The sequence below is a fragment of the Wolffia australiana genome, chromosome 17, assembly GCF_029677425.1.
Source record: "Wolffia australiana isolate 7733 chromosome 17, ASM2967742v1".
In the NCBI taxonomy this organism is placed as follows: Eukaryota; Viridiplantae; Streptophyta; class Magnoliopsida; order Alismatales; family Araceae; genus Wolffia; species Wolffia australiana.
In genome coordinates this window covers 5,979,385-6,051,473 of record NC_135851.1, presented here as the reverse complement: position 1 = coordinate 6,051,473, position 72,089 = coordinate 5,979,385, and the positions used below count along the sequence as shown (strand labels likewise).

The window sequence follows — 72,089 nt, the reverse complement described above, 5'->3', positions numbered from 1 at the left end:
TGTTTCATAAGTACTTTCAAGATCAACAAATCAATTCCTCTTAATCACTTTCAAAAATAATATCAATCCCTTCACTATCCTTCACAAAATCTCATAAAAATCACCACTAACTCAATGATTGTGGAGGAAACTATCACCCTATTCAGTAAATAAATGAATGATGAAAATTAAAAACTTCCCTTATCAATGGAGAAGCACAGCCACACTGATTGTAGGGGAGAAACTTCATAAGAAGCAACACTTTCTTCTTCAAGAGTAGCACAAGAGAGATGTTTTTCAAAAGGGATACCTCAACCCTTGCTTTGAAGGGGTATTTATAGGGGTAGAGGGGTAGATTGTAATTTTCTGAGAATTTCAAAAAAAATTCGAGCTCAAAAGGAGCTGTAATTAATTGTTTATGATTTTTCAAAGTTTTATAGAAAGTTTCCTTAATTAAAAAATTAATTATAGTAATTAATGCTAATTAAAGTAGTTAGGTTTAATATAGGAATTTCAAAATTCGGAAAAAATACGATTTTTAGAAATAAGAAATGATTTTGGAAAGTCAACCGTCGGACCCGACCTTTGGAATAAATCGAATTTCCTAATTCAATTTTTCGGGTCCAAAGTACATAAATAAAGTACATTATAACTAAGAGATGACTTCTGGCACAGTGGTAAATCACTTCATTACAAAGGCGGAGGTCTTGGGTTCAAATCTCGTTCTCCCTATATATATATTTTTTTAATTCAATCTTTAGTAGCGGACCCGACCTCGGATTTAACTGGTTAAATCCGCCTATCGGGTCCGCCACTAAGGCTAATGGGCTCCGCCCATTTAGGCCTTATTGGGCCCTTCTTAAATGAACTAAAATGCCAGAAATTTATTTAGAAGTCAATTTTGCACTATTTAAAATACTTTTAATTGTTTAAAAAATTCAGAAAAATATTTATAATATTTTTAAAGTATTTAAAAACATTTTTAAGGCTTCTGAAAATAATTTCAACATACGTTAAATATGAAATGACCTTTTAAAATATTTTAAAGTATTAAAATAACATTTTAATACTTTAAAACTATTTTCAGAAATTTTAAAAAACATTTTTCATTCTCCCAAGTACTTTATGATTATTCTAGTTTATTTTATAGTTTTAACACATTTAAAATACATAATCTTAAAATATTTTAAGCTCTAATTATAAATTAATTTCTTAATTATAAATTCATGATATTAATGTAATTTAGTGTACATTAAAACACAAAAACCTCAACAAAAACCATTAATTTGTTTCAGGACAGATCAAACGGGGGGGGGACAATTTTGTCTTCTTTTCCCCTCTACTGTCGTCCCCGTTGACGACGTCGGTCGGACAGTGGTTGTTGGCCAGCGAGGGGGACTGCCCAACGATCCAACGGCCTGGGGGAACCCCAGGACCGTTCTCCTCCATGGGACGCCCTGGGTGGTCCCTCCCAAGCAATTAAAAGGGCTCCAAAGGCCCCAATCCTATCATCTTCTTCACCGTAACTCTGAAATATTATTGAAATGAAATTGAAATAAAATTCGAATGGAAGATTCTCCTTCTCCTCATTGTCCTTTGATTCACTCGGGCGACTACAATGATAGTGCCACAACCTGAAACGAGAACGTAGCAAGATTGAGGGAGATGGGGCAACTTACTTGAAGGACGATGTGGCCGAGCTCTGGAGCCATCGGCGACCATGCGCAGATGCGGAACTCAGGTAAGGCTTCTCCTCATTGTCATATCTTGTTTGCATTGAAAAATGCCTGATCCTGGAAAAATATAAGAATCCATATTTGAGAAGAATCATCGAGGGCTCAATAGATGTGCGTTAAGGTTTTAGAACAGATTTCCATTTCCCCACCATTCTCTCCCCGTTTTCCCTTTTGTTCCATCATCTTCTCACTCGAAACATCTGTGTTTCCTTAATTCTCTCACTAGACTAGTCTATTTTTATCTGTAAACCTTCATCCATAACTCCAGATTGTTTCTGCAAAATTCTATAAAACCCAACCATTTTTATTGTCAATTCCACTCCCAACATCTCCTACACCATTTATACACTTTCTCTCTATATATTTTCATTTCTATCACTTTCTCTATTAAAGATATTTCCCTTTATCTCTCTAGACCCTCCATATATCCACTTCATTTATCTAGAAAATTTTATAAAAAATCACCATTTATATTTTGAAATCTCAGTTTTCCTAGTAACCGCCTTTTCCCCTATCGTTTACGTAGTGGCGCATCCCCTGGGCAAAATGGTGCTCCCCCTTTAATACATAACCAAAATTTGGCCAAGTCCGGAAGTGACTTAACCACGCCAAACTGGTCTGAAACGGACCAAATTGACCTAGGAAAATTCAAAATTGTAAAAAATTATGAAAAGCTATCTAATATGAATATAATCAATTTTAAGTAACTCTAGCATTTAAAAAATTTGTAAAAATCTCCAAATATCATATTTATTATTAATAGTGTTTTTTATTGTGAATTTAATTCTAGAAAAATCTACACAAATATATTTTTTATTACGAGTGATAATTAAAATTAGGAAAATCAGTATAAAATACTTTAATTTTCTTTTGTGCACTTCTATTTTAATTTAAATCCTAAGAAATTATCTAAGTTAACCAAAAATAAAAATAAATTCCAAAAATTATATTTCTCATTTTTAAAGTCATTTTTTTTATTTCCAAGCTTAAGAAAAGTTCTGAAACTAAATTTCTGCCTCCCTGAGGATCAGGCCCTTCCTTACCCTATATTATTTATAGTGTATTTAAGTGGAAATTTTCATAAATATTGTTGGCTAAATATGGATTTAAATGACTTAAAATACCCAAATTTGGAATTATAAATGTTCTATTAAGGTTTTTGCCTCATCGTCACCTTAAATGTGATTATTGGCTTATATTCCTATGTCATCCTGGATCGACGATTTCATTGCGCCATGTGCTGCTTCTATAAAAATAGAAGTATATGATAATTATTTAATATTAAAATATATCCATTAATAAGGATGTCATATCTAAAGTCGTGGTGCATCAGCACACACAGCGTTAGCACACTAATTTTAAAGACCGATTCCCAAAGAACACGTGCACGTGTATGCCACGTGTAAATGTGGTGTTGTGTCTCAAGACGCATGAGATAATGTTGTTATTTTTAACCACTTAAAAAGGGAATAAAATCATCATTGTAAGAATTCAAGCCTCAGACTCCGTGTCACGTTTATTGCAAAAAAGAGTTCATTTTTATTGGGCCAGTTCACACTTGTGATAAAAAACCTAAGAAAAGGCTGTTAGTAATAAATGTCATTATCACATCGCTAATTATGATGCCATTACACTCTGAAATTAATCATTGGTTGTCACCAAACATTGAATTTAATCATTTGTTCAACACATTGAACAGCAACAAGTGGCATTATGAAAACAAAAGGCTTAAGAATATTTCAGAATTCAAATTAAATTGAATATAAGCCTGATCGACTTAGAAAAATCATGTCTGTATGAACTGAATGTTAAAAAATTCAGGAAACTCCTATTGTGACACAGAAAAATTATTTTATTTGAGAATATGTTGTCAAAAAACTTCCTAAGAGGCCAAGTAATGTGCGGATTTTTAGTGGAAGAATTTTAATACCTTAATTTTTGTAGGCCCCAAAAGTGGTATAAATAGGTTTATAAATGAGAAATATATTTTCCTAGATTTTCCACCTTTCTAGCAGCAGTGCTTAAGTGGCGAATATGCAAGGCAAGTAGTTCAGCATGAGCCCGTGTTTCAGTGGCATACATGAAAGACTATTAGTAGCTCAAATCTTAAAGTCATCTTGGCTCGTTTTCTTAGTTCCACTCTTGGCCAAATACTTGAAGGATGTTCTGTGTAGAACATAAATTCCACAGCTGACCCCTACACGTAGCAGTTGACATAGTGCTAAAATTTGAAATTATGAGAGAGAGATATATTAGAAGGGATGTAGGAAGATCATCTTGTAGATTGTGATGGGTAGAGAGAAATTGAACGAAAAACGAGGGAAATATACGAAGATGAATTACATGGTGAAAACCTTTTTATGACATTTAGAAAGAGAAACTAAGTTAGACATAGAGCTTCCAATAGCGAAAATGATGTATAATAGAGAGAAAATGATAGATATAGGTGGATAGAGAAAGTAAATGAATCTTGGAGAAAATTGATAGAAACGGAAAGAAGATGTTGAGACACCAGTCGGAAAGTACTTGATAAAGTGTTGATTTTTCTGATTTAAGCTTGCAATTTCTCCAATGTGATACATATTTACATGAATAAGAAGGTAAACAAATGGTAAACACTTCAAAACACTTGCTTCGACTTGGTTGGACTACCCAGATTCTAGAGCCTTGTCCTACTAAGCCAGTCTCTACTAGAGCATGTCTAGAATGACAAAAATATATACAGGTGGAACACTCATTTTTTTTGGGTTATCCAAAACAATCCTGTCCCCAGGCTGTCCATTCCGGAACCATTCATTAGGGGAACACTCCCATTGGAAAACTGTCACATCACTGGCGCCTCAATTTCGTTTGGCATCGGGAATGGAAAACAATAGACGTTCTAATTCACTAAAGTTCTAAAATTAGGGGAAAAATGAAATTTTAATACATTCATCCCATCTGCTGTCCAACCCCGGCATCCCAGAATGAAAAAAAAATCCATCTTGTCCGAGGCCGTAGACAGGATGTTTCTTCGTCCCGAGATTAAAAAATCGTCCCAGCCGCGTCGGTGCACCATTAATACTCTTATGTTGAGGTACATTTGAGGAACTTAACCCATAGGAAATACACAATGAATTCATTGAATTGATTCTGTAGCTCTGTTAAGTGGGCTGAATGACAAAGCATTAAATTTTTAATAATTTAAACCATAGAGTTGATAATAACATCATCAGGACTGTAGATTTATGATTTGCCCAGCATCGTAAAGTTTATTGAGGGGCCAGAAATCTCGGAGAAGTTCGAATTCAGGTCTGAAACGTATTCCCGATATCCGAATTCCTACTTTCATGTCAAATCTGAAGAATCGCAGATTTGTGGATGGGTATCGCATATTTTTGCGCTATAATGGAGGTTGATCTTTGCAGGCTCTAGTGAAACTCGGGAACAATTTTGAAGTCCCGAAAATTCCTGCAGGACCTGTGGCTCTAGCTGGTACGTTCTTCGCGGTGTTCTCCCATTGTAGATTGACATTTGCTTGGAATGTATCTTTGCTTAATCTTTACGCCAAATCCATAAAACTGAGTAAATCTTGCTCCTGTTGAATCGTAATATGTGCACATTTCTGCTGTTTATTGATCCTTTATCTCTCGATTGAATAGGGCTTTTGCTTCCGATGATGTGAAAATTCGATCCAAGTTCTGTTAATTCCTTTTATATTCAATGAAATGAAAGAGTTCAAGATTTCGCAGTTACCTCAAAGTGAATCAAAAAGACGTTGAACACGTTTTCTTTGGATTGCAACAATCACTTGGCTTATTGCTGCGTCGTACTATTGAGCTTATGTGATATCGAAAATTAAACGTGGGTCATCATTTTTGTTTCTTGTTCTGTCGGAACTTATGTGAATGATGCTGTTAATCGGCAGTCCAGTCGGTTACAACCTACTATCTGTGAAATTTCTGGTGAAAGCTTGTTCGAAAACTAGGGTTTTGCGTCAGAGAATTACGATGACAATGATGGTATTGATGACTATTTGATGACGGAGACGAAGAACAAAACGTAGTCGTGGGCTGATTTCTATCATTGCCATCATCACTGTCATCCATTTCATTATCATGAATCCTCAATCGACAGCCGGTTACAGAGAGAGGCCATCGGCGTTATTTTTGGATTATTTGATCGTGTCATCGTTGTCATTGCCATCCATTCGTTGAATTCATCATCTCCATCAGCAGTCATTTAAGCCTCACGTTGATGACAACTATGTTGATTAATTAATCAACGCATGCCAGCTGATTGACAACCAAACTACATGAAGCTCCATGCGAGAAGGCTTTCTGAATGATGGAGGTTTTCATCATCATCTCATTCAGAATAAATTATGAGCATAACTGCTTCGGTGATAGTTATCTTTTGACAAGTGTTTTTGAAGAAGTACTAAGAGAAATCATACGGAATTCTTATCTTTCTAATATTTAAATTAAGAAAATAACCTAAAGGTGCAAGAGCTGCAATAGTAAAACTAATGGACAGAAAATCGTCCATTTGTGATAGGTAGGTAACTTGAAAAAAATGATATCTTGAAGTTTATACGATATAGATCCTTCATTATTCTTAGTGAAGTTGTTTTGTTTGACCTGGTATTATTTAAAACATTACATGAGATTAATCGTTTTATAACATGCTATTCTTTTAGCATGAGATTTGAGGACATAAAGAAGGGTTCTTTATTTGTTTTTGAGCTTGACTGTAAGAATGTCCTGATATTTGCGGAGTTTATGACAGATAATTAAGATGTTGACCCTTGTTGTAGATGGAAATAAATTATAATCTAGAACATGGCCAAGTGTGACAGAACTAACTCAATGGTAGACGATAACATTAATGAGATACTTTTATGTTCTAGGTGGTCAGTAAATTTTTCATGGATCTCCTGAGAAGGCCTTTACCTTGGATTCTCACGTCACACCCCATCTTAGAATTCATCGATGACTCCTTTATTGAGATTTGCTCCGCAGATAGCATGATATATATTTTTCTTTCTTTCTTCAATTTTTTTTTTCTTTCTTTCTTTTGTTGCAGCCCTCGAAACTCGCTTAAAATTTTATTCGCTTGTTTGATGCAGCTTTTTACTGCACAAGATTGTTAAAGGCTCAAATCGAATATAGTTTTCACAGGTAATGTTTTCTTTCTCATTTTCAGGGATGGACGCAAACCATTCTTCAAAACCCAGATCTGAAGAATCTGAACGTCAGAAACAGATAGATGATGACAGATGTAGAAGTTTTCGGGGCAGAGATGATCAAATCATGGGGGAGAATCAAAAGAAAACAGGGATGCACACTTCTTGTGAGAGCATGGAGGCTTCAATGACAGCGGATGATATGGAACGGGCGGGTGGCTTTGGGGCAACAGATGATATTGGAAGTTTCCTTCCTGTGGCCATGGACTCCACAGATTTCGAGTCAAGTCTTCGTGATGCTCGAGAATTTGAAGGGTTTGTCACAGAGTGCGGTGGCCAAAAGACAATCTCTAGGCCAGGTCTTGGATGGACTGGTTCAGAGTCAAAGCCTGGATCATTGTCTTGACTCTCTCTCTAACCATCTCCATCTGTCTCTATCTTATATTTAAATATCTCTCTCTTCCATTTTCTGTGAAAAAACAAATCTCTCTTTCATTCATTCATCAGTCTCTCTCTCATTCATCAATCTCGCCGTCATTCGTCGTCATCTTTTTGTCTCATTTATCAATCTCTCTGTGTCACTAATCAATCTCTCTCTCAGCCATCAATCTTTCTGTCTCATTCATCAATCTCTCTGTGTCACTAATCAATCTCTCTCTCAGCCATCAATCTTTCTCACTCATCAATCTCTCTGTGTCACTAATCAATCTCCCTCAGCCATCAATCTTTCTCTATCATTCATCGATCTCTTTGTCTCATCAATCAATCTCTCTCCCAGTCATCAATCTTTTTATCTCTCTCATTCATCAATCTCTCTTGCTCTCTCATTCATCAATCTCGCTCTCTCTCTCTCTCTCTCACTATCCACATCAGTCTCTCTACTTCTATAACTCTCTGAATCAATTAAGCAATGTACATCTCTTTCTTTCTCCCAATCTGCCTAGTAGCCTCGCACTTTCTCTCACTCTTTCAATCATCCATTCAGTCAATCTCCTTTTCCCTCATTCTCTGTTACATTGACAAATCACTCTCTCCCTTTTGTCTGTCTCCCTCTCTCTTCCTTATTCTCCATCTCTCCCTACCCCTCCCTGTCTTCCTCTCCATTTACCTCCTGTCCCAGCCTCGCCTAATCTAGGCTTTGCCGATCTCGACCTCGATGTCAGATATTGATATGAAAATAGATCTCAATGTGGAATGTTTTTCAAGGAAAAAATCAACAGATATTTGATTTCAGCATTACAGATCAGACTCCTTTGACTGTAGCATTTGATACTGTTTGACAATTTGGATACTGTTAAAATATGTCGGAATTTGTAAATCTTACCTGACAGTGTTAAGTTGATATCTGTTATATGTACCAGGATGTCACATCTGATGTCGGTTATGGGCATCTAGTATCCAGAAGGTAATGGCATGTGGACTGATATCTGGTATCTGCTACATTTAAAATATTCAGACTGATATATGTTATCAACATCCAGATCCATTTCCACTTTCTCAAGGATTGAATACCAGCAAGGATGATATTAGGTCTCATTGTGGATATTAAATGGCACACTATTCCTACGTAACTTTCTTTTTACATGCATCTATTTCTTCTTTTTTTCATGAACCCTCTTCCATTTTCCCTAGTGGCATAACCAGGACTCTCTTATCATGATTTATTGGTCACCGGTGTCTTTCAATGCCGAGTCTATCCTTCACGTTGAATTTTAATGCTGCGCGAGTATTGATTCCTACTTGCATTTCAAAAAATACACTCATTAAATGTCAGATATAGGGCTAAAAATTATGAGAACAGGCTTTTTTGTTGAATATAATATAACCTATATACTTAAAAATAAATAAATAATGATTAGGTTTTGGAGGGGTCTTTTTTTTAGAGGCAATCAAAATCCCATCTACTGGCGGTACATAGACATTTTGGTTATATTATAAATCGAGGGATCCTTTATTTAGTTCCAGCATCTAATCATACATGTATTACAATATAGTTGTCTATCCTTGAGATTTGCCCAATTGACGCTGGACTAGACGATCGATCCCGTCCTTTTGTTACGCATCAGGTTGATCCATGTCACGGTTGTATAAGTGATCCATTGACCTAAGACACAAAGGAAATCTCAAGGATAGACGACTATATTTTGACTACAACTTACGAGTATCTAAACATGGGATTCAATTAAGTTTTAGTTGAGATATAGTAATAAGCCCAAGAGATGATTGTGTGATTAACATGGGATCATCCGCCCTCGGCATAAGATTAGACTGACTCAAGGAAGATGATGCAGCTAGCTTTGTGCCCAAGATAGTGAGGATATTGGAGAAGACATATCAGTAATCACCAAGTCGTACGGAAGTCACACTAACAAAGTATTATACATGTACAGTAACTGATGACTAACAAAGCTCCATAAGAGAGTTTAAAGATTATATCTTCTAGAGCATGAGGTGTAGCTTGGTACCCCGCGGTCTACAACTTAACCCATCAACTAGGTTAAGTTGATCCTCGATTAATTAATCTATATGTTGATAGTGTAAATTAATAAATGATGGGGACCATCTAGCATTGAAGACTACTCTCAGCTAGCTCATGGAGCATGGGCTGAAAGAAAGACCCAAACATCAAATATTTGGTCTAGTCAGCAGGCTCCCAAAGGTTTACGTTATCTTCGTCGTACTTTTATTGCTTATTTCTAGTTTTGAAGGCCATGTATGTGGGCCCACGTGTTAAAATGTACAGGCCTTGTCTCCGTCTAGAGAACCCCTAGGACCTCCTTAGTCAACCTCTTTCCCCTTTTGTTAGGCCCCTATCTAGGCAGCATTCCCTGCCCAGAGGCCTGCGTGCTTATTGGGAGGGCGTGTCTACGTATTTTGGCTCACGATATTTTAAGGACTGAGTCATAATGGGTAGTGATGCCCAAATACCTGATCTTTTAGGCCATTGCCATTGTACATGGTGATACACTGCAGACGCGTGGCTGGGCGAGCGGGCTGAACGGTGTGTGCGCACGCGCGCCAAGCACCGCGCACCAAGCACCACGCGCCAAGCACAGGGCGCCAACGCCAAGTGCCATACGTGGGCGCCAACGCTATGTGCCAACGCCAAGTGCTACGCGCTGGAGTGGGAAGCGCTGCATGCGGGTGTGGGACGCGCAGGCCGGGCAGCGTGCCGCGAGTGCAGCGCGCGGAGTTGTGCGGGATGCCGCGCAGCGGCCGCGCGGGCAGCGCGCATATTGCGTGTGTGGGGCGCGGGGCCGGGAGACATCCCGCCAAGAGACTAAGGCATGTGGCACACGGAGAGCGCCGAGACGGTACAGTGGGCGCGCAGCGCTCCTACAGGTAGTGTTGGGCGCACTACGCCCAGCTCGGGGGCGCCGAATGCAGCGGCGTCAGGCAGACTGTGCGCGGGAGTGTAGATATGTGTGCCGGTGGCGTGTGTGATCGCCACACCCTTGGGCGCGCGGCGTCCATCACAGCGCACTTGTGTAGCGGCAGAGTGGGCGCGTGCGCGGAACGACGACCCTGAGGCGGTGTGGCAACATTACCTCTATGCAAGGCGCCTCGTCTCGTTCCTTGTAACACCCCTCATCTTCCCCCATGTAACAATGATGTACCCTTTATGATATTAATGCAATGACCCTACTCGCTGACGGTGCCTAGCACCACCATCTCCTCTAACCCCCTCTATGCAATCTTAAGCAATTGCAAAAGCTTCCGCTATAAGAGATCAAGGTTGCATAATGTTCTGCTCCAAGCACTGAGGCCGGCACACGCCAATTCCGAGCAAGAAACCTAGCTCGAGATATGACCGTGTGACACCTTTGCTTAGATGAAGGCCCATATTATAGCCCCTTAAGGGCAGAAATGACTAGTTTGCCCTGGTGCCCCTTTAAATAGCTTCCAATTCCTGACTTGCGTCCACCCTATAAATAGATGAATGTACCACTAACTCAAAATCTACGAAGAAGTGGAAACTTTCAAAAAGCCGCCAAGCTTGAAAATAGAAGGGAGGAAAAGACTAGTTTGCCCCCCTGCCATTGTCCAATGCATGAGAGTGGTCTACCCTACGAATAAATGAAAGTACCACTAATTCAAAATATGTGGAGAACTGGCAATAATCGGAAAGTCGTCAAGCCGCCGAGGACGAGCATGCAGACGATGATAAGAAGACAAGGGAGGAAATGACTAGTTTCATCCTGCCTCTCTAAACAGCGTACAATGCTTTAGAGGCGTCCATTTTGTAAATAGATGAAAGTACCCCTAATTCGAAATATACGGAGAAGCAGACATTTTCAGAGAGCCACCGAGCTGTATGGGACGTCCATTTTGTAAATAGATTTTGGTAAAAAGACAAGGAGAAAATGACTTGTTTGCCCTGTGCCTCTTTAAGAAACGTGGAATGCATGAGAGTGACTAGTTTGCCCCCTTCCCTCATTCAAAATATACGTAGAAGCAGAAATCGTCTGAGAGCCGCCGAGCTGCCGAGGACGAGGATGTAGACGATGATAAAAAGATAAGGGAGAAAATGACTACTTTTCCCCCTTCCCTCTTAAAAAAGCATCCCATGTATGAGAGTGGTATACCATATGAATAGATGAAAGTACTCATTTAAAATTTACGGAGAAGCAAAAAATGTAGAAAAGCCGCCGAACAATAGAGGAGGAGGATGCAAACAACCATAAAAAGACAAGGGAGGAAATGACTAGCTTGCCCCTTGTCTCTTTAAGCGGCGTGCAATGCATGAGAGTGGTCTACCCTATGAATAGATGAAAATACCCATAATTCAAAATTATACCGAGAAGTGAAAACTATCAAAAAGCCACTGAGGATGAGTATTGAGACAACAATGAAAATACAACATAGGAAATGACTAGTTTGCCCCCGTGCCTCTTTAAACAACGTCCAATGGATGAGAATGGTCTACCATAAGATTAGGCTTTGCCCAACCGATATCCGTCCGATATCCGGTATCGGACAACTGATATCTGATAACCGAGAAAAAATGGGACGGGGCTGGATATCGGATATCAGATATCGGTCGATATCCGTCTGTAAGGGGTTAGACGGATATCGGTATCGGATATGGGGGGGGGTGAGGACGAATGGTGAGGACGAATAGGATATTGGATACCGGATATCGGAAAACCGATATCTGGATGTCGGAGATGGATACCGGATGCCGGATATTGGTTTTCGATATCCAGATATCAGAACCGGTTTTGAGTTGTTTTATTCTATATGAATCTCAGATAATATATACAGTTTAAAATTTTTATTTTCTTCCATATGGGATAACAGCATTCGAAGTTTCATGTAAACTCAGAATCCCGTTTTCCCACATGGAAGAATTTAGAAATCTTTCTTTGTATATATATTAAATGAATCCGACATTATATTAAATGGTAAAATTATATTATAATAAATATTCTCTATATTTATTGCCCCTTATATTTAGTTATTATTTAATATGTTATCACACCGTCCAATAAATAGAAGCGTAAAATTTCTATATTCTTCCATAAGGGATAAAGGGATTCGGAGTTTAACAGCATACCCGAATCCAGTTATCCCATATGGAAAAAAATAAAAATGTGTGGCTGTATATATTAAATGTGATGACTTACCTCTTAAAAAGTTCTCTCCTAACTCTCTGGCCCACGATAAATTGACCTTTTGCTGAATAATTACCGATTAATAATATTTTTAACTATACTTTCGATGTGGATATCGAAAACCGATATCCGCTGTCGTCATCCTCCCCCCTGAGACGGAGATGGATGCCGACATCGAGACGGATATCGATACCATAGCAACAGATGCCCTACACCGATATCCCATATATGAATATGGGAATGAATGGATACTGTAAAATTTACTCTCCGCTATCCGATACGGCATCTGTCCCGATACCGATATCTGGTATCGGTATCGTGACGGGCAAACACTAATATGACTAGACAAAAGTGTTGGATTTTAGAGGCCTTGATATGGAAGAAGAAATCAAATCAACACGCAGAGGAAGAAATATGCGAAATTGTACGGCATAGATAAAACCATGAAACAAAATACCTTTCTATGGATTGCATCTGCGATTTCTTGGATCTTGGAGTTAGACGAGTCTAGTTGCTCAAGTGTGCAGCCTCTAGACGTATCCACGCGATCGTTGGCACGTCAAATCTCCTCTTTGTGAATGACGAGCCCCGTTCTACCTCCATCATCATCGCTGTTCCGATCGCATTGGGCATGGAGAAGAGTGTTGGGAGAGAGGGAAAGATAGGGAAGGCCCCTGAACAATTCTGGCCAGTTGAATTTTGTTCAGGGACTTCCCTTATTTATAATATGTGGGTATTTTTCATAAAAACCACCAAAACTTAAGTATATCTTCCAACGTCGAAAAGACCATTTGCGTGTGACCCTCTATACTATCTATCAGTCTAGTTCATGACTCTAGTCGCCCAATAACCTTTATTGGCTTTTATAATTAATTAAATATATCATCATAGTGATTAATTAATGTTGGATCAATTTAATCCAAAGGATAGGTCGACTCTCCAATACTTGGGGTGCTAAGCTACACCTCGTGTTCTAGAAGATACAAAGGAGTGTGTATCAACTCACTTCATAGAATGTGTTCATCATCGGTTGACATGTATGTGTAGTCCCTCATCCGCTTGACGCTCCATGGATGACTGTCAAACCCTAAATGGTCATCCGAGTAAGTACTGATGCATTCGGAAATCATTAGAGTTAACTCTTCTTTGATATTTCACTGCCTTGGCGAAGGATTTCATTGCATCATCTTCCTTGAGATGCCACCTCTTATACCGAGGGTGGACGATCCCATCTTGACCACTCAATTTCCTTTGTGTACTTCTTGATGCACCTAAACTAAGTCCGTTTAGAATCCCATTTTTAGAGACTCGTTGGCCATAGCCAAAGTACAACCGCCCGTCCACAAGACGTCTTTGGTGACTCAGGTCTAAGGACCACTTACATAACCGTGACGTGAATCAACCTGATTGACAGTTCGGTATAATACCATTTAGGGATTCGTACGGATTAATTCAGTGAACTCTTTCCACTAAAGAGAACCGTCTATCTATCTTAGTGTCTCCACACTAATGGCTACGGGACCGGCCATACTCATCATATGAGTGAGACTAGATAGTGTTATTCTATCTGGATACTTCGATGTCCTTCTCGCGTATCCTTTGAATCGGCATGTTTAGAACATATGCTTAAAGATTAGTGATCTCCTTAGTACGATCTCATCATAATTCACCAAGTTCGATCATGTATTCATGGACTTCATTATAAGCATCGCACATGCACTATTCTGAATATGTTCTATTAATGAACATGAAATGAGAAAATATACAGAGAAGGGAAAACTGTCAAAGAGCCGCCGAGACATTGAGGATGAGGATGCAGATGATGAGAAAAAGAAAATGGAGGTAATGGCTAGTTTGCCCGTGTGTCTATTAAACATTGTCCAATGCTTGAGAGTGGTCTACCCTACAAATATACAAAAGTACCTCTTATTTGAAATATATGTTTTTTGCCAGGGGTCAAACCTGAGTTGATTAAAATAAATGCTTTGTTAGTTATACTATTCAATTACATTTTTCACAATCGTGCCTCTTTTTTCTTTTGACTATAAATGCAGACACAAACATTCATCTGCCTATAGTTCTGTACAAAGTGTGCCAATAGAGCTCATGATCATGGCTGTAGCCATGGTACTAGTCGCGGAGACTCCTTCGAAGAGACACGCGGGAAGGTTCCAAGGATTTACATGACTGAATCAAGATGTTTTCCTGATCGAGAGCTATGAGACAAGAGATCAAGAAAACCAGTTTTTCTAGATATTTGAACTCGCTGGAGATGAATATCTCTGGAAGAATCACTATGTCCAGGTTAGTAGCTCGTTTACTCTATGATCGTTAATACTTTGCCATGGTTCAGCCGAGATCCTATGCTACGACAGCTTTTGTATTCTTAAACTCTATTGCGAGCAAAGGGACTGATGAACATTCTATCACTTGTCACATTTACATGTAATTTGAAGCTTTTCATCTCTTCAAACTCCCTTTTCCTGAAAGACATTATGAATGAACGACTTAAACTATGTATGTCTGAAATATAGATAAATAATTGAAAGCATATTAAAAGTGTAACTGGTATGTATAGTCAAATACATAACAAACAAACGCATCAGATGCTGAGAATATTGGTGATTTGAACAAAATAAATGAACATCTCAAGAGACAAAAAAATTCTTTGGGAAATAATAGTCAACACTGTGTGTTGTAGTTCCTCCTTCTATCTCCCCCAACATTGTGTGCGTCTTCTTGCCCTCAGTCTGACACAGAGTTTGTTAAATTTCTCTTTCAATAAAGATAAAATTCTAGATAATCTACATCCAAATATGTATTGCATCGAGCACTATGAACCAAACCTTCTTTCAAAAGAAAACAGACCTGTTTAAACGTTATTAGTTTTATGGGTGATATTTATCTTCTTTCCTATTTGTTGAGTCTAACTTCGCCCATTTATGCAAGTAGTCCAAAGCCATAAGCAGAAACGGTCTGATGAGGCCCTGAGGACAAGGATACAGACCACTAGGGAATGGCACGTCCGGGACGTGACATCTTGGACATGACAGGGGGAATGACGCCTGGTGACAAACGGTGATGTGACAAAATTTTTGTCACGTCACACATCCCAGGATATGGAAAAAACTATCGCAGACCCGTCACGCGTCCCTCCAACATTGTCGTGTCAAGTCACCATCACCATGACGGCATCACTGTCAGTGGTGACAGAAAATAATTTCTAAGAGCTTGTCGTTCTCTAACTCGGGATTCTCCGTTAGGGAACGAGAAGCTCTTAGCCTCCTAGAATGCTCTCACCAGGTCGAACTCTTCCTTCTTCTCCAAGAGGGACCGCTTCCGCCAAGAGGAGCTTCTCCGTCAAACGGTAAGTCTTCTTCTCCATGGATTGCAGCTTTTGAGATCTAGGGCTCCAATGCAGGTTGTTTTTTTATCATGATTATGATGGAAAACAAACAGAAAGTTTCTCTGACGGGACAAAAATTTGATGAAATATTGATTTCATTCAAAAAAGTTGATGTTATATTGATGATCTTATGAACTATTGATGAAGGTACAATATGATTATATGTAAGTGATCATTGAGAAGTATCTCCATACCAACATGAGATCGTTAAACTTGTGAGGATGAACATGAAGAACACCATCTCGATGCCGGCAGGGATAATAAGTTTTTAGATGTTAATGTATGATGATCAATCTGAATGCAATTTTTTGTGATCCTTTCTTCTCTATTGAAGTTATTATTTAGAGGAGCAGCCAATGGAAACAGAAGGAATCTCTTAGAAAACTTGTGCATTTAGATTTTTGATATCTTCTGTTAGTTATGAGACAGTAGCGAAGCTTTTTTGCAAATAGAATGTCTCTTTGATCTAGCATAAGTGCTTATCTGAGTTAACTCTGATGATATTTTGCTGTTGAGCTGCGTATACAATGTTGACAACAATGAAGCTATGTATGAACTGGACTGTTATTCTCTCTAGCTCCCTATCTTAATTTCTCTATCTACATATCTCCATCACTCTCTACTCTCTCTCTCTATCTCTCTATCTCCTTAGCTCCATTGCTCTCTCTACTCTCTCTATATCTCTATCTCCCTATTTCTATCTGTCTATTTCACTGTCTCTATCACTCTCTACTCTCACTCTCTCTATCTCTCTATCTCTGTAGCTCTATCGCTTTATACTCTCTCTATCTCTCTATCTCTCTATCTCCCTATTCATATCTTTCTATCTCCTTATCTCTATCCCTCTCTACTCTCTCTATATCTCTATCTCCATTTCTCAATCTCTCTATCTCCCCATTTCTATCTCTCTATCTCCCTACTCTATCCCTCTCTACTTTCTCCATATCTCTATCTCCCTATCTCAATCTTTCTATCTCCCTATCTCCTTCATTCTCTACTCTCACTCTGTCTGTCTCTCTATATCCCTAGTTCTATCTCTCTCTACTCTCTCTACCTCTCTATCTCCCTGTCACTATCACTCTCTACTCTCTATTTATCTATCTCCATATCTCAGTCTCTCTCTTCCCATTTCTATCTCTCTATCTCCCTTTCTCTATCCCTCTCTACTCTCTATATTTCTCTATCTAACTATCTCAATCTCTCTATCTCCCTATCCATATCATTCTCTACTCTGACTCTCTCTATATCTCTATATCCCTAGCTCTATCTCTCTCTATCTCCCTATTTCTATCTCTCCATCTCCCTATCTCTATCCCTCTCTGCTCTCTATACTTATATATCTCCCTATCTCAATCTCTCTATCTCCCTATCTCTATCCCTCTCTGCTCTCTATACTTCTATATCTCCCTATCTCAATCTCTCTATCTCCCTATCTCTATCCATCTCTGCTATCTATACTTCTATATCTCCCTATCTCAATCTCTCTATCTTCCTATCGTTTTCACTCTCTACTCTCACTCTCTCTATCTCTCTATATCACTAGATCTCTCTCTACTCTCTCCATCTCTCTTTCTCTCTTCTTCTATCTCTCTATCTTCCTATCTATTTATCTGTCCATCTGTCTGTTTTTAACTGAATCACCATATTCATCTTAAATCTCTATTTTTTTATTTATCAACATCTCTGTTCACTTCTCTTTGAATTTTGTTATCTTGATGCCTACATATTTTCGTTTCCCTTTATCTTTACTCATCGGAGTGAAATGTTCAATATTTGAATTGGTCTGATGTCCATTTATCCATATGTCGGTCTATCTGTATATTGGTCTCAATTTATGCCGGTTTATTTATCTGTTTGTCTGCTTTATCAGATAATTTATTTACGTAGTTTTGTCTACATATCTACCTAAATATGTACCTCTCATTCTCTTTTTCACACTGTCCCTTTCTATGTTTCAGTATCTTTTCTATCTACATATATACTGATCTAGCTGCATGTCTATCTGGCTGTACACATGTGCCTTTTTCTATCCATCCTGTATGATTGATAATCTATCAGAATATTCATCTCCATAATGGACTTGCAAATGATTCATTATCTTTTATTGACCGATTAATTCCTTAATCTATCAGTTTTCAAAAATATTAATTAATTTATGTTTTTATCTCACTAATCCAATCCCGATATTCATCTGTCTATCAATCTCATTTAAGAAGGAGATGCCATTTAAAGACCAAAAATTCTGACTTTCTGCTCTAGGTGCCATTTGTAGACCAAAAGTTCCAATGTCCAACTTTGGGTGCCCCGGAAACGGGTACGCTTGAAGGCAATAATTTCATACATAGGTCCATATTCTGAAGTCAATTTTGTAATCTGAAACCAATCATTGTCTACAATTAACAGGAAATATTTATACGTTTTCATGTTTATGATTCCTTTTGAGTTTAGAATGATGGTTATGCTCTTCATATATTTAGAGTCTTAGTCATAATTCTCTTTACTAATTCACATGGGGTAATTTTCTTTGCTCCCCTTATTCTCAAAAGACAAACAGGAGACTTGAAATTTTAAAACTTTTTATGTAGAATCTCATAAATAATTGTGCTCATGTGATGATGATTTAGATCCAATATTTGTACCTGTCGTTTCTAATGTTCCTTGTTTATTAGTTTTAATTTCATGGAGATTTATTCTTTCTTTACTTTATGCTACATGTTGTAGGAACATTTGAATGATTTAATTTTTCAATTTGGCTAAATGAGCATACCTATTCTCTATGACACGGTGGCTGATGGAAACTCCATTGATGATGTGTGCATTGAATTGGCCGTAGCCTCATCGAAGGAGGATGTTTGAGAAACCCCTCTAGCGGTGGTGGGCTGTCACATCCCACATGCAAAAGGAAGGTTGAAGTATTGCGATATTTCATGGAGGTTGGGTCAGGCACATGGTCGTACGGGCAGGACGGCGTAGCCACAAAGACGCTAGATAGGAAGAAGGAGATCATAGCACAGTTTATATTTCTCACGGACTCCCCATGGGCCATCGTGAACAATGTGGCATTTAAGATTATGTGGACGTAAGTTGCGGAGACGACAGTTGGCCTGCCAGAATGGAAGGCAATAAAGGCTACGAAGCGTAAGCTATAGGGGGCCATGAAGGGGAGGCTCCTAGAGTTATTGGCAAATGTCTTAAGATCTCACTGCCGGTGGATGCATGGATGATAAGCCAAAAATTGGGATGAATTTTGCAATTTGTTAATCCCATGTCATTGTTGATTTTAGCTTATACAATAAAATTTATAAAACCCCAACTTAAGATGTATAGTCATAAGTAGATGTATAGTCCAAGGGAACCTACTAAGGTACTTCAATTGTGATATGCTTGAATTATTCGACCCAAATTAGAGTTAATTTTATCTTCAATGAAGATCAAATCACCCTAATAAGATGAATAATTTAGAAAGGGGGATTGAAGAGATGGCAAGAATAGAAGAAATAGGGAGCTCTAAATAGAATTCTTTGATCCAATTAACAGGATCAAATGAGTTAAGTAGAAAGCTTAATAACAAAAAATGATTTGGTTTTGGTTGGTTTTGGGGATTTGGTAATTCAAAATATACTAACTATTAGATCATAAAGGACAATTTAATATCTCCTTCAAATTAAACTATTTCGCAAATTTTTATGGTGCACTTGGAATAGCTAGGTAAATCTCACAATCTCTCCTCACAATCCCAGTATGGCCTTCTACATTTCGCTAAAGCCTAGCGATTTAGAAGTTCAGACCAAGATTGACAAGAATGACAAAGAAATTCACTAAGAAATCATTCAAATAGCACTAAATATTCAAATACAATGAAGTAGAAAGCACCTAATAGAGTTGATCTAGGATGAAGCTCCTCTTTGTCTTTCAGCTGTGATAGAGCCACCTCCAGCATGACCTCCTCCTCTCAAAATTTGGCTTTTATACTTAGGTTACATGGTAAATATTACCATTTTATTTTTTATCCATCAATGTAGTCTTGATCTGAAAGATCCAACCATAGAGTCAGAAAGAGGTGGTTGACGAGAAAATCCATACAACAATCACCTCAATCAGACTTTAGAATCAAAAGTTATTAATAAATGAAAATTGACCAATCATAGCTGTTGGAACGGTTTTCATTTATTTAATTTAAATTTTCTTTTACACACAATTTTGTGCCATTTTCTGATTGGCTGATGACTTTTTTGTACTTCAAATGGAAGGTTCATTCTCTGCGTGTCACGTATCACATATCCTGGAATAAAAGTAAAGAAGAAAAAATTTAAAAAAGTACATAGCGATTTTCACTTACCTATGTGCCTTCATATTTCAAACCTATAACAGAGTGCCACGTTACCTCTCATGTGTGCACTTTTTATGCACAGCACGGGAGGTGAACTTACCTCCCAGAGAGAATGGCCTAGAATGTTGCAAAAACGTCCCTGTTTATATATGCATGCGCAAATCAACGCCGTTCAGAAATATCTGTATATCCTTTTGCTCTCTATCCTCCAACTCATTTGAAAACCATTAAAACAATCCTGATTTATTGCAATAAAATTCTGAAATTATTTAAATCGTCTCTTTAGGCCTGCACACACGATAGAGAGCTTTTTTAAGGGCATAATTGCAACAATAGTTAAAGAAAAACCCCTCTTAGTTTAGAAATTGATTTAAAACTCATATTTTCCTTATAAATATACCTTTCCCCATTTGAAAACCAATTTCTTCCTCGAATAAATTCCCAAAATCCAATAAGAACCTTGAGAAATCAGTAATTCATCCCTCTGATTAATATTAAAAATAATTTTCAAACCTGCCATATCTATTAAATAAAATTATTCCATGTTCAAATAAATTCCATAAAATGCATTAAATTATATAAAATTAGGGAAAAAGCAAAATTCACTTGGGAATTAAATAACACATAATATATGATACAAACCCTGTTTTAAACTCTTTAAATGCATAAAACTGTGCTAATTTCTAGAATTAAAAACCGAATTTAGTGTGTAATCAGTGGACTACTGAGAATTTATGTTGTCTTCTTGACTTCATGGTTCATTGGGTGAATAACCGGTGGGAACTGTGCGAATGTGTGCTTGGTATACGCGAGCTAGTGGGGAAATGTGATGGTGAGAATATAAGCACAGTACTCCAAGCATTGGAAGACTTTGGGTTGAAGAAGAAAGTTGGCGACAACGCGTTTGTCTTCATTTTACGTCATACCCCCTTATTACAAAACAAACCTTTGGAACATGCATGTCGGATCTATCGCCACGGACAATGCGTGAAGTAATGATTGGATGATATCACTGCTCACGAAGGAACTCAAGCTGGTGAATGACCGTTTCAGAGTAGACCAACATGTTTTGTGCACTGCCCACGTGCTGAACATCATTGTCCATGCTGTATTGAAATCATTAAGTTTTATCGGTGAACACACCTCCTCCTAGGACATGAGAATCTCACGTGAAGAGTAGGAAATGTTGGCTCACTTCTGTGACGTTCGAGGGCCATTTTAAAAGATGACAAACTATCTTGAAGGTGCTGATGCAACATATTTATATACTCTAGCTCAAGTTTGATATATCTAAAATATTCACATCAGGAAGAAAGATGACCGCTCCTCAAAATGCGTCTATCTAGAATGCTTGTGAGAGCATGAAGTGTAAGATGTTGAAATATAAGAAAATTATTTTGAAGAATTGTGCGGTGACAACATCAACCATTTTTTACCCTTTCGACCAGAGAGAGTCAATCGACCCTAGTGGCATTCAGGTTCGTATTTTTCCACCAGCTTATGCCCCTACATGGTGATCAAGACAAAATTGGTAATGACCCCGAGGATGATGACTGGCTCATAGAACTCATTGGAGACGTATCTCCAATCAACGGAGAGGAAGAACATATAGAACACACATAGGCGCACGAATTTACCTGTCACTTTTGACCCATGCGTGAGGGTTTCTCTCAGTATGTGCGACTAGTGCATCAGCAGAATGTTTATTCTCCACAAGATGTGTAGTCGTCACTCTCAAGTGGGCATGTCTTATTGCTGAAAGCATCGAGCTCCTGATCACAATCAAGTGTTGGTTACATGCTGAGAATGCTCACTATGTGATGGAGATAGTGTGAATGTCTTTTGTAACGACAAAGACTACTGTAAGTTATTGGTGTTCAATGTTTGTGTCTTTATTTACTTCTATCAGTCCAATCTTCTAAGGTGACTGTACTGGACAATTTGTTTTGCAGTTATGGCGATGGTCATCAGGAAAACTGTTTGTTCCATTCTTCTAGCCCTATCGATGTCGATTGACCTTATCTGAGAGCAGGTATCTTTGTTTTGAGAACTAAGTCCCAATCCTCTTTGAGTTCCCGACCGGTATATTGATATTCATTTTATGTTAAGTTTTTTTAATGTTTAAAAATACAGGTTCCACTCCCCATAACGTGCCACATAATGCTTTTTAGCACAAACATAAGTATGAGAAAAAACTCATCTTAGGTCCGAATAGTCTCACATCTAATGCAACTTGTAATCGTGTTCCTATTCCGTTGTTAATATTTTGATGTTGTGGGTAAGAAGCGAATGCAGCAAGCACAATGTCATGAGAAAGTTTCCGTAACGTGGCACATGCAACAAAAAAAGAATGACATGAGAACATTTGCTTGATCTTTCTTTGTGATGGAATGACTTACCACATTAAGTCATAAAACTTATCAGAAGAAATTTATCATTTCCTTAATGATGATATACTGAAGGCTCATGCTGTATTTCGCTTGGTTATAAATATTATTTCTTCTTATTATGTGTTTTTATCCTTTTCTGTGGCTTTAGCAAGAAAACCTGTTAATTTTTACGCGCCTCTCAAACTCATAAATTACAGGGAAAGGATATCTATGATGCAATTTTAAATCAGACGAACGTTAGTCCTTATCCCAGCATTTAATTCCAGAAAAAACTTATCTCAACGCCAAAAACTTATCTCTCGGTAAGTCCACCTCTCTTGTAAGATAAGTTCTTTGAATCTTGACTTCAACTTATAATTTCTGCGCCCAAATGAACTGACTCAAACTTATCGCTGCATCAACAACAAATCCAACGCCAAAAACTACTTGAGCATCATCCTTGTTGACGAATAATACCCGTTTATGGATAAAGTTTCATGTTACTGCAGCTGGGGGTGTTTCATGTTAGGTATGGGTTGATGAATGTGATAATACCGAATAAAGTTTCATTATGTTGGTGAAATACGTTTTTTCTCATGTCAGCACGTGTTTAAACACATATGAAGAGTCAATGCATTTTGCTGAATCATCAAAGGTTTTTGTTTTACCTGCACTTATATGGTTTGAATCAATAGAGTGGTATCTTCTTGAATATCTTGCCAGCGGCTCTGGCCAACACATTCTTGTTTTTATTGTTACGTGTCAAACCTTTTTTATTTCTTCTATTTTATAAATTTATATTCATTCTTTCTCTTTTATTCAATGTTCTCCTGACTTTTATTACACTATCTTTGATGCCATTTGCTGTTGCTGCCTTCTGGAAGAGTGCTTGTAGGTGTACAATTATCAAGTGCATGATATTCGGATTGTTTTATCTCTATATGTTTTGGCTTTCCAAGTGGATGCCATTAGAGGGGGAAAACATTCTATGTGATGTGTGTCGAAATCATTTAAAACATCTTTCCAAAATAGCATCTTACATAAAAGTTAGATGATGATTCTTAGGTCACTTTATCTACTTTCAAATAGTTAAATGTGAACTCAGCTTAACACATATTCTCTTATGCGCGTGGAAATTAGTTACTCTCACCATCTATATATAATTTAATAATAAATATTTCAAGCCATATATGTGTATGCATACATATTTATTTCATATATTATTATGTACGAAATATGGTTGAAGTTGAGCAGCTTAAAAAATAGTTTCTCGAAAAATGGCAAGTTAGTTGGCCACACAATAATTGTAACTAAAAAACGCCTTTAGGGCACTATTATGTTAATAGAAAAATTGTTTGACTATTGTTTTGATCAAACAGAAAAAAAAAACAAGAACATGCACTAATAATTGAATATGAAAAAATATATATTGAAAGTTTGAGTCAGGAGAAAAACACTTTAAGAAATCAAAACAATGAATATTATAGCAAATGGCCGCAGTAAAATTAAATACATTCACACATTTTAGTGAATCATTTAATTATCAAAATGTATTAACACAACCTTCACTAAATCCTTAATTTTTCCTTCAAGAAATTAATTATTAAATTAACTAAATTCATGATATTCTATCAATAAATTAATTTTTAAAATCTATTTAACATAATGTAACAAAATCCATAATTTTTCCTTCAAGAAAGTAATTATTACATCAATTATATTATTAAGTTTTTGTCAATAACCTAATATTAAGTTGTATTTAAAAATACCTCACTACATCCTTAATTTCTCCGCCTATGAATTAATTATTCACAATTTTATGTCTCTAAATTAATTACTAAAATGTATTTAAAATCCTTTATTTTTATGTCAAGAAATTTATTATTACATTAATCATGTTCATAATTTTCTTTCAATAAATCATTACAATATTGTATTTAAAAAATGTCACTAAATTCTTAATATTTCCATCAATAAATTGTTTACTAAATTAATTATACTCAGAATTCCCTGTCAAAAAATTAATTATCAAAATGTATTAAAAAACATCACAGCCGTCATCTGTGATGGCTGTTCCATCACATCAATCGTCCAGGGCACCCAGTCACCGTCACATCACCGTCACACCATCTTTGTCATTTGTAACCGTCACCATCACCAACCATGAAAACTGTCATCGTCATATTTTCCGTCACATTTCTGTCATAGTGATGTGTGACGTGACGGATGATGCTCACCGTTCCCTGAGACGATGATGAAAAGGAATGGGAGGAAATGACTAGTTTGCCCCCACCTGCCTCTTAAACAGCGTCTAATGCGTGAGCGAGACATCTACCTAGGAGTAGACAAATGTACCCCTAATGCAAAATATATGTGTTTTGCCAAGGGTCGAACCCGAGTCAATTAAAATAAAATGTTTTGTTGATTATACTATCCAAATACAGTTTTCACATTTAACTCAAGCCTCTTTTTTCTTTCTCCTCTTTCATCAACTTCCACTTCTTTGTTGAACCTGCAAACGGAGCTCACAATCTTGGTTGTGGCCATGGTGTTTGTCATTGAGATGCCTTTGACGGGATGCGTGGGCAGGTTCTGAGGATCTAAAGGGGTCGATCACGATGCCATCGCCGCCGAGAACCACGAGACAAGAGATCGAGAAACTTAGTTTGTCAAGAGATTTGAGCTGGGCTGGTATGAATCCTTCTAGAAGAATCACAATGTGCAGGTCAGTCGATTTTTTACTCTATGATCGCCAATATATTGTCCATGGATCAGTCGAGACTGTCTAGTATCTAGCAATGATCACATGAGATTAAGCTACAACAGTTTTATTGTTTTTTCAGGTTCTTAAACTCTGTTGTGATCAAAGGACTTATGAATGTTCTATCACTTCTCGTATATAGGTTATTGTTAGAGTTTGTCCTCTCAACAGTACAGACATCACTCCAGGGAGGTAAACGGTGCGTCCGACAGGACACCAGCAAATCTATCACTTGGATTGGTCTACCAGAGTCACCTTTCACATTTGATCATGTGGCCAATGAAGCCGTCAATCAGGTATTCTGGCTGTTGTAGCTGTCTATATTTTGTCTTTATTTTCCTCAACTTCTCTATCACTAGAGACTTCTTCCTCCTCACAGGAAAAACTATTCAAAGTTGCAGGGTACCTATGGTAGATAATTGCGTTAATAGGTACAATAGTAGTATGTTTGCTTATGGACAGGTATTCTTGACACTCGCTTTAATTTTTTCATCTATTTTTTACTTTCTAAATATATTGGGAACAGCCTTAGGTCCTATTCATCGAGTATCTCTTCTGTTTAAGTCGGGCTTCTCCAAACAACAACCCTCAAAATTTACTTCATTAATTTTGAGGGTGGTTTTATTGAAGCTTTGATTATCAGTACTTGATGCAATGCATATTTGGATATAAAATCTATGGAGTTTATCCTTTAGTGAGAGAGAAAATTAAAAAACTCTTCGTCAGACTGGGGGCGAGAAGACGGACACAATACTGGGGTGGGCTCGAGAGCCCTGCGTTTGACTACATGTGGCTGGCGTAGTGTTGTTTGGCTGGCTCAACCCTAGCTAGCTACCTAAAGCATTTTTTTAATTCTTTATATATATAGTGTTTCTATTTTTTTTTATCTATCCTTGTTTCTTTTATTTCTTCCTTCATCTTTGACTTTCTTCCTACAACACCGTTTGACATACTAAACGAAGCATTAGTCTCATTAATACTAAAAATGTGTTTAAAAACATTTTTAGTTATGAATACTTGGACTTGTAAAATATCTTAAAATTACATTAAAATGCATTTTTCTATCATGTTCTCAATTTACTGCATGATATGAAAGTTATTGTAAAGTTTAAGATAATACACATAAAATGATCCCTAAATGGCTTTAAATGTGTTTAAAGCCATTAAGCATTGCTCGTCCCTTAGCAATGATTCGAAACCAGGCCAAAATATGTTCTCGTGATGCTGGTTGACTTTGGTATCTATTGCTTCTTCAACTAGGATAGCTCCGTTTGAGGGTGAGGGCTAGGCTGGAGGATTTTCTCATCACATATCAGTCTCGCTATTCATTTGGGCTACTCAAGACCCCAGTCCTCTACAAACTTCTTTGTAAACTAAGAAAAATTCTTATCCCCCTCTCTCATTTGGTAGTATCACACTATATGGCTGAGCATGTATACTATCCATCCACTCTATTTGAAAAATGTGGATAAAATAAACTTGATGCCTCTCAACATTTTTTTCTTTTCTTATTTTTTTATTTTTCCCTTCATAATTTGCTTTGGCTTTTGTCTTGTGGAGTTTAAAACAGAAGGCATATAGATAACACATTTCTCTTGCCCTTGCTCCATATCCTTCTTGTTGCACTAATGTTTTATAGCTTTCAGCATTTGTGTTGGTTTGTGCATTATCATTTGCAGTCTGACGATACACGTTATCTTATATATGATGATTAATTAACCTTTTTATTCCAAGTTAGATGATTGCAGGAACCATGGCAGCATTTCAGGAAAAGGGTGCCAAGTTGCATGAAATTGCTTGAAAATTAAGATAAATAGCCTTTTTTAGAGAATTTATTACTAAAACTCTTGATTAGTCGTGATATCTTAAGTAAAAAGAAAGGATATAGCTAGAGAAATACCTTTTGATGCTGGATGCCGTCGGAGACGTCGTCCGATCAGGTATCGACACTATGCTATGATACCAAGATGATGTCGAACGTTATTAGAGATGTAGTCTGATGGATAATTCCCAAATGGGATTCGCCGAGCTCCAGGCTCCGGGTGGAGGAACGTTGACGGTGACGGTGATAGTGACCTTCTGATCCTCACTAGAACGACGACGACTATGACATTGAACGGAATAATTTTGTTAACGTTTGCACGTAACGGACGGGCTTGATCCGTACCTAAGAAATCAATCCACTTTTAGTTTGATCGTTATATTTTCTCACCTAAACTAACACGAGCGACGTGGAGTTCAGCCAAAATTTTACTCAAAGACGTAATATAATTGATGAGCGAGGGGTACGTGTACCTCGTTGGCAGTGTCGGTCGTCGTTGGCATCTTCGTCAGTGCAAGGGGGCGGTGCAGGCCCGATTAAATAGCATACGTGTAAGGCAATACTATCAGCACTTAGAAATAGTTCGGTTGGCAGATACAACAGAAAAGCTTCACGGTCGGCGACTGCTTGCAATGCGCGTAAGCGCACTACCGCTGCAATCGGATGATCGGCGACCACACAAGATGGGGTGTGCACAAGGCGGTGGTCGCGGCGACACGGGAGACTACCTAAGAGGCATCCGGAAAGGTGGAGGGTGCACGAAGCATTTTCACTCTCTTGGCTGCAGCCTCGCGACCCTGAGAGGGCGTGTGAGGGTCATCCGAGAAGGTTGTGACTGCATGCACATGGAGTCAACGCACCTTAGGCGATGGTCGTCTGACCGCGGGAGGCTGTTCAAAGGCGTGTGAACCGGTGGAGATCCCGTGAGTGGCTTCGATGTGAGGTCGTGCGAGGGATGTCTGGGCAAGCTGGGGTCGTACACGCAAGGAGTCGGCACGTCATTGGGCAATGGTGGCCTGATGTTGCTCCATCTGAACAAGAGACCTTGGCGTTCGTGTCTAAGGGTAACAACGCCTGGCATTCAAGAAGGGATGGTTGACTGGCCTACGCAGGCAGCGATATCACAGTATGCACGGACGTCTCGTTCCTTCTTCTTTCCTCTTCTTCCTCTTCTTCCTCTTCTTCTCCTTCCCTCTCTTCTTCCTGATGGGCTCTGGATGATGGTAGCTGCCATAATAAATAAATAACGCGAGATCTGACATGTTATGGTGCCCATCATGGCCTTCTATAGGGCCATGATGGGCCCCAACAAGAGGGTTGATTCTCAGGTCCATTAAGGGGCCCTTATACATGGGGTCCCTTTACAACAGAAAAAAAGAAACTAAAGAACAAAAAGACAGGTCACACGGCACACGACAAACACAACACAACAGGACGAACCAGCAAAAAAAATAAAACACAAGCAGGGTAAAATAAGGAATAAAACAAGCACGAGCCGGTGAGAAATTCAAATCAGTCACTGGCGCGATTCTGCTTTACAGGGGGGGTGTTAAACCCGGATGTTTTCAGCATCGCCATGGCATGCCGGTCGGGTGGGACATGAGCCGGAATGGTTGGCGATGATGATGCAGATGGCTTCAAAGACGTATCTGATGGAGTGGGCTGGCACACTCTATCACCTTTCATACAAAAAATATTTGGAAGCACAAATAAAATCAATGATGTTTAGGGGTTCTCTTTAGAACATTCGTACTATTTTATGTATTTAACGTTTTTCTTATTGTTGAATTCCAATAGGTGTTAAAACCGTTTTTGGTGTTCACAAACTTCTATTACGCTTCAGTACGTCATTTGAAAGCATCTTTAACCATACTCTTTACTTGACCATACTCTTTGTGTGTTTGTCATGAACGGCACAGTAATTGCCACAAAGCTCAGGACCCTTGGGACACACTATGGTGGGGATAGTTGGAGCCAAGCTGATCAATGTTGTTCTGTGCAGAGTGAGCCATAGTCGGTAATGTGTGTGACCATTTCTATCTACTTACACTGCTCAAGGACTAGCAATGTATTAATTTGGGAGTAGTGATGAATGTTCCATCAAGAACGCATTAATGCCGTTGACAACCAATTTTAAGCCCTAATTCATATGAATTTGATACACTTCATCTTACAGTTTCACCATTTTAGCTTTCATTTCATCATATTTTTGCTCTTTTTCATTAATTTACTGTTAATACAATACAATTCACAGGTTTGGCCTTTTGGAAGGAAAAATCTTCGTGAAATTTTTGTGAACTCATAGTTAACTTCAATATTTTCACTATAAAAGCTTCCCACTTTCACCTTACTATTTTTCACTTGCATAATCTGCTATTTGAGATATTTCAAGTTTTAGCGAAGCACAAAAAAACCTAGTGATGCAGGAGTAAATTCAGCTTAAAATTTAATACGACAAATGTATCAATATTATCTATAAAGAACACATTATAAATAAGTTCATATCTATGTAGTATCTGGTCATTATAAATAATTTTTAAAATATTGAATCATGTGAATGTTTCGTAAATAAATGTCAAATGTTTTAAATTTTTGAATATCTCGATTTCTTTGCCAATTCATGAGATGCTCGTAAAAGAATGATTCTGCATAATATGAGAATAGCTTCAACGGAAATCCTGAGAAGTGATAGACTAAGTATAATATATTTTTTAAAATAAACTATTTTTTCTGATATATACTCTCATATTTTACCATTCTTTCATATTTTTATCTAATATATATGTATATCTCAAAATACGATAATAATATAAAATTTCTAGATAATCCTCAAAACTAGTTGCTGCCTCATTTCCTTCCAATGAATATAACTATTGTGATCTATATGTTGGGCTATAAGGGGAGTTATCTGGATATAAAATTTACAAAAAGAAGATGCCTCATGTCTAACTCTTATGTAAACTGGCATGCCAAGTTTTTGATTTTTTTAACTCTATAGCATTAGTATAATTTATCATCTTTTTTATTTCATAAATAATTTCTATCTTTGTTGCAGTTACATAATTTATTAGTAGAATCAGACCCACTTGTCATTGCTGGCACGGAATTTTTTTAATGGGATAAATTTATAGCGCAGTCATATTTTTCAGTATTAAATGGAAGTCATCTCTTTGGGAAATACGGGTCGAGCAATATGGTTGTCACTTGTAGGGTGGAGGGAAGAGGAGATAAAAAATAAGAGACATATGGACAGAAACAAGAGAAGCAGAAATAAAAGTAAGAGGCTGATGACTCATCGTGATAACTCCCTATTTCAATAAGCTGTCCAAGTATTCAGATGGTATTCACCAGATTTTCTATATCACAGAAAAAAATAATTATTATGTGAGATTGATGTTGCAGTTTCTCTTGCATGGCCGTGATTTGTAATAGACCATTATTTTTCCTTTGGAGCATAGAACAACAACAACGTAACATTAAAAAATATTGACATTTTCTGTTAAAGAAAGACGTTTAGGCTTTTCAACTCATAGCATGAAAACCGTGATCATACCCAATTTATAGTGATAATAAACAGAATGAGTAGTGCTTTGAACTCAACATCACTAATTTCCTTTCCCGTAATTAATTAACTTGAGCAGTAAGCAAAATTTTAGTTTACCCCATGCCATACTGATGTAATACAGTATTGGCCCAGATCGATCGGCTCGTATTACACCACAGATGACATTGATGAATGAACAACCTATCTAGGCTATGATGCAATTTTGAGAAGTAACGACAAGTAAGACAAATTACTAACAAATTATGAGGACCAGTTAAATTGGCGAAGTTCGATTGGGCACAATCAACTTCCCGACATCCCTTTGGACAAACTAGACGCGTAACAGGAGGGTTAGTCATACTACCCGTCAGCGTCCAATTCTTCCAAGTAAACATAATTAATCAACCACAAGAAGATTTTATCCTATTCACTCACTAATGGTGTTAAGACGGGTAATAAGAGGGTTTCCTAACTCTCAAAGGCATGGAACTAAGTCAACAAATACTATCAAGGAAATATTGAACTGCGTCGAGTAGGGGAACGACTGAACCTGATGGATGTATCACTCATTGTCCGTAACAGAACCAGATTCAGAGAGAGAGATGTCCACTGAGAGTGAAACTGGAGCCGGGTGCAGGGTAGCAGGAGATCTGGTCACCCCAACAGGTTGAGGAGACAAACTCGTGTGTGTGCGGCAGGAGAGTCACAAGGCTGGAGATATGTCCTGCACGGGCGCCGTAGTACGCGTGCGGGCGCGGTAGGAGAGCTTGACATGCGGATGCTGGTGCGTGATGTTGGCGTTGGACTTGGGGAAACAGGTGACCATGCAGAGGGAAAGAACAGGACGGAGGGCGAATCTTGGGCACCCTGTCCTTATGTAGGGTCGTCAGCATGCCCAATAGGGTGCAACTAGAGGGAACCATCTCGAGAGGAGCGGTTCTCTAAAAATGACAAGAAGTTGAAATGGACGAGGCCAAAACACGACACGCCCAGTTCAAAATAAAATGTAAACTTGCAACAATAAAATAAAATAAAGGAAGACTGAAGCGGCTTCAATTCATACAGAATATTTGAACGATGAGTCACGGGCGTCGGCTTGTGTGGCTCGATGAGGTTGTTGGCGTCGTTCCGCCTTGATAGCAAGATGGTCCCCTATCACATACAAGTTGTGATAGCAATTCCTATACAGTCTTGTATGTTTTCCCGGCAGGGGATGCCTACTATTGAGATGCCAACCAGAATTTGAAAACAAAACATACTCCTTTATGGGCCCCTCTAACTTAGAATAGTGGAAACTTCCCGCCATACATTCCCAAGTATGAATCCTTGGGAGCACTTTTCTTGTAATTACCTTAGATAAACTAACATCAGCTCAAGTTAGATCATGCTGTGTAGTTTTAAGATTGTCACAGAGAATTAAATTATGATAATGAATTAAGAAAACATTGAAAAGTTAAGACTTTCTATATTATCCAGCTGTTGGTCACAATTATAAAGGCCATATGGAGACCTGAAAAATAAAAGCAAACCCTTTCATCTGCAATGGTGCTGGCTGAAACTTATGATTTGACATTTACCTGTGGAATTCGCTGATGGCCAACCATCAAAAGACTTGTCGTCACAAAACAAGATAAAAGATGATCAAATCCATCGATTTCCTTTCAAGGACAAATCATCAACAGGTGCCAGGCCAAGGCTTGAGAAGTTGGTGGTCATGTATGAATTTCCCACTCTGAGGCTTATATTTATGTAAAACGCAAAGAACACTAGTGCCAAACGCACCTAGGATTAGTAACACTAACAAGGCAGAAAATGTGCCATCTAAATGAAAAACGTACCATCAGGGATTTGAGCTTAAGTAAATTGTTAAGATATAGTGAAAGTAATACCTTAAAAACTAAAAATATTTGGATGAAAAAACTTAAATCGATCATTTTTCCAGTGCATCTTTAAACAGTGTCCATTGCATCAGAGTGGTCCACCCTATGAATAGACAAAATTACCCCTAATTCAAAATATACGAGGAAGAGGCAACTATCGAATAGCCCCCAAGCTGGCAAGGACGAGGATGCATACAATGATAAAAAGACAAGTGAAGAAATGACTAGTTTCCCTTGTGCCTCTTTAAACCACATCAAATGTATAGGAGTGGTCTACCCTACGAGATGCAGGTGATGATAAAAAGACAAGGGAGGAAATGTCTAGTTTGCCCACTGCTTCTTTAAACAGATTCCAATGCATGAGAGTGATCTACCCTACGAATAGACAAAAGTACCCTTAATTTGAAATATACAGAGAAGCTTAAACTGTCTGAGAGCTGCCAAGCCGACAAGGACAAGGATGCAAACGATGATAAAAAGACAAGGGAGGAAATGACTAGTTTGCCCCCTGCTTCCTTAAACAGATTCCAATGCATGAGAGTGATCTACCCTACGAATAGACAAAATTACCGCTAATTTGAAGTATAATGTGCCGAGGACGATGATGCAGGTGATAAAAAGACAGGGAGGAAATGAGTAGTTTTTCCCGCAGCTTATTTAAACAGCATCCATTGTATGAGAGCAATTTACCCTAGGAATAGACAAAGTACCTCTAATTGCAAATCTACAGAGAAGTGAAACTGTTAGAGAGCCACCGAGCAGCTGATGATGAGGACGTAGATGACGATAAAAAGAAAAGGAAAGCAATGGCTAGTTTTCCCCCCAGCCTCTTTAAACATCATCCAATGCATTAGAGTGGTCTACCCTAGGAAAAGATGAAAGTACCCCTAATTTGTAATTACAAGGAAGCGGAAGCTGTCGGAGAGCCGCCAAGGACGAGGATGTAGGCCACGATTAAAAGACAAGGGGAAAATGACTAGTTTGCCCTTGTGCCTGTTTAAACAGTTCCCAATGCATGAGAGTGGTCTACCCTATGAATAGACAAAAAGTGCCCCTAAGTCAAAAGACACAGAAAAGTGCCCCTAAGTCAGAGCTCGATCGCCCTACGGCTTCTCGCCTGTGGCCACGGCCAATTGCCATTATTGTTGCCATTGTTGTTGCCGACTACACCTGTTGTCACCATAGCCACCAATGCCGCCTACCCGTTGCTATGGCCACATCGCGCTCGTTCCATGCCGTAATGGCTGCAAGCTACCATTGCTGCACACCACCATTGCTTCACACCACAACGAGCTCTGCTTGTCGACCTGCCTGCCAATGGATACCCTCGTGATGCACGTCCATGCACCTCAGCAGCCCCACCCTGTGAGGCCACTGACTCATGCTGTGACACTCACATGCCGTCTGACGCTGCCCCGCTCGAGCCACAACACGTGCGCCACACCTCCCATGGCGCCGCATTTTCCTGCATCTTTGCATACCCTCCATTTGTGACACGCCACTTAACCCTCGCGCTATGCCACCCTATGCCATGACACCCTGCTCTCCATCGCCCTGCTCGGGCTACTGTGCCACCGCGTCATCTCTGCACCGTTGTACCGCCTTTGTGTCGTCGTACCGCCTCTATGCCATTTACCACCTCAGCAGGGTCGTGTTCTCTCTGTGCTGCATGCTGCTTCACGTTGCCATGCCACTGTGTCACCATGCCTCTATTTACGTCGCTACTCACATGCAGCCTACGCGCCACCCATCCTGCAACCGCTAACGCTGTCGGCTCAATGTGCCTCTGCCATCATTGTTGTTGCCATCATGGATGTCCGCACAGCCATCCTGCCACCATCACTACTACCACTGTAGTCTCGATCGCCATCCATGCTCACTGTGCCATCTCACTATCACGCAAGCTGTTTGCGTGCTTGCAAGCTATCGACACTCCTGCACACCGCTTGTGCGTCGCCCGTGTCAGCCATGCTTTCCTTGATGCCACACACGTCTATTTTCATGCATCGTGCGCCACATGCTCCATTACCACCCACTCCGCCCCCATTGCTGCAGCATGTCGATCATGCCAATGTCCAAGGTGCCGCTCTGTCCACCATCCATGACACTAATGGGACCCATGCCAACTCCCGCAGCCACTATCACAGATGACCAGGCCACCTTTATCCAGGTACGCTTGCATCTTTCCTTATTTACACATTCATTATTTCCTTTAGTGCATCCCGAGCGTGTCTCGATCGCTGGTGTTAGGATAGGGTTAGATAGGATTGACATCCTGAAGGAAAGGAGTCATGTTGATACGCCCTAGGTTGGATCATCAGGGGTTTGTGTACTAGTGGTTATAGCTGTGCTCCCATCGTTACGGTCATTAGGAACCTCGTGCTATACCCAGGACCCCCTCACCATGATTTATTGGTTCTCAGTGTCTCTCGACGTCAAGTCCACACTTTGTGTTGATTTAAGTGCCGCATATACAGATCCCTATTTGCATTTCAGTTGCCCAATTGACGTTGGAACATACATTAGATCATGTCTTGTCGTTCCACATTAATGAGTTTGGTTGATAACTTTTATTCAACATTAGAGTTTTTAATTGGAAAAACATATGGGCCTAGAGGGTCACATAAGACTGAAAGGACATTGGAAGCTATACTTTAATTTTAAGGGTTTGTGAAAAATCCTTAATGATTATTAATAAATGTGGGCCACCCATTTTAGGTGCCCAAGTAAGCCAGATCTGGGCAACCGCCTATCTTCTTTCTCGACCTTGTCCAATCATTTCACAAGTCATTTTACAGTGAGAAGAATCAAAAGATGTTCACGCAGGAGTGATGAACAACGGGAGGAGATCTACCAACCTTATAATTGTGTGGATAGCACTGAAGGTCGAGCAATTGATCAGCTTGAAGAAACTCTCCAAGGAAACAAGTGAAGGGTGGAAAAATTTTCCCAAAAGGTGCTCAATGCATTACACATTTTAGAGATCATTTATGAAATGATATAATGCTTCCACAATTGAAAATTAGTTTCATCCATAAAAAACCATAGGAGTACATCGTAACACCAATGTCATTGAATGGAAAACATTGTGCCAATGCGTGCAATATGTGAGATTTGATGGCAGGTGATAAGCATGAATTTTTCGTTGCATACATGCATTAAAATGCTATTCTTTGATGACAAGCTATCATTAAAACATGCATTTATGCCTATCTTGACATGAAATACCGTATTTGTGTGAAATTAAATGTTTTAATCCCTAAATGCATCCTTTTATGCATATTTATGTGTTTATTTTTCAGATTAACCCCATTTGACTTCTCTGAGGTCAAATGGTTCATCATCACAATTTTAATGACTACTTGGATTCAAGGGCAACGACAATGCCGAGAAAGGACCAGACATGCAGTTGACTTCAGAGAATAACCAATCAAGTTATTCAGCATCAAAAAATTATCCCAAATTCATTAAGTTCAGCTGGAGATGGAGCGTGGGCCATCCAATCATTAGATCCATCCCTGGCACTATCCCCACCATCCGATCGTCCAATCACTAGATCATTGGATCATCCGATCAACTTATCATCAGTTCATCAATTGAAGAATTGTGGGCCATCTAATCGCAACAGCCGTGATTGGACAGTCCACCTTTAGGTCAGATAGCAGTTGAAGAAATGGACAGGGGTGTGCCCACTCAAAGCGCAGCCCGTGTCCCAATCTCAGTGGATCATTAGATCCAATGATCAATGGTTGACACTAACCCTAACGAGCATCTTAAGTAACTAATCTTGTTTTGCTACAGGTGTCTTTTTCTCTCTTCTCAGCAGCAGGTGACCAGGAGGGGAAAAAAATTCATGGTCCACTCTCTTCATTGATTGATGCTCAAAGGAAGCAAGAACCAGCACAGGATTGTGATCCTAACAAGCTACGCACCACCGGGCCTAAGACTGGCATTAATCAGGGTTCGTGTAGAGGGTTGGATTGGGATTTTTGTTGAACCTTCTTCCATAGAAAATGTAAGATTGATTTGGCATTTTAATTAAGTAAATTGTATATTCTTCTGTGACTTGGAACTCGATTGATATTCTAAGATCACCATTGTTTTCTTCTCTCATCCTATTAAATCAAACCTCAGCCAAGTTCAAATTTACCTAAACTCTAATAGTTATTACTAAATAATAACATTCTCTTATTCTCTCATATATTCTTTATTCCCCCAATTATCTCATCACACATAACACCCCTTATCTTAGAGTCGATAGTATTAATCTCCCTTCCCTTCATGTATCTGTTAATCAGCCTCTTCAAAACTCCTAACAAAGTAACCTGACACATAAAGAATTATGCTAACCTCATATCATATTCTCTGCCATCTTCGACCTTCATAATTCTTCACCTATCTTCTAAAATCACCTTCTAATAATTATAATTCCATCTCTCTCACCTAAATTGAAATCGTTTAGCTCATTACATAGGCTCCCTGAGGATCGACCATTACTTCTTTTCTATACTGAGTAAGATTAATAATTTATTGCTTGACAGTCAATTTAAAACAATGGCATAATTAAAACACGTAATCCGAGTTCATCAGTGTTCCATGCAACAATGCCATTAAGGATTGCACCTTTAAGGACCTATGCAACTTATAATGTGCGCGTACGGTCTACCATGAATTGTTTTGCAAGTAAGAAAAATACAATTAGACAAGTGGCTTACAATAGATCAAATGTCTTCTCCTGAAATATTAGAAGGAAAATAACCTATATATAAGAAAGGACTCATCATATGTTTTTTCTATCTCGCAGACTCAACATATTTTTTATCATATATCCTTAAATGAATTACGATAATTTTATGTTCTAATGAATAAAATAAGAGAGTATGCCAATAGCTCTAATGAATAAAATAAGGCGCATGACTGAGAAATTTAGCATCAATTGACATGACTTATGTGTCAACTATGGGGTTCTAGAGGCCTAGATATAGATGAAGGTGAGGATTCCATACAACAGAAGACGCATAACAGAATCAAAATGACAGTGGTAAAAACATGAAACAAAGAATCTGTGCACAAATCATGTACATGATTTCTTGGATCTCGGAGCAAAACTAGTCGAGCTGATAAAGTGTGCAGCCTCCTTCACCCTTGCGCACTCCGTTCACCCTCTGTCATTGTGGTTACGCCATCTTGATCGCATCAAGAGTGGAGCGGAGATGTGGGAAGAAGGGTGAAGAAGGTGAAGGCCCCTGAACAATTCTGATCAGAGTGAATTTCGTTTAGAGGTTTCCCCCATTTATCCTAAGTGGGTATTTTTCAGGAAAACCCCCAAAACTAGTATATAGTCTGACATCCAAAAGACCATTTGTGTGTGACCCTATGGGCCCATGAATCACTCTAGTTATCAACTCTAGTGGCCCAATAACCTTTATTGGCCTTCCAAATTAATTAACTATATTATCAATTATATTAGTAAATGTCGCATTGATTTAACCCAATCAATGTGGTGAGTCTCCAACATGTTGGGTATCAAGCTACACCTCATGCTCTGGAAGATACAAAGAAGTGTATATCAACTCAATCATGGAACCTGTTTGTCTTCTATTACCGTGTATATACAGTCTCTCATGCACTTGATACTCTTAAGATGACTTAGGGTATAGCTAGCACTCAAACCCTACTCGGTCATCTGAGTTAGTACTGATGCATTCACAAAACATCGGAGAAATCTTCTCCAATGTTTCACTACCTTGGCCAAGGACTTCATTACATCGTCTTCACTGAGTTGTCTCCTCATATACCATGGGTGGATGATCCCTACTTGACTACTCAATCGTCTTCGTGAACTTCTTTATGCACTGGAACTAAGACATTTTAAAATCTCATGATTAGGGACACGTAGGTCATAATCAAAGTACCATTGTCTGTCCACACGACATCTTTGGTGTCTCAGATCTAGGGACCACTTACACAATCATATCATGAATCAACCTGATTGGGAGTTTGGAATGATGTCATTTAGGAATTCAGAAGGATAAATTTAGTGTATCCACACTAATGGATATGGGAACGGTAATACTCATCATATGAGTGAGGCTCGATAGTGCAATTCTATCCAGATACTTCGATGTCCTTCTCATGTATCGTTTAAATAGAAATATTTAGAACACATGCTTATTATGATCTCACCTTGATACACCAAGTCAGATTATGTATTCATGGACTTCATTATAAACATCACAAGTGCACCACATTTGATATGTTCTATTAATGAACATGGAACGAGATATGGACTGTGTGATCGGCTCGCCGTCCACATATATTTCCGTCATTGATCATATCTTTATTCTTATCACCTGAAATCTCAAGGAGATTTTTTCTTTTGAGCCTCCCAAAGAGGATGATCCAATATGAGTATTTGGAAACCAAAAGTACCAAAGTAGATGCAGAGTAAATCAAATCATCACTGTGATTCTGTCTCCCTGAGAGATGTCATTTCAAGGTGTGGTCGATTGTTCAGATCATTCAGAAATCTACACACTATTGTCTGCAATACACAAAGGTTTCACAAACGCACACTATGTGATATAGTGACTTGGTTGAGCTAGATCGACTGATATACGGGAACAATATGTAAGAGACGCTTGAAAGTTCCTTAGTGAAGCCTTGTCATCATTAAGGATCCACCTTCTTGATAGGGATTTATAAACACAGATATCAAATGACAATTTGGAGTTGCTCTAATATTTTTTTCCTGATTATTATGACATTTTTTTTGGCACAAAGCACGCCAACGAGTTGATGTATCTGATGAGTTTTGATGTGACCTTTATTCTGATCAAGAATCATATGATTCGTTATCAATCTTTATTGTATCTTGAATACACTATCATGAATTAGAAATTGGGACTGGTATGAGGATAAGGACATCATGATGGCAGCCAAAATAGACTAATTTTCATAAGGGGTCAATACTTGATAGGAAGTCAGTTGAGTCAGTGATAGTTTCTATTATAAGTTTCCTACCTATTTTGCCTCCTTTATTGCTTTTTGCATACCACCAGTCCTAAGATGAAGTTCCCATCTGAGACACGAGACTGGCATGGATTAATCACACCCTCAAGAAAGAATCCCATCTAAACACTTGTTCATCACATAGGAACAGGATTGTTATAATATACTATTATATTACACTTATTTGCATTTATAAGATATCATCCATCTATTATATCGATTTTCTATATATTATCTTACTTTATTATATAATAATATTATATCTATTAAGAACTTTACAAGATCCGCAAAAAGCAATATTAGGAGCCCTCAGTTTGAAGAGATCTTTTGCGTGCATACCAGTTATCAGATAGTCTATGGGTGTATGATACAAAAAAAAAAAACATAATAATTTGGTTGATTTTACATTGTTGAGTCCATGCTGAACCATCGGATTTATAGGAGTGCAATGTTAGAGGATTAGATGGCTTAACTTTGTTACCCGGTGGCATTGTCCTTGGAGTAGGTTGATTAACATGTGTGTATGTGTCTTCTATTTCATAAACGGAACGCCAACAGTCCCAAATCTATGTGGGAACTCTTTTAAGTTCATATCAAAGCTCTTATGTCACAAAAATAAGGGAGCCATCGGAAGTGAATGAGGATCCCGCAATAAAAAAGATGGACCATGCTAAACTGGCTTAGCAGCCCAACCCATTACATGTAGCTAAGGATGAGTCTCAACTCCAAGAGATAAAACCATCCTTTCACAATAAAATTTTCCAGGCATGATAAAAAGGTGTATAGTGGATAATTAATGCATGAGTTCACAAGCATTTCAAGAGCCTTATTGAGAATGTAGATTTAAATGTCTAGCTGAACTCTAATTCTTCAGTTCATAAATCTGTCTTAGACAACATCTTTATGATGGAAATATATGTGGCCGGCAAGCCGATCACACATTCCCCCTCTCGTTCCATGTTCATCATTAGAAAATATTCATTATAGTGCACGTGTAATGCATATAATGAAGTCCATGAATACATGATCAGACTTAGTGAATTATGATGAGATCGTAATCCGGAGATCACTAATCTTTAAGCATGTGTTCTAAACATTCCTATTCAAAGGATACGCGAGAAGGACATCGAAATATCTTGATAGAATAGCACTATCTAGCCTCACTCATATGCTGAGTATGGCCGGCTGAGAAGCCATTAGTGCGACGACACTAAGGATAGATAGTGGGTGCTCTTTAGTGCAAAGAGTTCACTGAATTGATCCATACGAATCCCTGAATGGTATTATACCTAACTGTCAATCAGGTTGATTCACGTCACGGTTGTATAAGTGGTCCTTAGACTTGAGACACCAAAGACGTCTTGTGGACGGACGGTTGTAATTTGGCTATGGCCAACGAGTCTCTAATCATGGGATTCTAAACTGTCTTAGTTCGGGTGCATCAAGAAGTACACGAAGGCGATTGAGTGGTCAAGATGGGATCGTCCACTCTTGGTATAAGAGGTGACAGCTCAAGGAAGACTATTCAACGAAGTCCTTGGCCAAGGTAGTGAAATATCGGAGAAGAGTTCTCTGATGATTTCCCAATGCATCAGTACTAACTCGGATGATCGATTAGGGTTTGACGGTTAACCATACCCTAAGTCATCCAAGGAGCGTCAAGTGGATGAGGGATTATACATACACGGTAATTGATGACGAACAGGTTCCATGAGTGAGTCGATACACACTCCTTTGTGTCTTCTAGGATACGAGGTGTAGCTTGGCACCCCACATGTCAGAGTCTCGACCTATCGATTGGGTTAAATCAATCCGATGTTAATTAATCTATATGATGATATACTTAATTAATTTGGAAGCCAATAAAGATTATTGGGCCGCTGGAGTCGTTAATTAGACCGATACATGGGCCTGAGGGTCACACACAAATGGTCTTTTGGACGCTGGAAGATATACTTAAGTTTTGGGGGTTTTTATGAAAAATACCCACTTAGTATAAATAGGGGAAGGCCTTGAACGAAATTAACCCAGGCCAGAATTGTTTAGGGGCCTTTCCCCTTCTTCTCCACTCTCCCCACACCCCTCTCCATCCATGATGTGATCGTGACGATGTAACGACGCCAACGGAGAAAGAACGGGGCTTGTCAACGAGAAAGAGGAGATCTGATGCACCGAGGACCGTGTGGATAGATCTAGAGGTTGTACACTTGAGCAGCTCGACTCGCCTCGCTCCGGGATCGAAGAAACCATGAATGAGATTCGTGCAAATGTACTTCATTTAATGTTTTTGGTCGATGTCGTTCGATTCGCAAAAGACTTCCGTTGTGCATCGTTGTTTTTTGTTCATCTAGATCTAGGCCTCAAGAACCCAACACTTTCTTCTGTAAAAGTTATATGACAATCTAATTCTTACCTTTCTTCTTAATTTCATATATTTAGTGACTTTAACATATAATTGAGTATTAACATGCTTGTTCCTTGGCTCTTTTTCTACTTCTAACATAATGATGTTATTTTTTAATATTCTTCTCCTAACCTCTCAATCTCCTCAAACTATATCATATCTCAATTCTTACCAACTTTACTATGGTATGCTCATAAATTAAATTCTTCCACTTATTATAAAATATAATCTATACATTTATCCATCATTACTGTTTTAAACTAACATTTCTTACCTACACTTATTTACTCTTTATTATCACCAAAATTTACAAATTATATAGCAATCATTATCTTTTTAAAATCCATTTCTATCATATTTTATATATTAATCAAGTCAATTTCTAACTACTAGCCCTGGTGTCAGCCTTACTCAACATTATATGATTGCTCGAGTTTATTGTTTCATAAATATCATTTGATGAAGTGAAGTATAAATAAAAAAATTATAACCCATATTTTTATCATAGCACACAAGATTTTTGTTGGGTTCAGGTTGTGCTGCTTCCCAGTTTGATATCAGAATTAACCAACAAGCACAAAATTTAATTCAGAATCGAATTGTGAATTTTTTCCCCTTACTTTTACCCAGATTTCTTCATGATTGCACTAGATATATCATCACAAATGGTCTCCCCTGTAGGAAAATTAAATAGATGTCGTCTAAATACCTCAAAGTCAGGATTTGGCCATAGAATGAACAAGTAAACTCTATATTTAAGGAAATATTTTATGCCTGATGAACTTGAAGCTGGTGGACAATAAAGGTCCAACAACTTCCAGAAATTAACTCGCTCACTCCTATTATCCTGAACTCATCTATGGCTTTGAAAGAATAGTATATGTGGCCTAGACGAGTTCATAAATCTTTAGCTCATTGTCTGTTTTGGAGTGTCAATGATGAACCCCCTCCCACAATGGCTGACAAGAGGATTCATATTTAAATACCCCCCAACTCTAAGGATTATAAATTCAAAGAGCTACTCAAGTAGGCTGGATTCAATACTGATATATCTGATGTATGAGGGATCAGTAGTACTTGGACCATCCTTTGTATGTTGATCCATGATTTTCTGCACTGGTAGATGCCGCTAAATATAGCAGGTCAATTGAAACAAGTTTTGGTTACTAAAAAAATATCTTTTAGGGTATTTGGACAATCTATTGTACGACTTTAATTATAAAGCATAACTTCATTAGTATCCTAATCTAATAAGTTTGTATTTGAAGCTTAAGCTTTAAGGGCATTTCGGTACGATATTTTAGTGTGTGTTTTGATAAATGTTAAAAGTTATGCACTCCTCAATAAGGCTAGTGATCAAAGCACAATAGTTCCTCAGTCAACTAGTTGACTGATTGTAATTGAAGATAAAATAACAGCCTTAGTTATATTATGAGGCTACTTAGTTTGATCATTTGATGAACAAGTAAAATCATGTTTTCTATCACATGAAGATTAAAATATTCTCTAGAACTATTAAAATATTTACGTGAATTTGATTCAATTGTATCTGTTTAAGAACTTATTTAAATGCGTAATTAATACCTTCGAGTATTTAGCGCTTAATTTAATGATGATTTAATGGAATTTAATTACATGAAGATATTACAATCAAACACTGATATATTGATTAAAATTATGTCATAAATATATCTATAAATTTCAGATTATTTCAAACCTAAAATCCTTCGCCTAAAAGCTAGTTTTTGCTCTTAAAACTTAAAAATTATTGGACTTATTGCAAAATAGTAAATATAAAAATTTGAAATTAAAACAATTACTGTTTTATATTGTGTAATCATAATCAATACATATGCCTATTAGACTTTTGAAAAATTATGATTATTACCTTTCTGAGTTCTTATTCCATAAATACAGTTTTAAGCCCTAATTCAAATCCTCCTCCCTTGCCCATTGAAAATTGAGTCCAAAAGATGGAGAGATCTTTCAATCCCTAAAGCAATTTTCATGCAATTTTTTATCATTCTTTGAAAAGATCAGTTGTTGATAACATCAATCCATAGAACTTGCAATTGTGGTTTTTGGTGCATTGTATTTCAATATTCAAAGGAAAGAAGTTTGCCTCCAAAATTTGCACATCCTCGACCTTGTGATAAGTTTACGATATTTCGCATTCCTTTTATACTGATTTTGAGATTGTGTTCAACAAATGACTAGTTGTTAGAATCAATTCGAAACCAAAGAACTTGGAATCACATAGATTGTTTTATTTTTTAAAGACTTACAGGGGTTTAAAGTTGGACATGGAAGAATAGAGCGGTAAACTAAAAACGTGGAAAGACTAAACTCTGGAGATTTATTTATTTTGATTTTGCACATTTTGTTTGAGTTAACAGTTGTGTGAAATTATGTTCCAAAACCTTTCCAGGTAGAGTCATCACATTTGTTGCAGGAATGAAAATGATATTTTAGTTTTTAAGCACCAAAGATCAAAAGCGAATCAAGGAATTTCATCCAACAAAAAACGTGAAGGAAAAGAGGACTTGAAGAAAGAACGACCACAAACAGAGCGGTATTAATGCAAGGAAGTCATAGTTACATCAATGAATTTTTATCGTTGGACTATTAATTTCTGCTCTAAAATATTCCTGTTGAAATACATGAAATGGGTCATTGTCTTGAATACTATTTAAGGAGTTGCCATACCGAGTGTTATTAAGGCGAAGATATTGTTCAGAAATATATTGTTCGTGCTAGATCATTGTGGTCAGTCAAGTTAATCTTTGGCATCCATTAGAAGAAGTTGCAATAGATCAAGCAACATCGTTCATTCGAAGCATTTGCCGGTTAAGGAGAACAAATCTTCATTTACTTTTCTTTTTTTGGTATCCTTGTTCAGCCCTATTTCCTAAGGATTTTCCTGGGGGGAATTTACACAAACATGATTAGGGCACATCATAACCTCGAGAAGGATACATCCGAACAACATTAAGGATTAGCCTAAGCTGTCTAAAAAAATTAATTGTGTCTCCCATTTCGTCGACCTCATTTCTTTGGTAGAAAAATCCTAGGTTAATTAAAAATAAAAAATAATATAGATTAGGTTATTCCTTTGCCACTTAAACTAATAGTGAATGGCTGGATGGAGAAGAGAGTACACAACACAACCATGATATTAGCATTTGCCATAATCAGGATTCCAAATTTTACCCTTTCCATACAATTTTGACACTCTATCTATCATCATATTATTTCATACGACAAGGATTTTAGGGGAAGCATAACAATTAGATATTTGATCCAGTGCAAAACAGTACTTGCTCGATACTATGTTTCAAAACTAAACAAGAATCTTGAAAAACTTCCCAGAATCCCAGTAAAATTGTAGCTCAAGATTGTCTCCTCCTTTTGGATATCAAGAGAATATCACATGAACCAAAGATGAGCTGATAGATACTGTTTCCTTTATTTTCTTCAAAAAAAGATACTGTTTCCTTTATATAGAAGTTTCTCCAACTGCTTCTCTTCATTTACTTCCTCAGCTACACACATGGATCGAAGCGATCAATGCAGTGATGCCGACACATTGTCAATCGTCCGCCCTGATCGTCAACTGCTAAATCCAGTCTCTGAATCCGCTCCTTCTTTTACCTACACTCCTTTCTATTGGTTAGTACTCCTCTCCTCTTTGCGCGCTTTTTGATTCTTGAGTTTATCTTGAGTTCATCTTTAGTTCATCTTGATCTCTCCTGTACGCCCTTTCCATCAATTGAGAAACTGCAATGGGTTTCATTCAGTTTTGCTTTATACTTTCTTTTCTGGGCATAATCAACATGGAATTATTTGGAAGATCGAGAACTAAAAATATGGGGATTGGTAGCAGCAACATAGTGCAGCCAGTCTATAAAATTTGGATTGATCAGAAATTATTTAATTCCAATATAGACGACCTCATTCATTTCTCTTCAATTTTTTTGAAAAAGCGGCCAGAATTTGTAACTCTATGTTAACCCATCGATTCGACGGGTAATTTGCATCTCCTCTTCCTTAAATCGTGCCGAAATTCCAAATATTTATGCTCTAAATTTAGGACATGAATTATTTATGTCCTCCTCGTTGAATTTGCAGTTTTTACATGAGCCTATGATGCTCTATACATTCTTTGTGTTTAAGTCGCGCGTGATTTCTTAGTGTATAAGGATGGTTTCGAATCATAACTTAAAGTATTTTATGTAATCATAGCGAGGAAAATGTGTACTTACTTTGCAAGCAACTAAGCCTATCTGGAAATGCGGATCCAAACTCGACTGATCGTTTTGTAGCGTTCATCTCGAATGACGAGAAACAGGTATTTTTTATCTTTTTTGTCTATTATCTGATATTCTTTTTACATTTTATCGATATTCTTTGCAGCCGCTCTAAAATATATGAGAAATATATCTTGAACCAGCGAAGATAAAGGTATTATGCCCCTATAAGAATGAAGGATATTCACATAAAACAACCTAAAAATTGCACACCACGAGCCTGAATACTGCTGAATTGCGTGCAAAAACCTTCGATTCAAATGAGGAAAATACCATAAAACTTCTAGAATGAGGAAATTTGTCTACTGAGCTCTGATATACTTTCGTTTTCATATAACAAAAGTTTAAATAAGGGAGGGTAACAGAAGGTCGTGATTGCAGAAGCTTTTTACAGACCTGGGAATTCCTGACACCTGATTCTGGTAGGATCTGAGGGTCCTTTTATTTCATTCTTATTAGCGCTCTGAATGGTTCCTTGCATGGTATACATCTAGTGGTTATTGATGATGGTGCCCATTCAATCGGAAGTTTGATTGTGTGCAACGGGTATCCTTTAAAATGATCTTATGTCAGATGAACTGAGCAAAAGGGAGATGCCCATGTACTTGACTGTTATTCTGAGTTCGGGTATATCATAACCACATACTTCAATCCGTCAGGCTCTCTAAACAATCAGTTTTCAAATCATTGCATAAGAAAAATGATTGATCAATCAATGTCAAGGTTTTTCCCCATACTTCAACGCTTCAAATAGAACTACACATTTGTTGTACTTTTTCATGAAATCAGGTATTGTGTAATGTGCCTTTATTACGGTTATTTTTCTTTTGTCCAAACCTTTGAACCCTATGTGCTAAAGATTCTACTAACTTCAATGTATTGGCATTTTATTGAGCTCGTATTATTCATTGAGCATGTCAGACAAGCAATGAAGTCCTGAAGTGTTTTTAAAAGAAAAAAAACCTGAACTGTTTTGTGATATGATCCCAGAACTGTTAGTGAGACATCCTCTATATGTGCTAATGGGCCCTATTCTATAAGCCCATTAGCCCTCTTATCTCTCTCTATCTTAATAGGGTATAATAACCCTCTTGCATCGTCTCTTATCAAGTGTTAAGAGATCATCTTCTTCCTCTTCCATCGAGCTCCCTCTCAATCCTAACCCTAGGTTAGGTTCACATGGTATCAGAGCCATTGTGCTCTTGACCCAGGGCCTCTTGGAGATTCCGCAGACAACTGCGAGTCTGTCCGCAGCCATAGCTGCGAGATTGGTGACCTCCACAGCCAGCACAGTCCGTGCGATTCTGCACCGTCTCCGCACGATCTGCACAGTCTCCGTCGAAGACGCATCGACTCCGTCCAAGCCCGTTCTGCTCAGCCCAAGCCGTCAGCCAGTGATCCAGTAGAGCCATAGTGATCATGTCGATCGACAAGATCAATGAGACCAAGAGATCTGAGGCAGAGTTCACCGAAGCCAATTTTCAGGAAAAGCCATTGTCCCACAAGGTCGTGAATCCTCTGTCACTTCCTCCTGATTCTGCTCGGGTTCATGGACTGAATGTTCAAAGGTGGAGTCGATTTGTCGAGTCCACCCTCCGGGCCTGTCAGCTCTTCAAGCACTGCACCGCTCCTCCACTGCCCATGTCTCATCCTCACTTTCCCGCGTGGGAAGCAGAGGAACATTTCATCTTGAATTGGCTGCGCCTACACATGCTTACCCCGGAGTTCCTCGACGCATTCCCCCACCAAACGACAGTCAAGGGTTTCTGGGATCAAGCTACCATCTACTGTGGTAAGGATGGCGATAATTGGCGCCTCCTTGCCCTGGTCGACCAAGCCTATTCTCTTCGACAGGGGTCCATGTCGATCATGGACTACGCGTTGGCTCACAAGAATATATGGGATGAAGTGGATCATTATCTCCCACCGGACGACAAGACTTGTTTGATGTATCAGTACACACTTCGTCTACGCCTCTTGGGGTTCATCCGTGGCCTGAACGGCGAATACTATCACATCCGTCGCAGTGCCTTGCATCGAAAGGATGGACTGCCCACGATTGATGAGCTGGTGAAGGAATTGCAAGAGGAGGAGAGTCATCTTCTGAAGTTCGGACGCCAGACTTCTGAAGACTCCCATGACTCCACGACTCTTCTCTCATGTCCTTCCTCCCACCCCCCTCCCTCAGCTCCGACTTCGGGTGGCACTATTTGCACTTATTCCAGTCGCCCCGGTCACACTGAGGTTCACTGTCGCAAGAAGTGGTTTGCTGAACTGAAGCAGAAGAAGGCGAAGAAGAAGAAGGATTCCGAGATGGTCGCCCAGACTTCTTCGACTCCTCCTGCCCCTAGCAGTTCGTCCATCTCTGCTGAGCAGTTCAAACAGGTTCAGGCCGATCTTGCTCGGATTACAGCTCAGCTGGCCTCTCTGCAGTCCTCCTCTACCGCGGTGCAGACCTCTTCATTCTTTGGTGCGTGTTCTACTCTGGCTAGTGATGAGTGGTATTGTGGTCGTACCGCTTTTACTGCACCACTAGTCTCGGATACTACCTGGGTGCTTGATTTGGGGGCCACTGAGCATATGACCCCGCTCAACAACCGGTTTGTATCCTACGAGCGACATGTTGGAAGTCGCACGGTTCTCACTGGGGGGGGTGGTCGCCTTTGGGTGGCCGGTATTGGGGCAGTTTACGTCGACGGCCTTGGTTTGGTCAAAGATGTCCTCCATGTCCCTTCACTGAGAGCCATCTTGCTGTCCCCTCAGAGACTTGTTGATTCCCTTTCGTGTTCTGTTCATCTCCAACCTGACGGTATGTTTCTGTCTGAGGTGGGGAGGACTACACCGATTAGATGGGACCACGGGCTGTTGCTGTTGGACGATGGGGGCCGATCTACATGCTTCATGGTGCAGCGCAGTCTCAGGCCGGCCGATGAGCAGCGCCGGGGTTGTCTTCCTCTGATACATCAGCGTCTTGGACATCCCTCTTTGTCCACTTTGCAGCGTTTATTTCCCTCGTTGTGTATGGGATTGGACCCTCAAACCTTTGTGCGTGAAGCGTGCCAGCTCGCTAAACACCGACGCTCATCGTTTCCTCCATCCACCTCTCATACTACGACGCCACTGTTTCGAGTCCATAGTGATGTCTGGGGCCCGGCCCCTCTAGCCAGCCTGAAGGGCCACCGGTACTTCCTGATTTTTGTTGACGAAGCCACCCGGTACACTTGGACGTATCTTCTGGCCGCCAAGTCCGACGTCTCCGCGACAGTCCATCATTTTTGTACCATGGTTCAGACGCAGTTTGGCCGAGGCATTCAGCGTTTCCGGTCGGACAACGCTCGTGATTTCTTCAACACCGACCTCGATGCGTTTATTGTGGACCGAGGGATCCTTTATGAGTCGTCTTGCGTTGCCACCCCGGAGCAGAACGGCATGGCCGAACGTCGGATTGGCTATGTGACGTCGACCGCTTGGACTTTACTGGTGAATTACGACGTGCCGTGGACTTATTGGGGTGAGGCGATCTTGACGAGTATTCATCTCATCAATCGCCTTCCATCCGCACCGTTGGCGTTCACCAGTCCGCTTGACCGGATGAGTGCGGCCTTTCTGGGCATGACACTGAAGGCCGACCTCCTCCCTCGGATTTTTGGGTGCACGGCATACGTCCACAACACTTCACCGGCATTGACAAAGCTCGACACTCGCGCCCTCCGGTGTGTGTTTGTGGGGTATTCTTCTCTCCAAAAAGGGTACCGTTGTTATCATCCCCCCTCTCGACGGTTCTTCGTCTCGGCGAATGTCACCTTCGACGAGTATGAACCCTTTTTTGGAGACCGCTTTTCCTCATCCCGCCTTCTGTTGGATGAGGCTCTGTCGATCCCCCACTCGGAGCCATTCCCGTCTGCGGAGCCCACCGCTCCGACTCCTATATCCTCTTCTCGTGATCTACCTTCCCTTGACCCTCCGTCCCATTCGGAGCCGTCACTCGAGGTGACTTTGGAGCCGGCTCCCTCTTCCTTTGACTTCTTTCCTACTTCTCCTCCTCCGGAGGTTTCCTCTCATCCATCGGGGGACTTGTCCACTCCTCTCGGTGAGTCGCCGTCTCTCTCCGATTCTTCTCCTGATGAGCTCTTATCTCCTCCTTCTGACTCCCCCTCTCCCACTCATGCTTCCGCTCTTCCTCCTTCCGGTGATGGTCCCCATCCCTCCTCCGATGATGACGACGCCCACCTTGGATGGCCCATCGCGCTTCGTAAAGGGGTCCGCCAGTGCACTCGCAAACCTCTTTATCCTATGTCTCATTATCTCTCCTTCGCCCAGCTGAGTACTCCCAACCGGCTGTTTCTCGCTCGCATCGAGTTGGATCCCATTCCACTTCGCTTAGCTGATGCTATCGCTTCTCCTCATTGGAAAGCGGCGATGTACGAGGAGAGGCAGTCCTTGCTCAAGAACCACACCTGGGATGTCGTCCCGCTCCCGCCTGGCAAGAAGGCGGTGGGATGCAAGTGGGTCCATGCCAAAAAGCATCATGCAGATGGTACACTTGAGCGCCACAAGTCCCGACTCGTGGCTTGAGGGTTCACCCAGGCGTATGGCATTGACTACTTCGAGACATTTTCACCTGTGGCGAAGATGGAGACCATCCATTTTCTCTTGGCATTGGCGGCTCATTTCCAGTCGGTGATCTGGCAGTTCGATGTGAAGAATGCGTTTCTGCACGGTGATCTGACTGAGGAGGTGTACATGCAGCAACCTCCAGGGTATCCTCTTGGTCCTCCCGGCACCGTCTGCCGACTGCGGAAGTCCATTTACGGACTGAAGCAGTCTCCGCGGCTGTGGTTTGGCCGGTTTGCATCCGTCATTAAGGCCAAAGGGTACACCCAGAGCAATGGGGATGCCACACTCTTCTTCCTTCATACTCCGGTTGGAGTCTCCATTCTTGCTGTGTACGTTGACGACATGCTGCTGACGGGATCTGATGCGGTCGAGACCAGCCGCCTCGCCACTGCTTTGGCCCAGGAGTCCGAGATCAAGGCCTTGGGACAGCTCCGCTACTTCCTCGGCCTTGAGGTTGCTTACTCGTCACGAGGTATCTTCGTCTCCCAGCAGAAGTATGCCGGTGATCTGCTGACTCTGACCGGTATGACTGAGTGTGCACCAGCTAGCACTCCCATCGACCCCAATGTCAAGTTGGGGCGGGGGGAGGACTCGCCTCCGGTGAACCACTCCCAGTATCAGCAGCTGGTGGGGAAACTTCTCTGACGCACACTGGCCCCGACATCAGCTTCGCCGTCAACCTTCTCAGTCAGTTTATGCATGATCCTCACGAGATTCACCGCCAAGCGGCCAATCGGGTACTAGCGTATCTGAAAGGCTGCCCGGGGAAGGGACTGCTATTTTCGCGTAGCTCGGACAGGACAGTGAAGGTGTACACCGATGCTGATTTTGGAGGGTTGATCGTTGACTGTCGATCCACCACCGGGTACTGCACGTTTATCTTTGGCAGCCTAGTCAGTTGGAAGAGCAGCAAGCAGGACAAAGTGTCCCGCTCCAGTGCTGAAGCCGAGTACCGGGCACTTGCCGATGGGGCCTCTGAGGCTCAGTGGATCTATGGGATTCTCCGTGACTTACGCATTGAGTATTCCAGACCGATTCACTTCTTCTGCGACAACAAGTCGGCAATTGCTTTGGCCAAGAACCCTGGCCAGCAGGGAAGGATCAAGCACATGGAACGTGACCGCTACTTCTTCACGGAGCGGATGGACGAGGGCATTTTTGACCTAGACTTTGTTGTCTCTGCTGATCAGGCTGCGGACGTCCTCACCAAGGGGCTTTCCAGACCTCTTTTGCAACGTGCTGTATCCAAGCTCGGCATGGATGACATCCATACTTCGCTTGTGGAGGGCTGTTAGTGAGACATCCTCTATATGGGCTAATGAGCCCTATTCTATAAGCCCATTAGCCCTCTTATCTCTCTCTATCTTAATAGGATATAATAACCCTCTTGTATCATCTCTTATCAAGCGTTAAGAGATCATCTTCTTCCTCTTCCATCGAGCTCCCTCTCAATCCTAACCCTAGGTTAGGTTCACAAGAACAAACTGGGGAAGAATGAGAGGAAGGAGAGGGGGAGAAAGAGAGGAACGAGAGAGGGCATATGAAAGTGATGGAAATGGCTACTGTTTGTCACTAAGATTATAAAACCAGTACATGACTTTGTCCACCTCTCCTATTTAATATTCCGAATATTCATATACTCTAGTAAACTCAAAAATACCTAATTATTCTAGTCCCTAGTTTCCTCGTAAGGGTGCTATATCACTTTGTTTTGAGGCATCTAAGTGTGTGGCTTGGGACTTCTTAATGTTGATGCATCGGTGATACTGTTATTTTATAGAATGAATGTCGACCCGCCACCAAGAGGCCTTGTTAAGTCAAGTCGTACCTGTCATGTTGGCTCTTTTGGTGTTCAAGAGAGCAGAAATTGACGGGAGTCAGACAGGAAGAGGCATTCAAGATGCAGTTACTCATTTGGGCCAGTGGCTTTCGAGGCTGGAGCACTGAAGATACCTGCATCCAGAGAGGGGAGAAGGAACTATTATCCTTCTACCATGTCTTTCCTTCTTCCATTTCATCTATTTCATCTCGGTTTTCCTCAGGCTATCATCTGTTTGGATTCACAGTACGTTAGATTTTCTGAAAGTGAATTCTTGATATTGATTGAGCTATTCTCATCTGCGTTCATTGTCTGATACCTGAGACGGTATCAATTGAATATGAAAATTGTTGTTGATATGCTCCAGATGTTTTTAGCATTCCATTTGCTTCTCCTAAACATCATTTCTTTTCTCTTGTTTAGGTTCCGCTCTTTCTGCAAAAGGCGAGCAAAAGGGTAGATGGTTTAGTTGTTTGGGATTATCATGTTATCTGTATTCAGGTGAAAAACTTCATTCCTTTCAGTTCAGTTTTGTATATTTACCTGAAAGAACTTTTGTGGATTATATTTTCTTGCAGTTTTCGTGCATTGACATGTTATGCTTTTTGTGCTTCAATTTTTTTTGAATGGACATGTGTCAAACTTCAGTCTAGAAAAGATGAAGAAAGTCGCCTTCAACATCTTGTTTGGGATTTGGATTCCACTCTTCCATCTCCCATATCTTTCAGAGAATATATGGCAGAAACTCTTCAACCGCGGCTTTCATCTTCTTTAACGCTCAAAAGGTAGTAGTTTTTCCCTCATGCATCAGTAACCTAGGCTTTTGGGCCTTAGTGAGCCCAATTCCTCCAGATTTCTGTCTGTATGATATCACACAGTTTTAAAATTTCCTTTTGATTGCTTTTCATCAGATACTTCCGTCTTGTTCACGCCCCAATGTTTCTACGCCATTTTGGATCTGATAGAAGTCATATGAAAGATTCTTTTGGAAATTGGCTTTCCCCGCCTCCAAGCTATGACCCCATCATTGCCCAGGGTATGCCCAGTTTCTATCGATCTATTTACATAGCACGGAGAAATATAAGTTCTTTACCTAACTCTCTGGAATACCATTTCTGCTAGCTAGGTTTGGTGAATGATGACAAGTTCATCATCAAAGTCAGCTTCATCATTCGTTTTAGTATGAGATGGATGATGGATTTATCTTCAGATGATTTAAATATATGATGACAGCAGTGACAATTTTGTAATTGTCATCATTGTCATCCATTTCTCATCATATTCATGGACGCTGAACCCTATTGCCCGCTTATTGGACAACATTGCCAAGAGTAACAATCAGACGTTTTTCAAGAAACCAAAAGGATAATCCTGGGTTTATAGCCTTTTTTCAAATTTTATTTCAGTCATTCGACCTTCTTCTATTTCTTTTCTCAGCCACTCAACCATTGTCCTCTTTTTTTTATTTTTGGCGACTAACTGACGAATACTGCATGCTTGATTGGTGTTGAAGCCTCTCCAGTTCCGCCTTCTTCGCTGTTCTGGCGTCTAGGGTTTTACTAGACAGCATAAACTCCATTCCACGAGAAACAAGTCTAGTGGGGAGCTTGCTGATAAGGCCCACTCAAGTACAAACGACTGAAGTAAAAATGAAAGAGAGAACTGAAGAAAAAGATACTGGGATTTTTTTCTTTGTAACTTCTGGGAACTTCCAAGGAGTTACAAATTATGAATGATTAAAGGTAAATCTGATGGGACCGCAAGGGGGAAACCTGCCAGAGAAAAGAAGACTGGAATTAATGGTGGTTTTGGTCATTTTCAATCATCCAACCCTACCATTAATCTCCTTGCGGATGGCAGCTTGGGACGTTCAAAGAATAACCAAATATATTATTTTAATAGCCCATTTCATGTGACTGATAGCAAAATAGAAAGATTGAGAGTTACTGGGGTTTTGGCCTGTAACAGGCCCAACAGCCATCCGGGCCCAACCCTTCTGACCTAGAAGTGCTACATCTTCACAATAAGTCCTCAAAGGATATTGTCAGACTCGTTTAAAGGAATAATGGTGACTCTTATAAAGGTGACTCATTTAACGAATAACAGGAAATCCATCGCCGGTGACTCACACAATAATGATTCTTATTGAATTGATTTTTTCAAAAAGTTTTTTTTGTGATTCGCTTCAAGGGTTGGTTCAGTCCATGATTCTATATTATTTTTTCTAGCTCTTTGCAGTAGCTATATTTTTCATGGATGGTTCCTTCCAATTTAAAAGCTTTTAAATGGAGAAGTGCTCTCAGGAACGGAATATTGTGGCTGATGATTCAAATTTCTTTAGAATGCTTCTTAATTCAGGTTTACGTATTTTTTTAGATGGCACCACCAACAACATTAAGGAGTACATTGAAATACAAGCTACAGATCAAGTTATTGACAGCTCCCTCGTTGAGTCTCTGTACTCTAGAAAGCTGGGTGTAATTGTCGGAGAAGATAAAATATTAGACCTGTTTTCATGGCTCTCTGGTTTTGAGGCCTAAAGAAAATGAGATTCTGTAAACATTGCCATTTCTATTACAACGCACCATCTTGGCTTTAGTATTTTGCAAGTAATCACTCTGGCCTTGGTATATGTTGAAGAACAACATTCTGCTTCAGAAGAAATGTTGTGCCCATGCAATAATCTTTAGTTTTTTACAAGTTGGTGCGTGCTTATCTTTACTGTATATTTTTTGGTGCTTGGTTAACAATCATTGCTTAATAAGTAAAGATAATTGCAGCGTGGCTCTGATCATTGATAAGCCTAAATTTAGTACGTAAAATGGATTGTTATTTTCGCTTTTAGACCTATACAATAAAATTTATAATAACCCTTAATTACTAAATACTATGTATAGAGCAAGCAAGGGATCAAACCACAGGGATGCACTAAGCAATAATTTTTATCCTACTTCAAATGAATTATTTCACTAATGAATTAATTTTTCATTTAAGAAGCATTAATTATGTTTAATTTTATTTTGAAATTAATCAAAATTTAGCAAAAGCTAAATTTTGGTATTAATATTTTCAATCAAGACAATATAGATATGATAATTTTGGTTCTGATGTCAATTTAATTAGGATTACCAAAATTTGAATCAAGATAATTTTTATGCATTAAAATTTGGGAATTAATAAGCAAGAAAGAGAGTTTTAAAATTGGACTTGAAGATGGACGGATTTTTTGATGAAATTTTGGATTTGGGTTTTTTATAAATTGAATTGAATTTGCAAACAATTAATTTCTAAATATAGATTGAGAAAGTAGATGAATTAACCTAGAGAAAAAGTACAAGAATTTGGGGGGGGGGAATGAATTAAAGGTGAAATTAGACCCTAATCTAGAGATCTAAGATGTCAAATTGGATAAAAACCAATGGAGAGCTAAGGATTAAAAGTCATATCTTTAATCAAAATCAAAATGCAATGCTAATTTCCATTCAAATCAACTTCAAGGGCATGTACATTTCGTCAATGCCTTGGCGTTTTTGAATTGTTCAAGAAGAAGTTCAAAAAGAAAATTAGAAACTTACAACTTTCAATGATGAACCAAGATCTATCAACTTCCAAAGCATTACCTATGTCCTTCCTGGCCAAATCCTTAGGGAGAGCTTTCAAAAGTGAAATTTCCCTTCTTCCTGACCTCCATTTATAAAAACAACCATCTGGATCGTAGAGGGTGAAAAGAAAACCCTACCCTCAAAATTTGAGCACAATTGGACATCTAGATCTCAAGAAATCATCATTTTACTGGAAATTAGTCCCAGCCATTGGATTAATTTTATCTCTTCTCCAAGCAGATAGAAGTGGCTTTTTGTGATTCGTCGACCTGTTTTCACCGGCCTCAGGTCGCGCGTTGCCACGTATTTGCGTGCTGAAATGGCATAATCATTGCTGTCAAAAGGGAGATAAAAATATACCTTTTGTGTGGCTGAGATCGCGCCACGTCACCTGCATCTCCTTTGTTTAATAAAAAATAGTGGTAAGCTTACCTCTATTCAATGCATGTGATGTCGGTTGCCACGTGCAATCAATGCACGCGGCTAATCAACTACGCGTACGAGGAATATTCTCACTTTATAAATGCACATGGAGATCAATTCTCCGCGTGCATTTATTACACAAAAAAAGACAATAAAAAAACATGACGTACCTTTTTCCTCGCCGACTGCGCCACTTGTTCCTTTCAAGTAATGATTTGCTCATTATAGCATCGCGCAGTGCGATGCCAGATTGAGTCAACAATGCTGATGCTGGGCATCGTCAAGACGTCGTCCGATCGACACCGAGGGTAGCGGCTCGGTATCGAATCAGGATCTCTATCGGACGTTGACAGCAGATGCCATCCAATAATACGAATGGGCAGGTATAGATGATGACGAAAAAGCAAGGAAAGTCCTACTGCAGTGTTGCCGTTCCAGAGATAGACGAGATCGCTTCTAGTGAGGTCAAACGGACATCCCGAGCCTCGCCCGAGAGGGTCAAGGGCGAGTACGTCGCCGAACGGGGATACCCCGCTAATATGCTCACACGCGTCGGGAGGACCCGACTCGTACCAGGCAGGTAAGACTCTCGAATCGATTGTCGTCGTCATTTTCTCAACCTGTCTCACTCTCACCAATGTCTAACCCGAGCGCGGAGGAGGCAAATCGAAAGTGCACTGAAGAAAGTAAGAGACGTAAAGAGTAGCAGGGTAGGGGGTACCTTCGTCGCGCTGGCGACGGATATCTCGTAGAACTTAGGAGCCGGGGAACAGCAGTTGCGTGGCACAGGTGTCGGGACGGTGCGGAGTGCGGTGATGCGGCGGAGTCAGTCGGTTGCGGGGCGGAGGCGAGGTGTCATGCGATCGCTGACGGCAGCGCGCGGGCGTGACCGAGCGCGATCGGGTGTGGCCGTGGGTTATGGCGCGTCGACCGGATAGATGGGGGGGGGGGCGGCGCCTGGGCGCAACTGGCACGTGATCGAGCGAGGCACTGATGGCTCGCAGATGGAACTCAGGTGACACGCCGTCGGTGCACGGCAGGCGCGGACAGCACGCGAGAGTAGCGCACCAAAGGCCTTGGGCGCGCAGGATGAGCGACGCGCGGTCGGCGCACGGCAGTGCGTGGCTGCGCGTGACTGCAGTCGCGGGCGTGCACGGCCAGGGGCGTCGGGCAGTGTGGGCGCGCGGGTCGCACGCGGATCTCGGCGGCGCGGTAGCAGGCACGCGGCTTGCACGTGGAGCACGGCGGCGTTGAGGATGGCGGTGGTGTTACGGGCGGCGACAGCGCGCGCCACGGCGACGGCACACGGGGCGGTGGCCGATTGCGGGATGACGGAGCACCGAGGATGGCGGTGGTGTTGTGGACGGTGACGGCGCGCGTCACAGCGATGGCACACGGGGCGGTGGTCGATTGAGGAACGGCAGAGCGCCAAGGACCACGGTAGGGGCGCCGGGAGGTGGTGGCGGCAGAGTTGAGGACGGCGGCGGCAGCGAGAGGATGGCGGCGGCGGTGGCCAGTCTTTCTTCCCTCTCTTCCTTCTCTTCTTCCTCCTCCTCCTCCCTCCTTCTCCCTTCTTCCTTCTCTCTTCTTCCTTCTTCTTCTTCTTTCTTCTTCTTCCTCTCCTACACGCGGTGACTCTTCAACTTCCAAAACGATACTTTCAATGAAAACTTCCAGAGTAGTTCGGGGGGGGGCGCCCACCCCTCCTTACATAGGAAGGATGAAATGGTCCCAACTATAAAGGAAAAAAAGAAAATAAAAGGCTAATAAGGCCCACTAGGTAGATGGGAGGGGAAGATATCCTCATATGGGTTCTTCCCCTCACTACAACGACAAAATGATAAAGATGAAAAGCGATGAAAAGAAAATAAGAAACGAGTAAGTAAAACGATCCGAAGGTGGCATGTCGTCACGCCGAATATCTGAACCCGGGCTTGCGCGTCGATGCTGCGGCTCGTCGTGTCGGCTGGACACGTGTCGGTGGGGGGCTCGATGATGGTGCTGGCTCCTCAAGTGACGGCCCTTCCGTGTCGGACGGTGCCGCGCCATCAATCCTCCCGGGGTGGGAAGGACTCGACTCCGGCGAGTCAGCATGGATGAACGACAGCGGTTGGAGTAGATCTGGCTGAAGGCGGTGGAGCTCCTCTGAAATCCAGGTTTTGTCCACGCAAGTCCGCCCCGCCCAGCGCACCAGGAACCTTCTCGATATCCCCTCCCTTGCATGGTCAATTTCCTCCTGCAGTACACAATCGATTGCCTCGTGCCTATCGCGCAAAACAATCAGGGGAGTGGTCGCGGCAAACTCACTCACACTGATGGGGTCTAGAGAGGCTGAGTCTGGGGGGTGAGAAGGGGCCCGGTACGGAGCTAGGTCCGCCACATTGAATGTAGAGCCTATTCCCCAAGTGGGGGGAATCTCGACGACGTAAGCATTGTCGCCCACTCTTTGGAGGATCGGGAACGGGCTGGGACTACGAGCATGCAGCTTCGTAGCCGTCCCAGGAGAGTACCTCTGCGGCCTAAGTCTAACCATCACTAAGTCTCCCACGTCGAAATCTCTGGGTCGGCGATGCAAGTTGGCGGCTTGCTTGTACAATGCATTTTGCTGCGTGATCCTATCATGAATGCGATGATGTAATGCAGAAATATGCTGCGCAAATGCAAGACCGTCTTGTGAAACCCTAACATGCGAATCTATGGGAGCTAGGTCTAATGGTCGACAGGGTGCCTGGCCGTAGGCGATCTCATAGGGGCTACCCCCAGTGGTACGGTTCACCGAGGAGTTGTATGCGAACTCGGCGCGCGGTATGATAAGATCCCACGATGCGAGATGTTGGCCAAACTTCGGTTTCCCAAACTTTGGTTGACTACTTCCGTCTGACCGTCGGTCTGCGGATGGTAGGCAGTCGAAAATTTGAGCTTCGTGCCCAGGAGGCTCCACAAGGTCTTCCAGAAGTAGCTTGTGAAGCGCACGTCCCGATCGGACACGATCGAAGATGGCAGGCCGTGAAGGCGCACAATCTCCCTGAAGAACAGCTGGGCGACCTTCACGGCGTCGCACACGATCGAAGATGGCAGGCCGTGAAGGCGCACAATCTCCCTGAAGAACAGCTGGGCGACCTTCACGGCGTTGGACGTCTTCGCGCAAGGCACAAAGTGTGTCATCTTCGAGAACCTATCCACGGCTACCATGATAGAGTCGTGGTGCCTCGCGGTGCGAGGCAATCCTAGGACGAAATCCATACTCACGCCATCCCAAGGATGCTTGGGCGTTGGTAGCGGGGTGTACAACCCGGCGCTCTTCTTGACCTGCTTGGCCAAGGCACAGATGCGGCATTGGGCAACTATGTTGCCGACATCACGCTTCAGCGAAGGCCAGTAGAACTGGTATTCTACGACCGCAATCGTCTTGTCGCGGCCAAAATGGCCGCTAAGGCCTCCAGCGTGACACTCCCAAGTGAGTAAGTCACGCAGCGACGTGCGAGGCACGCATAACCTGTTCTTGTAGAACAGGTATCCATCCATGATGACGAAGTCCCTATAATCCTGGGACGAGCCTCGTCGGACCTCGGCGATGATCGAGCTGAAATCGGGGCAGCTGTCGTATCCGTCTCAGATGGTCTCGAACCCTAGGACTGTCACCTTCATGACCTTCAGCACGTGGGCTCTCTGGCTAAGGGCGTCGGCGACGACGTTGTCCTTGCCCTTCTTATGCTTGATGACGAATGTGTAGTCCTGTAGGTACTCGACCCACCTGGCATGTCGGTCACTCAATTTCTGCTGTGAGTGCAAATACTTGAGTGCCTCGTGGTCGAGAAGAGAATGAACTCCAAAGATAGGAGGTAGTGACGCCAATGCCGTAAGGCCTGTATGACGGCGTAGAACTCCTTGTCGTATGTGGAGTAACGTAACTTGGCGTCATTCAGCTTCTCGCTAAAGAACTCCACGGGGCGACCTTCCTGGCTGATGACACCACCAATACTGATGCCCGAGGCGTCACATGTGACCTCGAACACCTTCCCGAAGTCGGGTAGGCGAAGTACCGGCGCTTGTGTCATCATGAGCTTTATCTGCTGGAAAGCTCGTTCTGCTGCCGGTGTCCAAGTGAATGACTCCTCCTTGAGGCAGTCGGTGATGGGAGCCGTGATGGAACTAAAGTTCCGTATGAATCATCTGTAGAAGGTCGCGAGACCTATGAAACTCCTAACGTCGTGTAGATTGGCCGGTGTCGGCCACGACGAGATGGCTCGGACTTTCTCCGGGTCCTCGGCAACACCCTGAGCGGAGACGATAAACCCGAGGAAGGCAACTTCCGAGGTAAGGAAGCTACACTTCTTGGGGTGAGCGTATAGTTGCTCGTGCCGTAGGACAATGCAAACCTGCCGAAGATGGTCGAGGTGCTCGTCTGTCGATCGGCTATAAACGAGGATGTCGTCAAAATAGACGACTACGAATTTCCCTATGAACGCGCATAGTACCTCATTCATGAGGCACTGGAAATTACTAGGCGCATTGGAGAGGCCGAATGGCATTACTCTCCACTCATATAACCCGTCCTTTATCTTAAAGGCGATCTTCCATTCGTCGCCAGAACGAATCCGAACCTGATGGTATCCACTCCTCAAATCTGTCTTGGAGAAGATAGTAGATCCTGCCATCATGTCGAATAAGTCCTTGACTCTGGGGAAGGGAAAATGGTACTTGACTGTTATTTTGTCGATGGCACGACTATCGCAGCACATTCGCCATGTGCCATCCTTCTTCAGAGCTAAGAGTGTCGGAACCACGCAGGGGCTAAGGCTCTCTTGGATAAGGCCCTTCTCTAAGATCTCCCTGACCTGCCGTAGTAACTCCTCGTACTTCGGCGGCTCCATGCGGTAACACGGTAGGTTCGGTTGTGATGCGCTAGGTACTAGGTCGATTGCATGCTGTATGTTCCGCATCGGGGGCAATCCACCAGGTAGATCATCCGGGAAGACATCTCTGAACTCCGATATGAGAGCCTCGACCTCTGGTGAATGAGGTGTAACTCGTGGATCGGCGGGGACGTCGAGGGTGACGGCGAGACACAAGGGCGTGTCGTCTCCCTCGCAGCCCAGGTCACAGGTGAACAAGTGCCCTCTGACGACCATTAACCCTACGGGTTTGGTCACGGCTGGCTTGTTTGCCGGCTTCATGGTATATGGGTACCATGCAACCCGTCGTCCATGGTACATGAACGAAAAAGTAATCATTCGCCTGGCTAGGGTGACATCGTGGTCATATAGCCAGGGACGGCCTAGGATGATGCTCCCCACTTTCATGGGGAATACGTCGCAGAGGACGTTCTCGTCGTAGGCACTCACCTTAAACGGAACGCGGCATTAACGCTTCATTGGTAGTGAAGAAGCGTCAATCCACGAGACGTCGTAGGGAGTTGGGTGCTCGATCGCGACCAACCCTAGTCTGACGACCATCATGTTCAAGATGGCGTCGATGCAACTCCCGCTGTCCACGATCAGCTTGCACGCCTTGCCGTTGATCTTGACGTACGTATAGAAGATCGAGGTGCAGAGGGCCGCATCAACGAATGGTGTTGGCTGTGGTGCAGCCGGAGGGGTCCTAGCGGGGTTGGTAACCCGCGGTGATGGTCGTGCTCTGCTAGTGCCGGGTGTGTCGACGGCGATGTTGGCCAGCGGCCGGTTGGACACACGTGGTGCAACGGAGGGGGTCTCTCGTGTCTCGATAATCTGTATGTACCCGATCTGTCCATCGGGCTTCTCATACTCGAGGGCTAACTCCTCGTCTCTATGGTAGTGGTCCTCCTACGGTGTGTCCGCTCCATCTATGTGATCCGGGTCGACGTCTCCGACGTCGATCAGAAGTGCTGAAGAGGGGCATTGATTGGCCCGGTGTCCTCTTCCTTGGCACTTGTAGCACGTCACCTGTGCTTGGCTAATGGCGGTGTTCCGGGCAAGTAAGTTGCTAGTGGCGGCCCGAGCTAGTGGGGTGGACCCCACGGAGGTGGCGGGGGGGTTCCTTGCCCCCCGGTGGTCGGAGTAACCCGTGTAGTCACGGGTGGTGTGGTACGCGCGGGAATGGTTCGGATGGGTGGGTTCCGGGGCGCGGTATTCGCGCTAAGTGCCGGGGTGTCGTCGTCGGGAGGATCCATGTGCTCCACTAAGTGGTAAGCCTCGTTTACTTCGGCCAGTTGGCACTCGAGGACCTTGCTGCGCAAGGCAGGTCTGAGGCCATGGGCGAACAGTCCAATGATGATCCGTGGGTCCTCCATGAAGTGGCAGCACATCCGACATTCCTCGAAGGCTTCGATGTACTCTGTCACCGCGAGTCGAGCTTGCTTGAGGTCGAGCCACGAGAGGAAGAGGGACATCTGGTATTGCCGAGGAACGTACTTGCTCCGTAACTTCTGCGCCATTTCCACCCAGAACGTGATGGGTCATCCTCGTCGCTCGGTGGCGACTCGCTCGTTCTCCCAAAAGATCTTGGCCTGTCCGCCAAGTCGTGTCTCCGTGTACTCGAAACAAAGGTCATCATCCATGTGATACCACCTGAAATAAGAGTTCATATTCGACTCCTAGTCGATGAACTCTTTGGGCTTCCGAGAGCCCTCAAAGATGGCAACGTCAACGTGCACGCTTCTCTGGATGCGTGCACGGTGCTCCTCACGCTGATGTTCTTCGTCGTCCAAGTGCCGCTCTGGCATGGGGTAGTCTCCATGTCGCTGCTCCATGTGGCGACGGGGGGGGATCAGCTCGTGACCGCGGTCATCCCAAAGGTCGGGAGGACCATCCTGAAGTGTGCGGCCAATATGCATCGCGCGATGTGAGGGTAAGGGAGCGTCATCCATCCCGTTAGGTCGGGGTGGGGGCAGCCGGAAATAGTCATCACAGCGCGCCAGTGGGTCAACCATCCTAGGATCACGGGGCTGGATGGGGTCGTACCGACGGACCGGATAGTCGTTGTCCATGTCGCGATCATATTGTCGGACGTAAGGGTCCGGGCGAACGGGTCGGTCCGCGTCATACCCGCGGGCGGGGTCGTCCTGCGGGTGCTGCATATCCCAAGCGCAGATATCCTAGGGCTCTCGTGCTGGCTCTCTGATTAGGCGTTCAAGCGGAGGGGCGCCATCTGAACGATAGTCGAAACCCTTGTAATCATCGTCGAGGTCGTGGATAAGTCTTCCCTGGGGTCCTTGTCGAGCAACCCATGGCGGGTTGCGAGGTCGCCCTCTGGCGGCCGGACCCACATCAACTCCGTGCTCGGACGTCCGTTGGTTGGCGAACATGCGCTCCATGCATTCCATCCTAGCAGTCATAGCGCGGAAGTAAGCTCCTTGATCGTCCAGAAGTTCTTCTCGTAGCGGGTTTTGGCGAGGGGCTCCTCCCCGACCTCGTCCTCGACCCCGTGTGGGGGTCGCGCGGGGGGTGTACTCAATAACGAGAGATTTCTCGTGGGGTCGTCGACCGACGGTCGCCCTATCCTCGTAATCACTAGGCGAGGCGTCGTCGAGGAATCACGGTGAGCCGCATGGAGAGTGATGCGGCTCGCAGGACGCACCGGGAAGTTCTGGTGGGCCCGATGTCCCGGGAGCACCCGTACCGTCGGGTGTGGTCCGCGTGGCCTCGACATGCGGTAGGACGGGGTCAGCTACCGGGGTCGCGGGTTGGGGTCCCGAGAGGGCAGTATCATTGCATGTTTTGTCGTGCGACGGTTCAGATCGTCGCGGGGAGGTAGAACCTCTGCATTGTGTCATCCATGCGGATCGCATCTCTACGGCCATTCTTGGGATTCCTAAATGAATATTCAAAAAGACGATGCGATGTGGATGCAAAGTCGGAGACGTGCTGTGGGCGACCACATCCGGGCTCTGATACAAATTTGATGTCGGACGTCGTCAAGACATCGTCCGGTCGACACCGAGGGTAGCGGCTGGGTATCGAATCAGGATCTCTATCGAACGTCGACAGTAGGTGCCGTCCGATAATGCGAATGGGCAGGTATACATGATGACGACAAAGCGAGGAAAGTCCTACTATAGTACGTGCGTGCGCCAAATTGCAGTGCTGCCATTCCAGAGATGGATCAGATCGCTTCTGGTGAGGTCAAACGGACCTCCCGAACCTCGCCTGAGAGGGTCAAGGGCGAGTACGTCACCGAACGGGGATACCCCGCTAATATGCTCACACGCGTCGGGAGGACCCGACTCGTACCAGGCAGGTAAGACTCTCGAATAGATTGTCGTCGTCATTTTCTCAACCTGTCTCACTCTCACCTATGTCTAACCCGAGCGCGGAGGAGGAAAATCGAAAGTGCACTGAAGAAAGTAAGAGACGTAAAGAGTAGCAGGGTAGGGGGTACCTTCGTCGCGTTGGCGACGGATATCTCGTAGAACTTAGGAGCCGGGGAACAGCAGCTGCGCGGCACGGGTGTCGGGACGGTGCGGAGTGCGGTGATGTGGCGGAGTCAGTCTCTTGCGAGGCGGAGGCGAGGTGCCAGGCGATCGCCGACGGCAGCGCGCGGGCGTGACGAAGCGCGATCGGGTGTGGCCGTGGGTTATGGCGCGTCGACCGGACAGATGGGGGGGCAGCGCCTGGGCGCAACTGGCACGCGAGCGAGCGAGGCACTGACGGCTCGCAAATGGAACTCAGGTGACACACCGTCAGTGCATGACAGGCGCGGACAGCACGCGAGAGCAGCGCGCCAAAGGCCTTGGGCGCGCAGGATGAGCGACGCACGGTCGGCGCACGGCAGCGCGCAGCTGCGCGTGACTGCAGTCGCGGGCGCGCACGGCCAGGGGCGTCGGGCGATAGCGGGCACGCGGGTCGCACGCGGAGCTCGGCGGCATGGTAGCAAGCGCACGACTTGCATGACGGAGCACGACGGCGTTGTGGACGGCAGTGGCATTGCGGGCGGTGACAGCGCGCGTCACGGCGACGGCTTACTGGGCGTCAGCTGGACACATGTCGGTGGCGGGCTCGATGACGGTGCTGGCTCCTCGAGTTATGGCCCTGCGGTGTCGGACGGTGCCGCGCCATCAAATGCGCTCATCTAAAGCATCCAATCAATCACACGAATGTTCCGGCATATCACGTGGATGGCACAATTTCATGAATAAAAATCATTTTAAAATTCCATATAATTCATAAAACATATTCTTTTAATCCTAAAATTCATTTCTCGGCTATAATATGGTCAGATAATTTCAAACAATAAGGAAAAATTCCAAAAAAATTACTAAAATCCTTAACAACCTCTAGCCAAGTGTTTTATGCCCTGAAAAAATAATTATTCAATTCACTGAGGTTAAATATGATGTAAAAATACAAAAAATTAAAACTAATCATAAAGTTATAGTGCAAATCATTTCTGTCCATTTAATTATGATAACATGCATTATGGCTATTAAAACACATATGTATGTAATATTCATCAATTTAACATTATAATTTGGAAGTTATCAATCATACTAGTTGGGCTTTGCAAAAGCAAACTCTTGAAAGCTGTGTTTTCTCAATGAATAACTACATCAACTGCCAATAAGCCTGCATCAGCTTCTCGGATGAATTCTATGCCTTATAGCAACAACAGAATTTTGAAGAATCATTGTCATTTCATAGAAATGCCCAAATACATCAGGTGGGTTGTTTGAGAAGCCAAATAATTGGGGCCTCTCAGTTTGATGTACTTCATTAAGTTTCAGTTTGATGCCATGAAAGTAAGTGGTCATATCGAAGATGTCTGATACATTTAGGGAACATCAGAGTTAACGTGATGACTAAGATGTGACTGGATGTATGGCACGTAGAGACATACAAGAGCAGGATGTTGAGTTTGTCATGCATCTTGTCCCATCAAGCATCCCAGATTTTTTACCAAACCCATCCCAAGGCTTGTCTCTCGTGATAATCTCAAATTTTGGGTTTTAGTTTGTTGGTAATTGAGATTATTTAATAAATATATAAACCTGTACTCAGTAATTTTTAGCTAGTCATGAGTACGTATCATTTCCATAGGGAACGATAATTAATAACTTAATATTCTTACTATGGTGATTATCGAGATGAGAAGAGATAATTCTTGATATGAAGTCAACTGACGAGGAAATACTAGGAAAGATAGTGACATTGAGTCAAGGAGAGTAGATAGTGATAATTCAAATTTGAAACAAACAAGTGAAAGTAGAAATGATATAAGAATGCTGAAAGGTGTGACAAGAGAAGGGTTGACAAATGCATCTGATATGATAATGAGTAAGTGAATGGTATGATGATGGTAACACAAGATTATGTGGGTGTATGAAGGTGGTGTGAGAATGAAATATGATCGTAGAATTGAATTATGTTATCGATGATGTCGAGAAAGGGCCTAGGGTAATGTGGATGGGACGATCTAGATGAACTCGATAAACTGCTCACATTCTTTGTCCTCTTTACATTCTCCGTGATACTTGTCAATTTTATCCTCTGGGGTAGAGGTTTCTGATAGGTCATTCGTAACATCCATTGATACAAGAAAGTATGGCATACTGACTGTAGATTCCCTCGGTCTCCACACTTGAAGCACTCTAATTTGGCTGAGCTTGGGACTGGAGTGCGTAGTGGTATCAGGCATATCATGGTAGTGGATTTGGCCCTTGGCGTGGGGTGGTGGGATTAGCAGGCCTGGTCGTCAGTGTGGCAAGGGAACTCTTTGGGGTCTTTGGTGTCATTGGTCTCTTGGTCGTCAAATGACCACTAGCCATGGCAAAAGTCTTTGACACACTCGTGTCCTCATATCACGGAGCCCAATTCATAATGATTGTTCCGTAAATAATACAACAACATATCCCAAGAGGCCGTTAAACCCTAACGTATAAAAATTCCTTTAACACATCTGAAAATATTATTTCTGAGTTATAAAGTTGTTTTTAATGAATTAATCATCATAATATTCTAGAAACTATTAAAAATCCCAGAAAAAGTTTAATGTATTTAATCATTCTAAAAACTATTATCTTCCAATAACATTCCTTTTTAATCAATATTTAGGCTGAAGAAACTTTCAGACTTTGAAAAAACTGTGGAAAATGAAAATATCTCATTAAAGTCCATTGTAATTAATTTAGGCCCTCATACCATGGAAATATAGAAAACTTGACAAATTTAGTTATCTCATATGCATCATTTTCCTATGGTAATTTTCATGTTAGCAGTTATCCCTGAAATTTAAATTTCAAAATCTCAATATCTATTATGAAATTAATGAAATAATAACATATCTCTAAAAGTGCACAACTGATGGGAAATTTTTCTCTCTACCTCTATTAGAGAAGCCCAAATGAGTTATTGAATGAAGGCAACAATTATATAGTGAAAAAATATGGGTAACTTTTGATTAGTATAGACAGGACATGTGACACCTTAAGAAGGAACCAAATTGATGTTTGGACACCCAACCAATGCTGTCTACATTGGCTATTGAAGTAGGTTTTTTGGAGAGCAGGGAGTATACATCCAGATATGGTATATTTCCATATTAATTGATCGTTTAAAATTATCCATAGCTCATTAAAAAGGACATCCTCTATCAATGTTGATTTATACTCTTTTCTTCCATATGGGACCTAACAAAAATATCTCAAAATACTCTTGAAGGGTACAGTTCTACAGAAATGAAACTTTAACTACAGCTCTATTGTTCTTATTATAAAAATTCTTTATTCATTTATTATTAATCATATTTATTTTGGTGATTCTTTACTGTTCATATATTTCACTTCTCCGTCTATGAGGAAATTATGGTTTGATATGATTATATATCAAGAGTTTGATATTCAATTGCTCGATGAGCCATTTCAAGTAATAATTATGAGGTTGAGCTGATTTGATTGTTAAATGAACGTTTTGGTTGAACTGACTAAGTTGAAGAAAAAATATATTTGACAAGGTAAATATTTTTTTACAACCAATATGACAACTCTTCACGTCATATCCTCAATAAATGTGTCATATCTGAAAATTACTTTGAAAATCTGAACTGTGTTCTCAACACCAATATGAAGGAGGTTCAAAGTATTTATTGTATTTCGTCATGGAAGTTTTTAAAATACAATGTTATCATTAAAGTACACAAATTACTCAAATAAATGTAGGGGAGATGATACATGATAGATAGAAAACTTCATTTTTCATTTACTTTTTATAGTGGAGGAAGGGTTTTCGGTAGTAATTGTCAATAAAGCCTGGTTATATAAAAAAAATCAAATTCATCCTTGAGAGGAATCATAGCATCATTTTCGGATTCAAAAAATTCAAAAGAGTACACAGTTCATATTTAGAATAATATTTTTGAATACTATGATACTACCTAAAGAACCCTCTAAACATTTATCCAACATTAAAGAGTCCCTCTCTCTGTTTTATTAAATAAACTATGGTAGATGTTAAACAACAGAAACTGGTCATAATATATTGTAATAGAAATAATTGGAGGAACACTATCATTAAACAATGACACTTGAAATTATTACTGCGTAATTCACATTCAAACATATTACTGTTACACACTCATTTAATTCAACATGCTAAACATATATATAGCTATGGTGAATTGTTATTGGAATCCATTTCATGGTAAATTCATATATTCTGAGGTTGTACAGGATAGAATGAATACTTTTATTCGATAATGATATCTTACACAATTGGTAATAAGATACCATAATAGAAAGAATTGCAGGAACACTATCATAGAAAATGATACTAAAAATTATCACAATGTAATTCACACCACTTCATGAATTTCGTCTAGTTATGAAGGATATCTTGGGATGAAAGGTAATAAGAAGTAAGATGCTCCAAAAAGTGATTTTCAACTTTTTCATATTTGTGGTAAGGTAAGATACATTCTAATACTCATTAAATTGAAGTTTTCAAAATAATTTATAGTGTTTTAAGTTATATGAAACCCCACTTTAGTTGAATATACACCCCAGCTACATGAATCAGATGAACCAAGTATTACAGTTTATTTATTATTCAAAATAAATTCAACGAATGAATTTAAAAATAGAAATTATGAAACAATTTCCAGTGAGGAGACACATTGATTGTGTTTATATTTATATTATGTTATGTACCATAATATAAACACATAGGTTGTGTTTACATTGGTTGAATACACATCCCAGCTACATGAAATCAGATGAACCAAGTATTAAGTTTATTTATAATTCAAAATAAATCCAATGAATGAATTTAAAAATAGACATTATGAAACAATTTCCTGTGAGTGGACAGTTTATTCTTAATGTCATATAAATGCCTTTCTACTCTCGGTGGCTAAGATATTGCAATAACATACTTAAAGAAATATCTGTTCCTTTTAATTACAACATTTGATTACTAAACATTTTCTTACATATTTTTAACAGAGTCAAGAATATTTTATAATACTTTTGTTCACAAATAAATACCTTAGGAGCATCATCTAACAAAACATAAAACCTAAGGATAGATAAAAACATATTATAGGGTTTAGGTAAAAGATAGTAATCCACCGTGGATCATAATAACAAATAAATATCAAGCTTATGAAAAATACCATATAGAGGTAAATGATAAAGAGACTGCCTCTTGTTGTCTCTTATGGGTGATATGTAAAATGTTTTTCAATGGGCTTTCCAAAAATATATAGTTAAATGTAGTAAACTGAAAACATATACTATGCATCAATCTCAAAAGGGGCCCACCTTTCCATAACGCTTACATGCTAACATTCGTCAAGTCGCATCCCATTAGAGTGTTGTCCCAGAATCGTATGCATGATATAAGCATGTAAATAAGAATATCCTTTAGTTCATTGATACCTTGGCAGATTTATTTATTTGAAGGACATAGGTAAATAAAGATATTTCATTCGAAAAATGTGGTCCTTGCATACTATTATTCATCTGGTTTGAATGCCAAGGTTTCCACTTTGTTTTCTCACAAAGACATCATAATTGGAGAGACATTAAATTTTACAAAGATTCAATAATAAAGAAGACAAAAGGTTTAAAGTTACACTTACCAATCAAGAAAAGAATTCTTTTAGTAAATCACACTTTGACTGTTGGCAATGCTAGATCTCTCCCAAGGCCTTCTGAATGTCTCTCTGAAATCCACAGTGAATGATGAAGTCAGCAACATATGATAAAAATGATTAACTACATAAAGGGTATGTGGCACAGATGAATAGGATGATCACATAAGTCACTAGACTTTGTTAATGTATCTAAAGGTCATCAATGATTAAAACAGTCGACTTAATTAGCAAGTTTATTACCTCAATAAGCAAGGGTTCAGTTGTAGGGCTATAACGGTCGATGACAATGCCATCTTTGTCAACTAAAAACTTGGTGAAGTTCCACTTAATCCTAGAACCCAGAAATCCGGTCTTGCTTGCTTTAAGAAATTTGTAAACTGGGGCTGTGTCAGGGCCGTTGACCCGGATCTACAAAACAATAAATACCCATAAGGATTTTATTCTCTGTGAGACCTTGTTCAAAATTATTCAATGAAAAACAGAAAGCATGAACTGCATTGGGATTTAACTTTGAGATTATGGGATACCATTGAATGATAACTTGAAAGTAAGAGACACTAAACAGAAAGGTGAAGGCAAAAAGAAATGTTTCCGCATGTTTTGACCAAAGAGTTGAAACTTGAATTAAATAGTTTATATGCATGTGGAATTGATTTCACCAAAGCGCAAAAAACTTTTAATGTCAATATTCTGTATCATATGACTTTAAATCATACTTTTGTAAATTAACATGATACTGATTGAACCAAAATCACAAGAAGTTATCATGTCAATCTCGAAACTTACGAAATAAATACCGTTATATCACATTGTTTTATTTGAAACTCACATAACAATTACTTTGTATGAATAGGGTGTTGATGGAACCAAAATCACAAAAAAATTAATTCATGCCAATATTGTACTGTTTCTGCCAGTTTTGACAATTATTTTCTGTATCACAAAAACTATATTTTATATATTAATATTGTACTGATAGTACTAAAAGCATAAAACTTCTCATCTTAATAAAAACTTACGAAATCCTTATTTTATATGAGATTATTTGTTCCAAATTTACAGAATGATTAAGTTTATATTAATATGGTATTAACTCCACCAAAGGCACAAATTGTTCTCATGTTAATCCTTTTGTATCAAAAGACTTTATCCCATATAAATAACATAAGATAGAAAAGTAAGGAGCAGGGGAAGTACGAAATTGAATGAGAATCTTGCGGATACATGTTACTCAGA

The 72,089-nt window shown here is 41.0% G+C and overlaps 2 protein-coding genes across 2 annotated transcripts in view; one reads left to right on the top strand and one right to left on the bottom strand.

Moving 5' to 3' along the window:
* The first annotated feature begins 45,389 nt into the window (after positions 1 to 45,389).
* Positions 45,390 to 55,377, top strand: LOC144714668 (amino-terminal glutamine amidohydrolase). The gene is made up of 6 exons (XM_078589447.1): positions 45,390 to 45,690; positions 46,264 to 46,369; positions 53,188 to 53,265; positions 53,413 to 53,549; positions 53,676 to 53,800; positions 55,141 to 55,377. Exons 1-6 carry the CDS (start codon positions 45,572 to 45,574, stop codon positions 55,302 to 55,304), a joined length of 729 nt encoding a protein of 242 aa, XP_078445573.1. The 5' UTR covers positions 45,390 to 45,571; the 3' UTR covers positions 55,305 to 55,377.
* A 15,448-nt stretch (positions 55,378 to 70,825) lies between these two features.
* The window catches only part of LOC144714387 (putative glutathione peroxidase 4), a 3,633-nt gene continuing 2,369 nt past the window's right edge, over positions 70,826 to 72,089 (bottom strand). The window contains exons 5-6 of the mRNA XM_078589122.1: positions 71,094 to 71,261; positions 70,826 to 70,922 (exon numbers count right to left, since the gene is read on the bottom strand). Of these exons, the coding sequence (XP_078445248.1) occupies positions 70,890 to 70,922; positions 71,094 to 71,261 (201 nt within the window). The 3' untranslated portion in view covers positions 70,826 to 70,889. The remainder of the gene's footprint in view (positions 70,923 to 71,093; positions 71,262 to 72,089) is intronic.

Bases quoted from the DNA above. Each gene is read 5' to 3' on its own strand.
- LOC144714668 (XM_078589447.1), top strand. From the start codon at position 45,572: ATGGATCGAAGCGATCAATGCAGTGATGCCGACACATTGTCAATCGTC. The intron at 45,691-46,263 runs GTTAGTACTCCT...ATGTAATCATAG, and splicing joins ACCTACACTCCTTTCTATTG to CGAGGAAAATGTGTACTTAC. The intron at 53,266-53,412 runs GTGAAAAACTTC...GTCAAACTTCAG, and splicing joins ATCATGTTATCTGTATTCAG to TCTAGAAAAGATGAAGAAAG.